At 46.6% G+C, this 72,089-nt stretch overlaps 1 protein-coding gene and 1 long non-coding RNA gene across 2 annotated transcripts in view; one reads left to right on the forward strand and one right to left on the reverse strand.

The window, feature by feature from the left end:
• Nucleotides 1–7,484: 7,484 nt before the first annotated feature.
• LOC133339354 (uncharacterized) lies at nt 7,485–28,886 on the forward strand. The gene is made up of 2 exons (XR_009754719.1): nt 7,485–7,744; nt 28,503–28,886. It is a non-coding gene; the product is annotated as an uncharacterized LOC133339354 (long non-coding RNA).
• An 11,074-nt stretch (nt 28,887–39,960) lies between these two features.
• LOC133339361 (uncharacterized) overlaps nt 39,961–72,089 on the reverse strand; it is a 37,654-nt gene continuing 5,525 nt past the window's right edge. The window contains exons 2-6 of the mRNA XM_061547494.1: nt 52,084–52,199; nt 47,479–47,686; nt 41,792–42,114; nt 41,360–41,396; nt 39,961–40,241 (exon numbers count right to left, since the gene is read on the reverse strand). Coding sequence (XP_061403478.1) covers nt 40,126–40,241; nt 41,360–41,396; nt 41,792–42,114; nt 47,479–47,686; nt 52,084–52,199 — 800 coding nt within the window. The 3' untranslated portion in view covers nt 39,961–40,125. The remainder of the gene's footprint in view (nt 40,242–41,359; nt 41,397–41,791; nt 42,115–47,478; nt 47,687–52,083; nt 52,200–72,089) is intronic.

Genomic DNA, 72,089 nt, shown 5'->3' on the forward strand with positions numbered 1-72,089 from the left:
GACCTTATTTATTTAAACCAAATATAAAACCACCAGCTCTCTACGGATACTTACACGGTGGAGGGGGTGGGAAAACAACAACAGCATCATCATGATCATCATCATCATAAAGACAACTAAATAAAAAACGAAACCTTCCATCCGTTTTTGCACCGAGGGGAAACGGGGCGATGCAGATCGGCGGTGGTACAGAGGGAGGCCGTGCCAAAAAAGAATCCCCGTTCATCCCAAACCTATAGTGGCCCATAGCCACCATGCTTACTCAGACTGGTCCCATTGACGAGGATGAGGGGTTCAGCACATGTCATAGAGAGGGGGGGATGCGGGGGGGGGAAGTGGGGGGAGGAGATTGGGGGGGGGGGGGGTGTGGGGAGGTTCAGCACAGGTCATAGAGAGGGGGAGATGTGGGGGGGGGGAAGTGGGGGGATGGAGAGATATGTGGGGGATATGGCGGAGGATGAGGGGAGGCCCAGGATCGGTTCAGATAATCGCTGCCACTCCTGGTGTTTAAGAGGCCGTGAACGCTACGAACCCGGCGTCCCGAGTCCGTAGCGTAGCGGTAACCACCGCGCCACCGCTCCATCCACACAATAAACAAAGATCCCCCCCCCCATGCCGCCTTAACAGACTGTTGGGGCAGGTGCTGTTAGCGAGTAGCAGCACCTATGAACGCTAACACTGGCACACGAGGGGGTGGGTGGCCAGGACCACGCTTCGGCCGCCTTTGTCTCCCTAGTGAGGGTATACACACACTGCACAAGGTACTCATTTGAGGCCGAGTCGACCTAGGGGAGGCCCACGACCGACTCAGATATTCGTCACTGGTGCTGGCCGTGAGCGGGAATCGAACCCGGATTATTGTGTTCGTAGCGTCGCAGCGTAGGGCTCCTACACTACCGCTCCCCACACACACAGAGACACATACACACACACAGGTCCTTCTCTTCTGTAATACAACTAGAGATTAATTAAAAGCATAAGTATTTAGTTTTCACAAGAGCTTTTTAAAAACAACGTTGCTAGGGAAGCACAAACAAATTAAGACGCCAAACACTTTGTAAATATAAGGTAAAAAGACAAATTACAAAAATAAAGATTTGAATACAATAAAGATTTAGGACGAGGCAATAATTGGCCGTGCCAAGTCCTTAACTTAGCACCGCAAGGCGAGCCTGGGTTCAAGCCCTGGGCGTCTCTCTCTCTCTCACACAGGGGGTTCATAATGGTTGTGTCGGAGACACGAGGAAGAAATCCCAGGCACACACAGAGGGTGTTTGAATATTACAGCCAGGGATCTGCTTTTCTAACACACACAAACAAAGATCCCCCGTATAGCCTGTGACACAGACTGTTTGGGGCAAGTGCTGTTGAGTAGCGTGCAGCAGTAGCACCTATGAAGGCCATCACTGTGGCACACGAGGAGGAGGTGTGGCCAACACCACGCCCGTCCGGCCGCCTTTGTCTCCCCCAGCGGCGATGTTTACGACACGCCACTGCACGGGACACTGAATTGAGGCGGAGTCGACCTAGGGGAGGCCCAGGACCAGTTGAGATAATCGTCGCTTACTGGTGTTTGGTGGCCGTGAGCGGGAATCAAACCCTGGTCTCTGCCGGTTTCGGAGCGCAGCGTGGCGCTAACCACTGCGCCACCGCTCAGCATAACTATTTTTATTTTACCAGGTAAGGCTCCGCTGAGCTAGGTAGCTATTTTACAGCGAGCGACCTGGCTACCACAAATGATGGCTCAACAACAAAGTGGCTTATCGTCACTTGGAAATGTATACGCGGCAGCCAATTACACTCAGAACGTGTGACGTCAATATCTTATGCGGAGGAAAAATCCCTGCGGCAATGGGGAAAGAGAGACCGCAGACTCTCTCTACATCGGCAGGCGTCGTCAGAGTTCGGGATCGAACCCACGACCTCCTGCGTACCAGGCGAGGCAGATAACATCTCACCACGGTGGGAAACAGACGCAGACTTCAAATATACAGCAAGGGGGGTGGGATTGAACCCACGACCTCCTGTATACTAGGCGAGGTAGTGAACATCAACCTGGCTACCGCGATGATGACGAGAGAGAGACACGCAATTCCAAATATACAGTGGCAGGCATTGTCAGCGTCCGGGATTGAACCCACGACCTCCTGTATACTAGGCGAGGTAGTGAACATCTACCTAGCTACCGCGATGATGATGATGAGAGAGAGAGACATGCAATTCCAAATATACAGTGGCAGGCATTGTCAGCGTCCGGCGAGGGAGATAACGTCTCTCCACCCACCCACTCACACTCGAACCAATGACCAAGGCTCCGTAGGTGCCGTGGGTGGGCGCACTGCCCGGCCGTGCTATCGCCGAGCCCGCGCTGTTCTCAGCCTCAGAGCTCCTGGCCTGGGTTCGACACCGGCGCCGGGCTGGGTGATGGTAGAGGCTGAACCTGTGGGTGGGGAGGGGGTGCGCAGAAAGGGGGGTGGGGGAGGATGAGGTGGTGGTCATGATGATGATGTTGGTAATGGTGATGTACGTATGTTGAACTTCTTTCGCACCATGCTAATCGGAGGGCGGTGATGATGGTGGTGTTGAAGGTCATGATGGTTTTTCCATGGACGTACCAGAGGAATTTCGATCTGGTACAGATACGAAAGGCTGATCGATGCCCAGGTGAGGTCGAGGGATGGCTCCCTATTGGTCAACCACGTTATGTATGCTGATGATCGGGTGATTGCTGCTCACTCAGAGGAGTTGGAGGCGCTGCTGCTGAACCTGGAGTGTGCCACTAATAGGTGGGGCCTTACCATCAGCCCCACCAAAACTAAGCACCTGCCCAGGTAATTTGTGCGACCAAACACTCCATCCCCTCAGCTCCCCATTGGTGATGGAGCAGTTGTAGAGAGAGTGGTTTCCCAAACCTGGCAGTGTGCTTATGACCAGTTTCGAATCAGTCGGGTGGCATTAAACTTTTCATCGGCTGCACAATGCTGTGTGAAAGCAATTTGGTCTGTCGCTCCACACGAAGCTTCGGGTCTTCTTGACCATGGTTATGTGAATCGTGGATCCCTCTAATGGAACATCTGCGCTAGTTATAAACAATCAGGCTGGCATGCCTACGATCCATCCTGGGTTTAACCAGGATGGATTGTGCGAGCGGCTCACAAATCCTCGAAAATGAAAGTTCTCGACACATTACCATCAGTGAGCTCCTCCGGCAGGGAAGGCTCCGCTGGCTGGGTCATTTAGCCCGCATGCCCAGCCACCACGTGCCCAAGCAGCCGAGAGGGAGCTAAATGGGCACGGCACAGGCTAGAGAAGAGATGGAGTGATGTGGTACAAGAAGATGTGGGGCTGAGTGAACTTGGCGAAGATTGGTACCAGCGGTGTCAAGATCGTCCTCTGTAGAGGAGGCTCGTAAAGGACGCGACCGGGCAGTTTGAGGCAGTCGCCCTCCAACAACGGAGGGCAGAATGACGCTGCTCACAACAACGAGCGGAGCACTGGGCAGCTAAAACACAGCAAGTTGGCACGGTAAGGGGCACAGGTGGTGCATCGGCCAGTCATTTCAGTCAACCCATGGCACCTGGGTCTGTCCCGTGACCTCCTGCACCTAGCCTGGCACAACAGTTAACCCATGGCACCTGGGTCTGTCCCGTGACCTCCTGCCAGCGGGCGTTCGACACTTTACGTGGCCTTAAATTGCCTTTATAGACTGGCACAAGCTCATTGGTGATGTCACCGCCACTTAGTGGCAAATGGTGGTTGTTGTTGTTGGTGGTGATGACGCTGATGCACACGGAGTCTCAACGCCACCACCTCTGGTACCTCCACACACTGTTAGCGAGCGCCCATTAAAGGGAGGTGTGTACACACGTGTGTACGTGTACACACCAATACCCGCCATTCGCCAATTAGTGACGGTGACATCCCCACGGGCGCCTGTGCCAGGCCAGGTGCACGCACTTTGGCACCACGTGAAGTACCAAAGGCTCGCTGCTGACAGGTTAAGAAACAGACCCAGCAGGTGCCATGAGTTGACTGTTGTGCCAGGCTAGGTGCAGGAGGTCACGGGACAGACCCAGATGCTGTGGGTTGACTGAGATGACTGGCCGATGCACCACCAGCATGCGATGGCTGGGCATGGGTGCTACATGACCCAGCCAACGCAGCCTCGCCTACCGGAGGAGCTCACCAATGGGAATGTGTCAAAATCTCCGAGGATTTGTGAGCTCCTCACACAATCCAGCCTGCAGGTTAAACCCGGGATGGATCGTAGGCAGGCCAGCCTGAATGTTTCTAACTGGCGCAGATGTTCCATTCGAGGAGTCCACGTTTCACAACCATAGGGTAGGGAGGGAATGACCGTGGCAGAGAAGACCCGAAGCTTCGTGTGGAGCGACAGACCAGGTAGCTTCCACACAGCAGCGTCATGCAGCCACCACCGCCTCCACTACCTCCAACGCCACCACATCCGCCACCTCCATCGCCACTACCGCCACTCACCGGTGCGTGTCGTCCTCCTCTTAGGTGGCGACATCTCTTCTCCTCGCTCCTCCTCAACCACCGCCTGCCTCTTCACCTTCGGCCTGCCCCTCGCTGCCCCCGCTGCTGCTGCTGCCCCTTGAGCAGCAGCAGCAGCAGGAGCAGCAGCAGCAGGAGTCGGACTTGTCGACGCTTCCAAAATGACCTGGCTCCACCTTCTCCTCTTGGCTCTGTTACCGCCCTCCCCCTCCTCCTCCACCTCCTCTGCTCCTCCCCGCGTGTTCCTGGCCATCTTGGCTTTGCCGCCAGCGCTACCTTGCCCAGCGGGTCGCTTGGTGCGGCCCGGCTGTCTGGGGCGCGGCTGAGCAGCAGCTGCTGCTGCTGGTGGTGATGCTGCTGCTGGTGGTGATGCTGGTGGTGGTGGTGGTGATGCTGCTGGTGGTGGTGATGTCTCCCTCAATGTCTTCATGCGGAGGCTCAACGCCGGCACCTCTGCTCACGGCACACAGATGTCGGACCCCCAACTCCTCCGTTAGCGAGCGCCTATTAAAGGTAGGTGTCTGCGAGTGTGGAGGCTCAACCAGTCTTGGGCTTCCCCTAGGTCGACTCAGCCTCCAGTGAGTTAGCTGGCACAGTGGTGTGTAAGTAAACATCGCTACTGGGGAGAGACAAAGGCGGCTGGGCATGTTGGTGTTGGCCACCAACTCGTGTGCCACAGCGCCGGCCGACGTCGGCGCTGCTACTTGCAACTAACAGGAACCTGCCCCAACAACCCATGTAGAAGGCTACTGACCAAATCACTCTCCCAGTGACACACACCCACCCACCCTCTGCTAACTCACCCACTGACACACTCACTTCTCCAAGACAGAGGTTCTCTGCAAGCCATCTGGCTACCATGAGAGATTCGTTCATGAGGCGATCCACATATACAAACACAGAGACAATTTCAACCGAGAAGATGGATTCTGGCTTAGCAATCATTGGAAGGATGTAATAAACCATTTCGGATCTTAACTAATTGTGTTCACGTTTACGGTGACTTTCAGACCGCGTTCCACTCACTGGCATTGTATTCTCCGCAGGGAATGGATTCTTTGCAACGCTACTCTCCCATTGACATATTTCGTTGCTTTCTCTTCGTATCTTTCACACGACGGTCAACGGTATAGTGTATAATAACAAATAGTATAACATTTATATGCTTAATACAATGTACAAAGTAATATATAGTATCGTAATTGTATAGTGGATATATAACAGTGTGATATACATTAGGGTGGGTAGAATAATACATAGTGTTATATTACAATGTATAAGGTGGTTTATAGCAATACAGTATATCATTTAATGTTGGGTTTGTCTATGGCAGTATATAGTACGGTGTAGACTCGTGTGATGTAAGAGAATAAAGTTTATATGGAAGCATATTATATAATTTTTACGACGTAGAATTGTAATGTACTACTTACTGTTAGTAACTCAGCTTATTGTAGAGTATAGTTAGTATACTGATGATACTATGTAGTTTATAATTTAGTTGTTTACGTGTTGGTTTTAGTTACTGCAGCTACATACTATTAACACTCCTTCCTTTTATTAATGCTACCCCTCCCTTTGATGCTGCTAATCCTGCATAATGCACGGGCATAATTAGTACTAATCACATACCTGCATTTCCCATATCCCCTCCCTTTGATGCTGCTAGTCCTGCATAATGCACGGGCATATGTAGTACTAATCACATTCCTGCATTTCCCATAAATATGCTAAATTCCTCTTGATATCCAAATTCTTTTGTCAAGGCGCCCTTCCCCCCCCTTCCAACCCAGCTTATATATATGCTCCAAGCTCGTGTGCTGTTTCATTCAGTCGCTGTCGCCTCGACAGACCTTGTTTTCACTTGAGGACGGCTGCTTGCGTTGTGGCCGAAACGTCGTGAGAATTATTTTATTATGTTTTATTTTTATTATTTTATTACTTCCCTTCTACGTGACTTTACCGAAAGAACCAAGAAGATAAGTTGTGTCTGCCGCAGCAGTTCCATTGGAGAAACAAAACGACATGTCTCGGACTGTGTTCGCGAACAGAAAGCAGATTTGAGACACGGCAGAACCAATACCTCTGCCATGGCGGATCACTGTTTTAACGCGGTGGGCTCACACGATATTGTTTTTTCCGAGACCAAGGTATTCGGCAAACCTTCGGGCTACCTTCCAAGATTTGTCCATGAAGCCATCCAGATATATAAACACAGACACAATTTCAACCGAGAAGAGGGAAACAAACTGAGCAATCATTGGAAGGACGTTATTAACCGGGTTAAGTCATAACTGGTGGTGATGTCCCCCTTCCTGCCTGCTTATGTTAACAGCTATTCTCGACTCTCTGAGCCACATTCACTAACACAGCCTCTCTCTCTCCCCCTACCACCGATTATCTATGCCCCACCCCCCTCTCTCCCCCCCCTAGCTTCCCCTCCATTATCTCTGCCCAAACCCCCCCCCTCTCCCCCCTGCCGCCAATCACTTACTCATGTCGTGGCGGCTCTCTCTCCACGTCCCACTTGTCCCCTGCCGCCGATCTTGCTCTGCCCCCCCCCCTCTCCCCCTGGCAAGCTCTCCCATCCCCGCCGCAGATCTTACTCTGCCCCAACCCCCCCCCCCCCCTGCTCTTTCTCCCCCTGCGAGCTCTCTGGTCACCACTCATCTTACTGGCCAGCCCCCCTCTCTCTCCCATCTCTGGCCCCGCCCACATGCCCTACCTATATAGCCTCTTGTCACGGCAGCTCTCTCGACTGCTTCAGCAGTTTCCCTGCTGTAAGTGTCTCACCTGATGACGGTCGCTTGTGTTGCGATCAAAACGTCGTGATATATTATTTTCTACCTACGTGATTTTAACGAAATAACCAAAGAATAAGGTGTTAATTGTTTGCATTTCCCCGCATACTATTGTCATAATCGAGTGGTGAAAGTGCATCTCTGTGGGGGGGGGGGCGGAGAAGCAGAAGGTTTCAGAATGTATGTTTTACCGTGAACATGGCTTCGATTAATGCGATTTTTGTTGCCCCTTATTTTGGAATGCGTCTACCACATAAAGCAAGGGAAACCTGTAAATCGGATTCATGGTTTAATGTCTTGGTTCCATTGACACAACCCTGTAACATGGATTGTCACTCTCCCTAGATCACAAACATGGCCATGAGGTTGTGCTTAAGAAGCAACTTCATGATGGTGCTAAAGCACAGGCCGTGGAGGATCTGGCAAAGGTGAGCAGGGCCATACACCGCCCTCCTATTGTATGCTCACAATCTCGCACACGACTCTCACATGTGGAGCACTTTTACACAATTCGTAATAGATTTTTGGGACAAGTCGCCGCCGTTTTGCTGAAGAGCAATCCAAACAACGTTTAACAATTGGGTATGGACATTTCGCTGGTGGTCACAAACAGCATCATCAGGCAGCTACCAGAAGTCTGTACATTGATTTATTCTGGCCACAACGAGATTGCTTCTGGAGAAAGAGATAATTTGGGGGTTCCTGAAACCCAAGTGAGGCTTGTGACAAACGGAGTAAGGATATTTGTGACAAGCCTTTACAAAAGGTCTAAATGCTGCGTCAGGAGTTTAGGAGTGCACCAGGACTCTGTACTAAGTCCCTTCCTCTTTGTACTTTGTGCAGGACGCCCTGGTTAGAAGAATGAATAATGACAACTCATGGTGCATGTCTGTTTGACGATTTTCCCATGATATGTAGTTGGAACAAGGAAAAGGTGCGGAAAGACCTGCAAGACCGTTCTGCAGTGGACTGGTTGCCTGTAAAACAGTGTGAGGGCGAATGCAGAGCTTGTGAGAACTAGGTCCAAACAAAGATGGGGGGTGGGCGGGGTACTGGGGTAGGCAGTGCACCGGCAAATGTTACTTTGGCATCATCCGAGTTCACACCCCGGAGCTCTGTGAATTATTGTTATGGTTGCCTGTCACACAACAGCTCTGCTGGCTGTCCATATATGAGCAGAGCAAGCCGAGCCTGGTCTGCATGCAAGATGATGGCTATGGACTGGACAAGGATACCAAAGCAAGGATACACAAGGCTTGACGGCTCTCATAGACATAATTGGTAGAGCAATGTGTAATGGGAAATTTTTGACATGGATTGAAGGGGAAAAGTTATGGAGTTCCATATCTGCTATGAGTTATTTTAGTGGCAGTTAAACGTGGCACATTGAGCACATTGTATGATTGTAGAATTTCCCACAGATTAACCTTGTTGGTCTCTCTGCTTATAAACCCTCTCGGCCCCGCCCCTATCAAAAAGTGCCCTCCACCCCACTATGGCACGTGTCTCAATGTGTACATTTCACTGTCCCCTTTACAGCGCCCCTCTGCCACCTGTTCCCAATCATCTGAACGTGTATTTTCTAATGAATTATCTATAGTGCCTTATGGCCACCTCTTCTTAATTATCTCAACGTGTACACTTTGACACTTTTTATCTACAGTCCCCTACATCACCCCCCACCCCCAACGAAAATACAGCAGTTTTGGCTATAAAACACTGGATTTTTAACAACAGGAGATATAACATTGTTGGACCATGGGATATCACAAGGAATTTTTCCCTGGGAACAGAGTTTTCTACACATTGTCATCTAGGTCAACGCTTAAACATTGGCCCTCAAAACAAAAGGAGGAAGCCGTTACGGTCAACCCAGCTTACTCTTACGTTTAATACACTGGTAAAAGGGAACATCTATACACATGGAAATACACAACCGAACACTTACACCCCCTTCAACCGTCCTCACGAATTTTCGTCTGTGCGGTCGAACGGCGTGCTCAGCCTGGTGGTGCCTCTCCCTAGTGTGTGCTTGGATGACGACTGCATTTGCACCCCGCATCCTCTTTATCTTCATTGGGGTCATGCCTGAGAAGGAGGGAGAGTGCAGAAGCAGTACTTTTCTGGGGCGGGCGCTTCTGTCCCCGGATTTTGTCGCGACTCCCCCAGACCTGGCCTTTCTGAACCTGAATGACACCTTGTGTCGGTGGTTCCTTATAATGGTTCCAAGCCACTCGGGTGGACCACCCATCGCTGGCGCCCAATCTGGATGCGTATACTTAGTGGGTGGAGAACCTGGACAAGCTCTTAGAGAACCCTGCCAGGGACTGTGCAGTTTAGCCGACGTGCCTACCCGGACCTGGGGAAAGTGTAACCAGGCCCAATCCCCTTGCTTGAAAGACCCTGGGGTGTCCATTATTTTCTGCACGTGTTCGTTTTATGATTGCGATCTGCCAGATTTTGCCATTGCGACTTTTCAAGCTTTTAGCAACCTTTTTAGTGGCAGTCTGAGCGAGGCCAGCCATTAAAACTGATTAAGCCAGGAGAGCCACAAGTTGGTCTTTAATTGGTGGCTCTGGATCTCCCGGACATCAAAAAAAAGGGGGGAGAGCCTGGTCGACGCATGTGGCGCTCTTCGGTATGCCACCAAGAACTCCTGCAATATGCAAGTCCCAGTCCGTCTGGTCATACGTGTTAACATGGCACAGCCTAGCAAACAGCGTGTGGTTGAGCCTTTCCATCTGTCCGTCAGACTGAGCATGGTACGGTGAGGTTCAAATGATATTTGTGCCCATGTCACAGACATCGTGCAATAGTTTAGCAGAAAAATTTCGACCCTGGTCTGTGAGCAGTTTCTCAGGGGGGCCTATGTCCAATCCAATACATACCCGTGGAGAAATATCTCTGATATAGTTGCAGCCGTCCTGCCTGGCAATGGCTATGCAATGGGCCAACAAGTGAAATATTCCGTCCTGACAATCAAATATTTATTTCTCCTAGGCGTTTTTGGGAATGGACCAAGAATGTCTAATGCTACCAGCTCATTCACACTTGATACTACGATCAACTGCAGGAGCGGCTGTACGGGTGAAAGGAGGTTTCCTCTTAGCACAATCCTGACATCGATTTACCCAATTCCGCACATCCTTTGACATCCCCGGCTAATAGTAGCAAGATTGTAGTGTAAGCAGTGTTTCACGGTGGCCCATATGCATAAGTTGTTCAGCGTGCAATTCTAACAGCTACTTCTGTCGCAGGGGGGTGTGTACCACCAAGGAGCGATGCTGCATTCTAGCATCCCACTTTATCATTAGCCCTCGCCATCTTACAAATGGCGCCCCTGCTTTTATAGTTTTTGCTGATTCAGCTGCCTGTGCGGTGAGAGAATCCAGTGAGTCATCTTTTTGTATGCGGACCTATTCGGTCCTTATCAACCCGAGATCATGATCTACGGGTGGACTGATCTTATCATATACTGCCGGATTTATTTATGTCGCTAGTCCCGGCGATTCTGGGAGGGTCGGTTTACATTGAGCCACTCCCATTGTACAAGTACGCAAGTTTTCCACCGTAATCTCAATAGCGTGTCCACATTACAGTGATGAGTACCTTTTCTGTGTGTTATGTTGTAAGAGTATTCCTGCAGTTTTTCAATCCACCTAGCCATCTGTCCCGACGGTTGATCCATGCGCAAAAAAAATTTCAAACCAGCGACTATATAGGTAGGGGCCGAAAACAGTAACAAAGTTAACCACCGCAAGGAGTTCTGAGTAACAAAGTACCATTGCTCTGCGGTGGAAAGCACGTGAATCTCGTACGCAATGACCACTTCTACGTTCCCCTGTATTTGTGGGAACTCAGCCCCAATACCCACATCACCGGAATCCATGTCTAGTACGAACAGTAGTGAAAAATGCAGGTATGCTAGTGGGGGAGCATCAGTCAACCTCAAAGGAAGTGCTTGAAAGGCTGTTTCTTCCTCCTCCCCCCATTGGAATCGGATTCCTTTTGGCATGAGGGCATGCAAAGGTTTCACTACTGTAGTGAATTGCGGTACAAACCCCAGAAATTGCCGCACCTCCTGTACCGAAGTAGGTGTAGGCCAATTTTTCACCGCACAAGTTCTCAGGGTCCTTTGTTACCCCTTTCCCGCTGACCACATGTCCCAAATACATCAGTCCTGTATGAAGTGGCATTTAGATGGCTTCAGTTTCAATTAGCGGCTCACACCTTGAAAAAAAAAACTTGTCATAACCTCAAAAGGTGTTCGTCAAACGATCTACTAAATACAAATAACGTCTAAGTAGATCAGACATACTTCCCACTGTAGGCTCGACAGCACGAGTTCCACGAGGCATTGCAAGGTTGTCAGTACTGTGAGCAATCCCATCGGAAGGTGATTAAATTTAAATAAGCCTTGCTGTGTTTGAAATGCAGTCTTGAGTTTAGATTCGTCATCCAGGGGAAGCTGCCAAAATGCGGATAGCATATCTAACGTAGGGAAAAATGTATCCCGCTAACGCATCTAACGAGTGATCAATACGCAGCAGGGGGTACGCATCTGCTAGTATAACTTTATTTAGGCACAAGAAATCCACACAAAACCTCATGGAGCCATTAGGTTTCTTAACGAGCACCACCAGTGCTACCCAGGGCCTGGTTGGAGAGATTATCTCCGCTCGTAGTATCTCAGTTGTAGCTCGACGAATCTGCTCTTTTTCTGCTGGCCCTACTCGATACTAGTTCTGCCGTACTCCTTGTTTCGATATGGTGCTGCATCAAGTCGATGCACCCTAGATCATATGGGCCTTTACCTGAAAATGTCCTAGCATTCCTGTAGGACACTTTTCAGTTGATCTCAAGGGGACCCTTCCCGATTATTCACTTCTTGTATCCCTGCTACTACTTCATCTTCATGTATTTCTCGTGTGGGGGAGATCTGGGCTATCACTGTCTCTTCTCTTAGTGTAACCGCCTGCTCAGATGTGTTTAGAACCTCTGTGCACAATCTTTCGTTCCGTCTCAAAATGGTGTCCACCGCCACTAATGAAAGCCAACTAATAGCTGGCCCCATTGGTGATACTGTAATCGGTGTGTCTGTGCGTGATGTTATTAGTGGCAAGTGATAGCACAATGGAATCAACATTTGCACCATCGGCAGAGTCACCATTTATTCCTTTACCAGGGCATGTACTCTTGCGGTTTTCCCTGTTTGTGCCTGGCCGCAAAAAAATGCATAAGTCTTCCCGACAGTGTCTCTATATAGCCCTGGTCCATTTGGATGTTCATGGGTAACCGACCTAGATAAATTGGTTCCCAATAAACATGGCACTGCTAGAGACGAAGAAACCAATACCGGGCCTGATATACACATTTCCCGTATGCAGATTTCCGTCTTTACTTTTCCGACAATTCCCAAGCTACCCCCGTTTGCTGCAACAAATTTACTGTGTACCAGTTCTAGGCGACGTTTAGCTGTAGGTAGCATGTCAAACACAAGCACAGACAGGATGGTGATTGATGCTCCCGTGTCCACCAACACCTTAACGGGATGTCCCCCTATTGCTCCTGCGAGCACGGACGTTCCTGTGGCCGCCGCTACAATGCGTCCTTCTAGCCTTTTCTATATTGATTTTGATGCATCCCAATTTTATCCCGCCATGTCGCACTAGGTCGCTGCACTCGAGTGGTTTGCAGGTGATAATGGTGATGAGGGATTTGATGACGAGGTGTGTGTATGGTCTGGCCGGGTGCCTGTTGTTGGTAGCTCGGGTGGCACAGCTTCAGTTTACGACACCGCTGGAAGCAGCCCCCGCATGAGCAGGGTGGCTGCGGTCTGCAGTTTAGCCAACAATGATGGCCAGGCAGGTTGATCGGCCTCGGCTTGTTGCGCAGCGATGGGAGGCGGTAGCTACTGCACCAGAATCTCGGCCATGCCATGCTGCAAGGAAAGGTGGCGGCTCTGGCTCCGAAATTTGGTGAGGGGAGGCTTTGGCTCTGGCCCAGCGATTTCAGCGTGCCACTCTGCGGGGAATAGTGGCTGCCTGGGTTCGGTCATGTCGGCTTTTCAAACCATGGGGAACAGCAGCTGCTCAGGTCACGCAGCGTCGGCTCTTTCCCCTTCTCGTCAACGATCGTCATCGGCAGCCGATCGATTGATGAGGTAAGGCAGCATACTCTTTGGTTCTTTGGGTAAAGTCATGTAGGTGAAAAAGAAAAAATAAATTAAAGTAAACTAAATCACGACGTTTCAGATGCAACACAAGCGTCTGTCATCAGATGGGAACAATTCACCATGAAAGTAGAGAAGGATGGCAAACTACCATTCCTTGATGTTTTGTTTGAGAAGAGAACCGGGTACGGGTAAGGAATCAAAATCCGTTTGCGACCTCTGCTTTGGGTGCAGTACAGTGTAATATTAGTGTGCAGTGCAAAGTATAGTATTGGTGTGAAGTGTAATGAAGTAGTGTATTATGCTGCAGTGTAGTATCGTATTAGCATGCAGTGTAGTATAATGGAGTATTAGTGTGCAGTGTAGTAAAACAGTGTATTAGTGTGCAGTGTAATGAAGTATTGTATTTTGCTGCAGGATATTAAAGTAGTGTGGTAGTGTGCAGTGTAATATAGTGTATCATTGGTGTGCAGTGTAGTACAGTGTAGTAGTATTGTGCATTGTAGTATAGGGTGCTATGTAGTTTTATCGTGGAGTATATTGCTAGTGTAGTGGGTAGAACGGAGAGTGAGACTTCTTTGGAGGCAACAACTTTATTATAACAATGCAACCTTAACACGATGGGGTAACAGCCCCTTCCACCCGATACTCTATGGAGATATATCCTCCAGGCTAACGCGTGCCTAGCATTGGGGGGAAGGCTGACGTCGACCAGACCCTGGCTGAGGTCCGGGTCCCGTCTTCGGGCTCCTCTTCAGGGTGACGGCTTTGGGTCTTCAGGTGGCAGCTTCGGGTCTTCAAGTATACAACAGCAGCCGGCCCCATTCAGGGGTCTGGCTTACATAGTCAGTCCCAGCTCTCTCCGCCCCTGGCCACGCCCTCCTCCTCGAACCTTCGAGAAGGACATGGGTTTTGGACACGTCATCTCCCCAGCTCCCTTTTGGGGTCATAGGGTCCATACCTCCAGTCACGACCCCCCCTGGGTTCAACCTGAGTGCCATGGCCCAGCTCGATCCGGGCACTCTTCCGCCCTCTGTTGACCTGGGACTGGCACTACAACCGGGGAGCAGTGGCATCACCCAGTAATGCCACTACACTAGTGTGCAGCGTAGTATTAGAGTGGTGTTATACGTTTCCACAGAAGGCATTGACACGTCAACCAACTCCTGATGCCATCAAATTGATTAGTCCTGCCTCTGGTCTCCGGTTGCCTCCAAGTCTGTCACCCCTAAGCCAGAGCATATGACACCTCCATCGCAACCCTTGAGTTGTCCGAGAAGCCTACCTGATTCACAGTCTCTGTTTGCTGCCCGATTGCGTGATCCTTGGCCATAGAACGTGGATTTTAACCACTTGGATGGTGCTGGTCTGCTACTTCTGTGAGCTGACTGCCTCATCATTGTCTGCCTGCTCGGTTCTTGGCCAGCTCACTGTGGCTTCCACTCGGCTTGCCTTGCCATGCAGTTCACCGGTGTGGTTCGTGTCCAGTTTGCCTTCTTGACTGTTCCTGCCATAGCTTGTGCCTCGCTCGTTACTCGACCAGCCCACTGCAGTTCATATCTGGCTCTCCCTAGTTGTCGTCAGCTTTCCATTAACCAGGGAGTACCATAGCACTGCCACACATTGAGTGCCTCACCATTGTGCCCAACAATTCGGCTCGGGAGCAGCTCACCATGGCTTGCATCTGGCTCGAAGAGTTATTCAACTAGTCTGCCACAGCTCGTATCCAACGTGCCTTGGTAGGGTCCTAGGTTGTTAGTGTTGCTTTGTCTTATGAAAACAGTTGCTCATCCCCGTTCACGATCAGCCCCCTTGTCGATGTATGATGTGCTATGATGATCCTCACCCATATAGTCCTAGTCACCGCCCTACATTCTCACATCTTACCGCTGACCTGCAGGTAAAATTCCGTCACTGACGATTTTTCGTTGGCCTCCCAGTATTCATTTGGGCAAGGATCATTGAAGAAGACCTACGACTACCACCTTGGAGGCCTCGCATGCCATCTCTACGTTATGGTCACTATCAGAAGCCTAAGCCCAAACTGTTGGGAGTCTAATCATTTTATCCTGCAGCCTTTTCATCCACACACCCTAAATTGCAATTCGCTAAACATGATGCATTAGACTTAACAAATCAGTACAATCTATATCAATTGATTACTTCAACCACGAGACCCAATATAACAAAACTCAAATTGGTGCATACATACTTAATGTGATATTAACAAAATCACCTCGTAAATAGGTAATCAGCTCAGTGACCATGCCATTATCTTTGGCATTCGTCATGCAAGAATCACTAAAACACCTCATGAAATCATTATAAAATGGTCTTTAAAACATTTTGACCTCCAATCATTTATACATGACACTTTATTCTTTGGTTCTTTCGGTAAAGTCACGTATGTGACTTTACCGAAAGAACCAAGGAGTATGTCCTTGCAGTCACGAAAACTTCAAATCTAGAACATCACACTTTCCATTCTGACTAGGATATGCTGATCAAAATCCCATTCTTACACGCTTTTATTTAACTCACTTCGTCTGTTGTATCCTCAAAAAAGAAATTGTAACTCGATTTTTACACACTTCCCAATGTGCTATCGACTCCAAACTTCATATAGGTGTAATGCGGGCGCGGGCGACCTCCCGGATGTGACGTCACGGAGAGGTGGAGTTAGGTGACGTGGGAGGAAAGGTTAAGGTTCTTAAGGGAGGAGACCGGAAGAGGAAGGCAGAACGAGTGGGACTGGACCAGAGTAAGGCCACGTGGGCAAAGCCAAGGGGTGGCAGCGGCGGCCAGCGGTGGCCAGCTAAGGGAGCAGCCAGCGGAGCTGCGAGAGAAGACAGCGGTGGGGCGGCTGGAGAGAAGGCGGACGAGGAGCTGCGGGGAACACAGCCGGCGAGGCTGTGTGTGAGGGAGAGGCTACGAGAGCGACGAGAGGAGAGAGAGGCTGAGAGAACGACGAGGGGAGAAACTGCAGGAGAGCAGTATCAGTGTCAGTATAGAGTCTTATAGAAGGACAGCCGTGCGGGTTAAGAGAGAAGAACCGAATAAAGGACACCAAGCCAGACATCGTGGTCGAGTCCTTTATTACATTGGTGTCGGAAGTGCAACGGCATGTCGAAACAAGTGAGAAAGAAAAATGTTCCAGCGCCGGCATCGGCTTCTTCGTCCGAAGACGAAGACTTCCCTCCAAACATGGATCCTGCCAGGGTGGTGGAGGAGAGCCCTGCTGAAACGAGTGCGGGGACGGGAGTGGAAGATGTAGCCACAGTGTCAGGGCCGCCGACACCATCAGACGCTGATCGGCGATGGCTGCAGGTGGCTGAGCAACTGGAGACTCTCAAGGACGCCCTGGGCCAATTGTGTCATCTCGTCACCCCAAGCACGGCGACGGAGAGAGCGGAGAGTGCTCCACAGGCCGCCACGGGTTCTTCACTCCCGGCGCCATGGGCCACGCGGCAGGAGGCCGCCATCTTGCGCGTGCCGCGGCGGGAATCCGCCATCTTGACCACGCCGCGATTCGACGCCATTTTGAATTTGCCTCCGGAGGAACCATCGGCGGAGGGCGGAGTGAAGCGAAGTCGGAGTCGCCATCTCACCACGGTCAAGGAATTCGCCATTGGGGGCGACTGGAGCGCTTTCGCCTGCAGATTTTTAGCGGCGGTCCGTTCTGCGAGATGGACCGATGCTGAGGCCTTGGAAGTGTTGCCGACTCTTCTGGACGACGAATCTGTTCGTTTTTTTCGCTCCATTAAGGCCGAGAAGAAGAGGACATTATATGGAGTTTTTCAAGAAATGGCCGACGCCTACGAGCCACCTGACGACGCGCATCGGCGATTCGCTCAACGACAACGAGCGCCCGAGGAGTCGCCTGTGGCGTACAGGGGTGCAGTGCTTGATTTGGCTATGGCCGCGTATCCAGATACAACACCTGACCTGCTCGAGCCTCTCATCTTGGGCAAGATGCTCGAGCTGTCGCGGGATCTTGGGATTCCCATGCCGGTGTGCGGGCATGAGAAGCTCACCTCCCGGGCGGCGGCGAAATGTCTGGATGCACAATTCAACCTACGACGATGGAAACAGGTCACGGCGTGGACAGGGGGGCCCGTCGCGGAGGGTGGCGCTCTGGGTTGGGACCCTACGAAGTCGGTATACGTGCCGGATGAGCGGGGCCCTCAGGAGCTGACGGCCGCCTCGGTGCCATGGTCAGGCCGCGGTGGACCGGCCTCTCGTGCTGCACCGCCGATACGCGGGCGGCGCGATGCAAGGCCTGCGCTTCGGCGCAACGACGCCGATTGCTTCCGCTGCGGACGGAAGGGCCACTACGCGAAGGACTGCTGGGCCCGCATCCCGGGTCCGCCACAACAGGAGGCCTCATTACCGGCCAAGCCGCCCAAGGATCCACCGAAACAGGCAAGTCGGCACGCACCAGACACCCGGCAAGGCTTTACACCTCACCCATCACCTTCGTTGTGCGGTCATAGTGTTGTTGTTAAAGAGGGACCTTCGACGGGGCCTTGTCGCTCTGTGACGCAGTGGCGCAAATTGGCACGGAGGGTTGTTGCGGCCGCTACGGGTTCGTCCACCGTGCCGGGGTCTATACAAGGGGTGGACGTGCGCATTTTGGTCGATTCCGGGGCGTCCGCGACTATTATTTCGGATGTCATTTTTCATCTGTTAGGCATCCCACCCGGGGCCGTGCGTCCGGTTTACGGGTCGTGCGTCGCTGCGAACGGGGGTAGTATGGGCATCGTGGGCCAGGTGGACGCTAAAATATCTATTGGGGATGTGTCGGCCTCGGGCGTTGTGTTGATTTCAAGATCCTTGGCAGTTCCCTGTTTATTGGGCACTGATTTTCTGGCTAAGATGCCTATTTTGATCAAAATTAATGAGAATTGTATTGAACTGCCGGGTGGCCGTCAAATTTCGTTTCTGCCGTCGCCCTGGGGGCGACCTGCTTCGGCCGTACAAGTGCAGGCGCTATCCGTGGCATCTGTTGATATTCCACCTGGTTCACAGATGCTTATTCCCCTGCGGTATCGGAAGCCCCTGCCTGGTCGGCTGGGAGCGGTTGGGATCTTGTTGTCACCTTCAGCCTCGATAACGGCCGGATCGGCGCTGGTCGGAGCGCAGACCATCGTCCGGCCAGATCAATTACCGTTTTTGCAGGTGCTCAATGCGGGTACGGAAAATGTCTGTGTCCCAGCCGGCACGGTTGTGGCACATGCCACCACGGCATTTACGGCTCACGATTGTTCGCATAGCCAGGGAGTGGTTGCTGGTGTTTCCGAGCCTGTGGCTTCGGATGACCGCTGGATTGCTAGCTTATGTGACGGAAATTCTTCCCTGTCTGTGGATCAACGGGGTGCGCTTCATAAATTGTTATTGACGTATTCCGATGTGTTTAGCTCCAATGATTTGGATTTGGGACGCACCTCATTGCTTCACCATCACATTGCTACAGGCGACGCTGCCCCTATTCGGTTGAATTCGCACCGAATGAGTCCGGCCGAGCGAGAACACGTTCGGGGGGCAGTGGAGGATATGTTGGCTGCGGATATTATATCGCCGTCGAACAGCCCATGGGGCGCGCCTGTGGTTTTGGTTAAGAAAAAGGATGGCAAATTGCGATTCTGTGTTGACTTTCGAAAATTGAATAAGATATCGGTGGCAGATGCGTATCCCCTGCCGCGTATGGACGACTCCCTCGACGCATTGTCGGGGGCTAAGTATTTCTCTACACTGGACCTCTCTTCGGGATTTTGGCAGCTTCCCCTTGACGAGCCCTCACGGGAGAAGACCGCATTCCGTACGCCGCAGGGGTTGTTTCAATTTAACTGCCTGCCGATGGGGCTGAATGCGGCCCCTGCCACATTTCAAAGGCTCATGGAACTCGTTTTGACGGGGTTGCAGTGGGAGACATGTCTCATATATTTGGACGATATCATCGTCTTCAGCCGCACATTTGATGAACATTTAAGGCGGCTGGAGACGGTGTTCGCGAGGATGCGCTCCGCGAACTTGAAATTTAAACCAAAGAAATGTCACCTACTGCAACGGTCCGTCCGTTATTTGGGGCACATCGTGAGTGCTGAGGGGGTGTCTACGGACCCGGAAAAAACGGCGTGCGTCCGAGATTGGCCGACTCCGGTCACCGTGGGGGATGTACGTCGCTTTCTGGGATTTGCCTCGTATTATCGAAGATTTGTACCGAATTTTGCGACCATCGCGAGGCCCTTGCACCTCCTTACGGGTAAGGGACGTAAGTTTGCGTGGGGACCGCCGGAAGAGGCGGCCTTTCAGAGTCTGCGTAATCTGTTGGCTACCGCCCCAACATTGGATTATCCGGATTTCAATCAACCGTTCATTCTTGATACGGATGCGAGCGACACAGGTATTGGCGCGGTGTTGTCTCAGTCTAAAGGGGGCGTAGAGCGCGTCGTTGCGTATGGTAGCCGGGTCCTGTCGCCCGCGGAAACACGCTACTGTGTCACTCGCAGGGAACTCTTAGCCGTTGTTTTTTTCCTACGTCAGTTTCGACCGTACCTGTACGGCCGTTCCTTTATCGTACGTACGGATCATGCGGCCTTGCAATATGCCCTTAAAATGGATCAACCTTCCGGCCAGCTGTCGCGTTGGTTGGACACGCTGCAAGAATTTTCATTTCAAATTCACCATCGTAAAGGGGTGCGCCATGCGAACGCAGACGCACTTTCTAGGTTGCCGCAGCGCTCCCCTTGCAAATGTGCGTCGGGGACGCAGAGATGTGCGCCCAGCCTACCCCCCCCTCAGCCGGTGGTATTGGCTGTGGAGAAGTCGGATGCTACTGTGGAACCGGGGCCGACTGATGGGGTTTTGAATCTGCCACGGTCTGTTTGGATAAGGGAGCAAATGATGGATGAGTCGTTAGTGTCCTTGCGGAAGCGATCCAAAGTGGAGGTTGGGGGTCCGGTTACGGAGGGTGCGCCGGAAACCGCGGTCCGAGATGGTCTGCTTATGTGGAGGGAAAGTCTCCAGGAACACTGGCGTCTAGTGGTGCCTGCGTCCCTCCGATACGAGTTGATTAGAACTCTCCATTGTGACACGCTATTACATCTGGGTGTGCAGAAGACCTTGTTGACGTTGCAACGTCATTATTTTTGGCACGGCATGTCGACGGATGTCGTGGGGCACGTCCGCGCGTGCCCTGACTGTGCCCGGCGTAAGCCTCCTAAACATCCTTATGTGCCACCCTTACAGTCAATTCGGGTGTCTCGGGTCAATGAATTGGTGGCACTGGACATTTTGGGACCTTTCCCACCTTCGGCGAGGGGTAATAAATATTTGCTGGTCGGGGTTGAGTACCTCTCCCGTTGGCCGATGGCCTGGCCGTTGCCCGATCAATCGGCCGCGGCCATTACCGACGCCTTTTTGTTCGGATATGTTATGGACAAGGGTGCGCCGGAGAGACTCCTTACGGATCAGGGCCGAAATTTTTCTTCGAAATTATTGGCGGAAGTATGCGCGGGCCTAGGGACTAAGAAGGTCCGGACATCCCCATACCATCCGCAAACGGATGGTATGGTTGAGCGGCTAAACCGGACATTGTCTGCCATGCTGTGCCACACGGTGAGTGAGCAACAATCGGAGTGGGACCTGCACATCCCGGGGGTGCTTTCGGCGTACAGGATGACTCCTCATGCGGCTACGGGTTATTCGCCATTTTACCTTATGTATGGTCGGGAAAACGTGCCGCCAATGGATGTGCAGATGGGAACCGGTGTGAGGGGACCTTGTAAACCGCTTCCTGACTACATTCGGGACACTGTTCGCCGGGTCTCGGAGGCGCGGGAGAGTGCCCGTGTGGCTACGGCCAAAGCTCAGGCCCGAAATGAGAGGTACGCACGGCGTTCCAAAGGGGAGTGCCCCTGGAAGGTTGGGGACCTGGCCTGGCTCCATTGCCCGCAGGTGCGGCCGGGTACCTCTCCCAAATTTCACAAACCTTGGCGAGGGCCTGTCCGCCTCATTGAGGTTCCTAATCCTCAGTCGGCGCGTGTTCAAATTGGTTCTCGCCGCTGGTTTGTTCACACGTCGCGCTTGAAACCGTATGTTGCTCCCCTACATGATGCATCATCTCCCAATGTTGCCTTGCCGGGGTCTGTTGCTGCCGACTCTCCCCCGCCTGCGTCCATTGATCTTGCTAGAGCGCCTGTCGTACCTGTTCCAGGCAGGCCGGCCTTGACACCGGAGGGGACGAGGCGCTCTGCTCGGAGGGTGCCTGCCAGATCTGCGGGTCCTTCGAGCCCTGCAGCCCTTCCGACCCCGCTGCAGACGCATCCGCGGGACAAGCCCAAAACTGATCCTTCAAGGACACGGGACGTTGGTGGACTTCCAACAGCGACAGGGGGATTTCACCCTGTCGCTCCTCAAACTCAATCACGTTCCCGTTCCGCGGATGGGCCGCCGACCGTCCGGGACGGGCCGGCGACCCGCACACGCTCTAAATCCCTTGTGTTTCGTTGATTGTTATGTTGTATTGTTCTTACTGTGTATTTATTGCCTGCTTCTGCTACGTTATTGATTGTTGAGTTGTGTTGATTGTTCTTACTGTTATATTGCATGCTTGGTGTCCTTTGGTGTGTTACGCTCGGGTTCGCCCGCATTACTGTTGGTGTTGTTCAGCCGAGGTCGGCTGGGTTTTTCTCCACGGGGGAGGGTGGTGTAATGCGGGCGCGGGCGACCTCCCGGATGTGACGTCACGGAGAGGTGGAGTTAGGTGACGTGGGAGGAAAGGTTAAGGTTCTTAAGGGAGGAGACCGGAAGAGGAAGGCAGAACGAGTGGGACTGGACCAGAGTAAGGCCACGTGGGCAAAGCCAAGGGGTGGCAGCGGCGGCCAGCGGTGGCCAGCTAAGGGAGCAGCCAGCGGAGCTGCGAGAGAAGACAGCGGTGGGGCGGCTGGAGAGAAGGCGGACGAGGAGCTGCGGGGAACACAGCCGGCGAGGCTGTGTGTGAGGGAGAGGCTACGAGAGCGACGAGAGGAGAGAGAGGCTGAGAGAACGACGAGGGGAGAAACTGCAGGAGAGCAGTATCAGTGTCAGTATAGAGTCTTATAGAAGGACAGCCGTGCGGGTTAAGAGAGAAGAACCGAATAAAGGACACCAAGCCAGACATCGTGGTCGAGTCCTTTATTACATAGGTATGTCATACTGATGACAACACGATATTCTATCATAAAAAAATCCAAAACATATTTTTTTACTTTTTACACGCCTTTATTTAACTTACTGTATGTGTTGTTGTATCCAAAAATCTTGTAACTCAATTTAAACTGTATTCCCAATGTCGTATCGACTGCAAACTTGGTATAGCTATGTCATACTGATGACAATACTATATTCTATCATTAAAAATAAAAACTAGATATTTTTAAACGATATTTTTAACGGCTCTAATTGTCCACGCTCAACTGACGTTGCCTGTAAATCACCACGGTCCCTTACGTCACGGCAAGCCTCGGGGAGCCATTCCCAGGGGCGGGGGATGTGGAAGGAGGGGAGGGGCGATAGGGGCAGGGGGAGGGGCAGCTTGGACAGTACATTTCATTAAAGCGTGTTTTTTTAAAAGTATTTTTAAATATTTTTATTTGAAAGTGATTGGACATATTTTCAAAACCAATTCATAAAAAATAATTGACAAACATGGCCACTTAAATAAGATTAGAATAAAGGGTGATCATTCACCTTGGTTTGATCCAAACATTTCTGAATTATAGCCTGGAATAAAGCAAAAAACATCAAATAACCTCTTCGATTGGAATAACTAAGGAACATTAAGCAATAGATGTACTCCCCAAGTAAGAAACGATACTTTGTCTTACTACTGTAGCGCTTCAATAAAGACATAAACACTTTAATTAACACTTTCCTTACGGCACCCCCCAGCCGACTCACTTCCCTGATTACCCAAATGACGGGATGTACCGGCATTACACTACCCCCCCCCCCCCCCCCCTTTACAAAAGAAAGCTACCTTGGCTGTAACCAGCCTACAATGACAGCAAGAAGTACAGAACATAATCCGGCGATAGTAGGACTTGTCGCTCCAGTGAACATGAGAGTGACTTTAAACCGCTGTTTTTTTTAGCGTGTCCTTGTTGCTAGTCCTCCAGGGACAGGTAGAAGTGGTCCTGATGGGTTGGTCTTCTCCAGAGGATGGCAAGGAGACGTCGGAGGCAGTCCGCCTCTTGCAGGAGGAGCCGGTCGCTGGGATCCTATGGGCAGAGAGTCCGCAGATGCCTGAGGGACAACGTCCCCGAGTTCATAGCTGGGCTCGCCGGGTGCACCAAACACAGCTGTCGATTAGTGGAGATGACGCGACACCGTGGGGCGGATAAAAAGGTTTTAGTTGCGACGCATGCACGAACCAGCGCCTGCGACCAATCTGAATGTGTACACTCTGCGGGCTTACTACCTCAATGATTGTGATAGGACCCTGCCAGAGCTTGTACAATTTTGGGGATGTACCCACCGGAACTTGGAGGCAGTTTAGCCATGCCATATCACCCGGCTCCCATTTAGTCCCGAATTCACGGAGAACAACCAGGCGTTCATTTGCGGCTTGCCTCCGGCCCGAATTTCCCCGAGAGGCCTCCCTAGCCTCTGACAAGCGCTTGAGGGTAAGGCGCATGGGGTCGGTGAGTTTACTCTTTCCCAGGTCAGGGTTCAATTGAACCTCGATGGGTGGATCAAACTCCCTCTCATACATGAGAAATAAGTATAACCCGTAAAAACAAAGTTTTTCACTCTAAATCCTTTATATGCGTGGCGGCTAGAGTCCTCTCGTCCTCTGGCTTGAGATGGCTGCCACCTATGGGTCAGATGATTGTCTGCAGTATTAAACAATTGGTAATTAAATATTTAATTTGTTTTCCCTAAACAGTGTAAAATTTTGGACATTTTTTTTCACGAACATTAATTGTCTCGCACAACGAGTCTGTGTGCAAAATGTCAGCTCGATTGGATCATGGGAAGTGGGTTAAAAAACGACCGAAAGGTTTGCACGGTCGTAAGCAAGCAAGCAAGCACGCAAGCAAGCACGCAAGCAAGCAAGCAAGCGAACTTAATATAAAGGATTTAAAATGGCGAGAAGCCGGTGGAAGCATGCGGGGCTAATCTGTACGCAGCAAGGACACCAGGCATGTGCAGGTCCCAGTCAGACTGATCTTCAGTGACCTGGTACACAGTATGGATGTTAGCATCCTATGTAAGCGTTCCACTTTGCCGTCGGTCTGCGGGTGATAAGGTGAGGTACGGACTTTTTTTTGTGGCCAACAGGCCGCACAATTCCTTGAGTAATTTAGAAGATTCATTTTTCCCCTGGTCTGTGAGGAGGTGTTCCGGGGCTCCTTTATCCAGAACGTACCCATGTAAGAAAGCATCAGTAATGTTAGCAGCTGACTGGTCTGGCACAGGCCAGGCCATCGACCACCGCGAAAGGTACTCAGTTTCATTTATTAGGTATAACCCTGTGAGCCATTCAGCTCTTGAATCAGGTGCAACCGCAACCAACAAAAAATGAACAAGAAACATCTTGAAGTGACTACGCGCAACAGAAAAATCCAAGAAAAAACAGCAAAGTCTTCCAGAAAAAGCACCATATATCAATGCTGTGTGCAAAAATCCCAGTGGGATGCAAGTCAAACAATAACAACCTAAGACAATTTAGATTAAAGTCATCAGTCTACCTCTGTACTACAACAAACAAATATGGCTCAACTAAAACGTTTTAGAATCACCAAAATAAAACTATAAAACAATGTAACAGTGGCGCCTACTAGTAAGTATTTATTACCCCTTGGGGTCCTGGGAAATGGGCTGAGCATGTAAGTGCCACGAGCTCGTTGATCCGGGTTACACGGATTAATTTCAATGGAGGGCAGACCGTTTTCGGCGGTGGTTTCCGGCGAGCACATTCCGTGCATCCCTTCAACACATCTTGTACGTCTGCCGCCATACCCGGCAAAACAAAATGTAGGCGGAGCGTAGATAAGGTCTTTTGGACGCCGAGATGCATTACGCGTTCATGCGTTGCCCATATCAGTTTCATTAAGCCATCCATATATACAGACGCAGACACAATTTCAACCGAGAAGATGGGTACAAACTGAGCAATCATTGGAAGAATGTTATAAACCAGTTTAAGTCATAACTGGCTGTGATGTTCCCATCCTACCACCTTCCGATGTTAGTTGTTATTTTCGGCTCTCTGATTTTACATTAACAGGTAAAATTCCCCACACTGACACAGCCACCTCGCTCGCCGAACTCGACGTTGCTGCTCTGCGATCTGCCATTAACAAGCTAATCTCTCACATTAACATTGCCACCTCCGTGCCCTCGTCATGGAGGTCGCCCTCCGATCTTACATTTACATGCTAATTTGTCACATTAACATCACTAGCCCCACCCACTTCGTTTATGACCCTTGGGCTTAACCAATTTTAAACCTTTACAACAGTCTGCCTCAGCAGCTGTCCCCCTCTTTTTTCTTCCAGATGATGAAGGCTTGTGTCGCGATCGAAACATCATAGTTTTTTGTAATTTTTTGTTATATTTTTTTTACCTATGTACGTGACTTTACCGAAAGACCTAACAATATGAAAAATGATTGCACTGTATAAAAAATTTTCTTCAGTAACCTGGATAAAGGCAACTCCTGTTGTGCACTATTCCTCGACTTGTCAAAAGCCTTTGATACCGTTGACCATAAGATTCTACTCACAAGACTGTCAGTTAACGTAGAGGCTTTAGCGACCGATATTATCCATCTTATAATTTTTTATGTGTTGTTGAAACCCGCCACTACCCGACACTGCCAATTAGTAAGGTTTGTCACGTAAACAGAACTTGTCAATTTGTTACTAGTGTAATGGATTCAACTGAGTCACAGACGTAGACTTGGAGGCAACACATTTATTCACTTCCAACACACGGGGTAACTTCCCCCCTTAACAGAATAACAACCTATGGTGGTGACCACCAGGCTAACTACACTAGTTACTACATAACTGCTACTACGGACCGGGAACAACAGCTTCGGTCTGGGTCCACATGTTGGAGACTCGTTGAACGGAGAACAAAGACGAAGGTTTCTTCCAGGATGAACAATCACCTCGGTCCCTCTCGGGACCTGGCTTAGATTCCCTGCAGCTTGGCCGGCTCCGCCCTTGGCCAGAACCACCTTCTAGAATCCTCGGGAAGGATTTGGGTGTCAATCACGTGAGCACCCCTTGCCCCTTCTGGGGTCCCATTTGTAGACTTAACTGGTCACGTGTCCTCCCGGGTCAACCAGAGTGCCATGGTCTCGAGTAACCTCATCCCTCGGCCAGCACCCACACACCCTGTCTTGTAGCGTGGTGCCATCTAGCGCTATCGTTCAGCGCTCACCGGGCCCCTCTAAGGCCGGTATTACACCCACACCCCTGTGGTATCCGTGATGTCGCTACACCGCAGGGCCAGCACTGCACCCAGCATGTTGACATCCAGCGAGGTCACTACACTAGTACAGCACACTGGTGTGTTGGAGAGTAAATCCACAGCATTTACAATTCAAGTACGATGTTTCGCCAGTAATTACAACTAGCATCATCAGGTGACATCCCAATTTTACTTCATCAACTAAAATTTCCAGACAGTAAAATGAAATGGTTTAAGAGCTACCTCTCAGACCGTTCTGGAAAGGTACATAGTGATAACATCTTGTCCACAAATATTAAAATAACAAAGTTTGTTCCATTAGGTTGCATGTTGGGTCCAATTCCATTATCATATTTAAACAATCTTGGACTAAACCTATATCACTGAGAATGAAATATCTTTGCTGATGACACTCTCATGTTAGTGTCAGGTAAATCACATCTGGCTCTGATTGCAAATGGCTCACATGGCAGAGCCTAAACAGACTGAGAGTGGGTTTTGGAAGATGCAACTCTCATGACATCATGGTGGCGGGGGGGGGGGGGCTTCTACACAACCGACTACTGTTCTTGTCAGGAGACGCAAACCATGGATCATCTCATGGGATGCCCTGCTGCATCACAATGCACTCTTAAAGATTTGGCAATGCCAACACCAGAAGCGGTGGCCTGTGCAGAATATTTGGAAGAGCGCCTTAACAACCCCCAATGCAGCTTATATATAAGCTCCTAGTTTGGTAGTGTCTCATTCTTCACCTGAAGACGGCTGCTTGCGTTGTAGCCGAAACGTCGTGAGAATTGTTTTATTATGTTTTATTTTTATTATTTTATTACTTCCCTTCTACGTGACTTTACCGAAAGAAACAAGAAGATGAATCCCTGCAGTCACGAAAGCTTTAAATCGAAATATACTTTAATTGTTTAGTGACTTGCTTACCGTTCCTATACTTTGCACTCATATCATGTTTGTATTGTTTTTGTAACTTTATGACCTGCCCCTTTTGGGCATCTGTGAAAAAGAGCTTCATAGCTCATCGGATGCGTCTGATAAATATTTGGATTATGAATAAAGATGATGATACAACACATGAAGAATGTGGTTGCCAGATTATTAATGTGCAGTCCTGTTGCTGAACACATTGTCCCTGTGCTGGCTTCTGTTCCAATTTTGAGCTGGGTTCAATATTTTTCTTTTCACCTAAAAAGCTTCTTATGATGCTGCTCCTCCCCCATATATACGAAATCTCCTTTGCCCGTATGTTCTAACAAGAGTACTTTGAGCTTCCCAATCTGGCCCATTGTGTGTGCCGAGGTTATATCTCTGTACTATCGGTAACTGGGCTTCTCGTAGCCCCTAGAATGTGGACTTCACTTCCACTGGACGTTTCCTTCATTCAAATTGCGATTATTTTAAGGGCTTGGGGTTGTGCTTGATTGGTGTGAAAATGCATGTGTGTGTGCTTTGTATAGCGCCTTGTGATTTTCGAGTAAAGGCGCTATAAAAGGGTAGATTATAATATTATTCACCTGCTCGTTACTTTCCCCCTTTAGGTGAACGAGGAAGCGTTTTCCTTGAAGATGAAGGTCATCGCAAACCAAACCGGCATGGACATGGCAGCTGAACTGAGATGCCAACAGTTGGAGTTGCAGAGTACCTTGAAGAATTTTGTGATAGGGACCTTAGCAGTCGTGGGCACGGTCGTGGTCGTTGGATTGGCTGTGGCCGCAGCACCGTCAATACCCTTGGCTGCATCTCTGTTTTTGAAGGGGAGGTACGGATTTAAGATGTAAATAAAGTGTTTTGCTTTAATGAGTTTATTTAGTACAACTGAATGGTGTGTTTTATCTGGTTTTTAATAGGTGCTACTTTTAGTGTAACTAGAATGTTTAGCTTTATAACTTGCGACTGCCACAATAAGAGAATATGCTCTATAGCAGGGGTCCTCAAACTACGGCCCGCGGGCCACATGCGGCCCGCCGAGGACATTTATCCGGCCCGCCGGGTGTTTTTGCCGCCGCTGCCTGTCTGTTACTTTTTTTCTACATGAGAAGGACGGTCATTGGTGGAAGAGGGAGAGGGGGCGGAGTTTCCCCCAATCAGACTGCATTGATGGGCAGTGCAGTCTGTATGTCTCTGTGTGGGCAAAGTTATTGCTGGTATATTGTTTTTGTAGCGCTGTATATATTGGTATTTTACTAATAGCAATTTTGACTCCCTAGGAAACAATGATGTCAAGAAAGAGAAAAATTGACTCGGAGTGTAGGATATTCAAAGAACAGTGGACTTATGATTACGTTTTCATGCAGTACAAGGAAAGAGCTGTGTGTCTGATATGCCAGAATATAGTGTCTGTGTTCAAAGAATACAATTTACGTCAACACTATAAAACTCAACATAAAGATAAATATGCTTGTTTGGTCGGACAAGTGAGAAAAGATAAAATATTAAAACTGAAAAATACATTAACAACTCAGCGAAATAGTTTTGTGAAGCAGAAGCAGCTAAATATTTCATCACTGCGAGCAAGTTTTCAAGTTGCCAAGCTAATAGCATGCACTGGCAGACCATTCGTGGAGGGAGAATTTGTTAAAGAATGCCTTCTTTCTGTTGCCAAAGAGATGTGTCCAGAGAAGGCCGATTTATTTAGTACAGTGAGTCTTTTAGGATCTACAATTACACGGAGGATTGAAGAAATGGGAGACAATTTGCATCAGCATTTGCAAAACTCCACAAAAAAACTTTCCTATTTTTCCTTGGCACTCGACGAAAGCAATGATGTTCGTGATTCTGCACAACTTCAAATTTTTATTCGTGCGACGAATGACTATTTCGAAGTCACAGAAGAGCTTGCTGCACTGCAAAGTATCAAAGGAACAACTACAGGAGAGAATATCTTTCGATTTAAAGCTTTCGTGACTGCAGGGATTCATCTTCTTGGTTCTTTCGGTAAAGTCACATAGAAGGGAAGTAATAAAATAATTCTCACGACGTTTCGGCCACAACGCAAGCAGCCGTCCTCAGGTGAAAACCAGGTCTGTTGGGGAGACAGCGTCTGAATGAAACAGCACACGAGCTTGGAGCATATATAAGCTGGGTTGGAAGCGGGGGAAAGAGCGCCTTGACAAAATAATTTCAATATCAAGAGGAATTTAGCATATTTATGGAAATGCAGGAATGTGATTAGTACTACATATGCCCGTGCTGCATATGTAGTACTAATAACATTCCTGCATGTCCCATAAATATGCTAAATTCCTCTTGATATGCAAATTATTTGTCAAGGCGCTCTTTCCCCCGTTTCCAACCCAGCTTATATATGCTCCAAGCTCGTGTGCTGTTTCATTCAGACGCTGTCTCCCCGACAGACCTGGCTTTCACCTGAGGACGGCTGCTTGCGTTGTGGCCGAAACGTCGTGAGAATTATTTTATTATGTTTTATTTTTATTATTTTATTACTTCCCTTCTACGTGACTTTACCGAAAGAACCAAGAAGAGAGGATATCTATGAAAAGGTTTGCCAAACTGTGAATGGTTTGGAGCTGAACTGGGCTAAACTAGCCAGTGTGACAACTGATGGTGCTCCTAGTATGGTGGGTCTAAGAAAGGAGTAATTGCTCGCATTAACCAAGAGATGGACAAACATAACCATTCTCATCCAATAGCCATACACTGCCTCATCCACCAACAAGCGCTGTGTAGTAAATCACTGAAGTGGGACTCGGTTATGAAATTTGTGGTATCTTGTGTTAACTTCATTAGAGCTCATGCACTAAACCACAGACAATTTCAGGCATTTCTGTCTGAGCTAAATGTTGACTATGAAGATGTTCTGTATCACACAGAAGTCCGTTGGCTGAGTCGAGGGAGAGTTTTGAAACGTTTCTATGACTTACTTCCACAGATTACAGCTTTTCTGCTTTAAAAAAACAAAGAAGTACCAGAGCTCAATGATGCAGAATGGAAATGGCACCTTGCCTTTCTGACACATGTAACAGAGCTACTCAACAGTTTCAATGTGCAACTTCAAGGAAAGGGGAAGCTCATCTGTGATATGCAATCACATGTCAAAGCATTTGAAGTAATATTAGGCCTCCTCATCAAACAAGTGAAGGAGGAAAACTTCTGCCATCTCCCCACAACTCAAAATCTGTTAGCGGAAAAACCATTGGTTGCATTCCCAAACAAAACGTGTGGATTCACTGGAAAAATTGCAAAAGGAGTTCCAATTTGGATTTAAAGAGCTTCATCTCCATGAACAGGACATACAGCTTTTCCGTAACCCATTTTCTATTGACATTGAAAATGTGGATACAATTTACCAAATGGAACTGGCTGAACTGCAGAATTGTGACTCTCTGAAAGACGCATTCAAGTCAAGCAGCCTTCATAATTTCTATGCATCTCTCCCCTCTGAGACATATCCTCATCTCAGGAACCATGCACTCAAAATGGCAACCATCTTTGGCAGCACTTATGTCTGTGAACAGACTTTTTCCAGAATGAAACATTTGAAATCTCCAACCAGATCTAGACTAATGGATGCACACTTGCATCACTTGTTACGACTAGCAGTGACAAATATGGAACCGGACATTGACCATCTCATTAGCCAAAAGCAGGCCCATAGTTCCCATTGAAATACTGGCAAGTTTGTTGATTTAACTTTACTTGTTCTTCATTTTAAATATTGTATTTATTCCCGTTTTGTTTCTTCACTTCAAAATAAGATATATGCAGTGTGCATAGGAATTTGTTCATAGTTTTTTTAACTATAGTCCGGCCCTCCAACGGTCTGAGGGACAGTGAACTGGCCCCCTGTTTAAAAAGTTTGAGGACCCCTGCTCTATAGGAATAAGAAAAAAAACTCGTATTGTGTAACCCATGGGGGAATCCCTACTGTCTGACTGAAAAACGTGTAAAATGTGTGAAACATTATTCCTCCTGTACAAAATGTGTTGTTGTGAGACGTGGCTATTGTTATATACAAATATTGTTGGGGTGTTATTTGATTTTTTTGGGTTCCTGGATATTGTTGAGTTGGGCGATTAAACTCTCAACATCTTAAAACCTGCAGTACATAGGATATTTGTCTAGAGCTACCCACAGTTGTAAAATTCAATCACTTTTAAGATATTCATTCTGGTTGTGACAATGATGATAGAAGTAATCGGAAAGTTAATAAGTCTGTTCGGGGTAAGTGACATCCAACATGTTGGGAGCCACTTATCTAGACCAAAATATTCCCATATCAACTCACAGATACTGCAATAGATGGCAGGACTAGGCACTGAAATGCATATGATGGTGCCTTGGAATTGAGTCTTGGGATTGTCTTGAGTGCTGGGCAAGGCATATGGAGGGCAAACGCCCTTAAACATTGTAAACTAAAACATATTCGTTAGTAATATTGTGAAAACACTTGAATTGAACAACTCAATTTTATTGAACAAGGTTTAGTGTTTACATACTCCAATTTGCACGTTCCACCTGTTCGAGGAGGTGATATTCTGTCAGTGTGCAACACCGAGCTTTCACGGATTTACACAAACAGCTGCCTGCATGGCAACCTCCATTGAACTTCTCTTCACTCTTTTATTAAATTGTGCACACGTTTTTCTAACGGAATGGAGACTGCCTCATACATTTGAAAATCATTATATGGCATCAATTTATAGTTTGGACACCAATTGTGGTAGATGTCTAACATAAAAATGGGAGCCTTGTTGTTTACAGCAAGGGATGAATACCAAATTAAATCGAAGGAATTAATTGCCCATATAATTATTAGTCCATTCCAAAATAAATATGTTTATGGGAAGACACATTTAAAAAGACAGCTCTTTGTTCTCAACAAACGTACTGAAATTGCAAATAATTGATTTTTATCAATTGACTATAATCCATGACACTTGTTCCACGGAACATGAACTCGGCAGATGATCGTCGGCCGGATTCGCACGCAAAACCCGGGTACAACGACGGATGAACTTCGGCCTGATTTGCACGCAAAACTCGGGCACAATGGTCGCGCTAACGAAGTTATTCGCGCGCCAATTGCCCGCACTACGGTGAGCTGTTACCGATGATACTCGTGCGTCAATCCGTTGTGCACACGCGCGCAGTTGGCGTGGCTCAAACGCAACGACAATCGACTCGAGGTTACCTCGTGTATTTTCCTCGTCAATCATACCTGCACCGGACGCCCGCGATCGTTTATTATTGAATGCGCGCCGATCACCACACTGACGCGCATACTCACGCCACCCCGCGCTCTTCCCACACTCACAGAAACCACACGGCACTGTTATTTATTGCTGGAGGTGTATTCCCGGCGCGACTGAGGTTAATCACTACGTGACCCAGAGCCCAAATCAGTGAGGAAATTACTCTGTCTCCCGACGGTCTAAACCCAATCCTCCCTGTCTATTTCGAGTCAATTTCCCGAGGGGTCCTTACGCTAATCCCCACCTCTCTCACATACTCACGGTTCGGCTTGGACGTGCGGGAAGTCGGGGGGGGAACCGAGGCTGCATGAAGCTCCTGCTGGGAACGGGTCCTGGCTGCGCTGCGACGTGTCACACGGACGCTCGAGTGGCCGGAAAGTCGACTGCCCCGATCGCTGACTTGAGAAGAACACGAACTCTCGGTCGTCATCTCCCCTCCCCTCTTATTCTTTTCTACATCAAAGAAATCCCCCGGCTAATCCGGGCGGTTTTTTCGGCCATTCAGAGTGCTCCCCCGTGTACCTCTGTCCGCAGGACTCTCGGCCCACCGCTCCTGGCCTCGCCCCCTTCGTGCCGTGCTGTGTGTGTTCTCATTGTGGTGGCGGGGTGGCCTTGCCGTGACCATGTGATCTTAAGTCACTTCACGGCACGGCAGTGCAATTTAAAATGGGGGAAATCTGCCAATTTCCTGACCCTGGGAAACCGTTGCAGCATTCCCACGAGGGGCCCCTGGGTGAAAACCAAAGGCCAGGTGACTTCCCCACGAGGTCCTACGTGCGGGTATGCGTTCGTGTGAGGGGTTGCGAGGGGACAGCAGCGCCGGCAAAGCTGATTCGTTGCTGTGGCATCACAGATCCTTAAAAGTGCATCTTAGCAAAGCAAATGTTTAGGGAAAGTGAATTCCACAGACTTTGGGCCACACAAGAAGAGGCCTGCTCACCCATACAGCGACGTAACCTTGGCACACACAACAGGCCAGACTCGGACGACTAAATGACTTGTTGGAATACAGTTATCCCTTGCCAACCGCGAGGGTTAGGTTCCCGAAAAACCCTCGCGGTTGATAAAGTACTGTGAGCCTATGGGAAATAGAGGGTTGGGGGAACCATGGCCATGGTCAGACGTGGTAGCTTAACTGAGTTGCCTGTTTATTCACTCAACACCGAACAGTACATTACATAACACCATCATAAAATATGAACACGCATCACCTTACCTGTCCATACTTTTTAATATTAACGATGATGATGATGATGCCAATGAGATTATGGGGGAAGGGCTGATTAGAAGGAAGAGGGGCGTAGGGCTCAGTTCAACACTCCCTCTCTTCCTCCGCACCACGGACGCAACACGCACCTTCACTCGCTGCACAATTCGTGGTTCCATGACTGAGGGCAGAATTAGTGTACTGTACAGTATTGTACAACAAAACAGGCGAGCAAGCTGATCAGCTAAGCAGCGCCACGCCCCCGCGAAATGATCAATAAGGATGTCACGCAATACACTGATGTCATAATGTAATGCGCTTTCCCCGTGGATACAGAGGTAGAGGCGCCTCGCATCTCGCGAAAGTCTGCGAGACAACTTGGGGCAGATGCTACGCGGCAGCGCTTATTTTAATTTCACTTCCGATTTGCTTATCACTCAGACTGAGATGCTCGCGGTTGGTAAACAGGCTTACAGAATCAATAAGAGATTTTGGGGTTCGATCGCATGAATATACAAATGTGTCGTTAAACCCACCACCACCTGACACAGCCAACTCGTAAGGGTTGTCACGTAAACAGAACGTGCCAATTCGTCACTAGTACAGCACACCGGTGTGTTGGAGAGCCAAGCCACAACATTTACAATCTGAGTACGACGTTTCGCCAGTAATTACAACTAGCTTCATCAGCCGACAGCCAGTTTTGTGGAGAAGTCCACCTGTTCCTTATATGGAGGCGTTGATGTGGTGACTACACTTAGTATGGTGGCCTGTATAGGCATGCATTTAAATAATGTATTATTTAATTATTCAATTCCACGCAGCACTAAGTTCGTAGTGTTGCATATGCCGGGTCTTGAACAATTTATAAAAATAATAAAACTTTAATGAAGATTAGGGAAATGCGTAATTATCCATAATTATACCAATGTATGCGATTATGCGCACAAATTATGCTAATTATGAAAGTGTAATCGTGTTAAGTTATGGACATGTATGTGATTATGCTAATGTATGCAGTTAATATAATTAGGTTTAGCTTCGTTGTCTAGGGTCGTATTATCAATCGGATATTACAATTATTCTCGCTTTAACATTTACTTATTATGTCTTAGTGTGTTAATGTCAGGTCTCCAAATTCAAATCTCACCGCAGTATACAGTTCTCATAATTGAGATTACTATGTATGAACTTAGGAAGGCACCACTCAGACTCTTTTGTGTTAAGCAATTTTAATTTCTAACCAAAAACATAACAGTCTAATATGCGAACTCTTATGCTTGGAATTGAACAACACAGTACCCCTGGAGATGTTCTCCTCATTGATCCGTACATTTAACCCTCAATTATTACGTTGTTAACTGGGTAACAGAACATTCGATTAATTCCTCAGAGTAATGCAAGCATATACGGCGATAGAAAAACGTTCTTAAAACATGCATGCGACGTTATTCATACGAACGGCAATAAAGATACATTTCCTGAAGGCAAAAGTATACGTCAATTAATGCATTGGCAAGATTTTGCAATTAACGAAAACGAATGACTAAAATACTTCTAAACGACCGCATCCACGTAACTCAATGGGCAGTAATGCTTTTCACGATCAGTTGATATTTAACGCACCACCTTGGAATGGCAACCCTTCTTGAAACACAAAGATAACTTTTTGGTACAATCTTATTAGTCCCGATATGCGTGTAGTGTGCGTGTGTCTTCTTTGATCAATTCTTTGCGTAAAGCAGACGCCGAGGTTGGGCATTCCTTGTACCAAAAATTCAGTTTGTTCCCTGCGGAGCAGTGAGCGTGTGAGGGTGGGCGTGTCATACAAACGGCTTCGTTGCTCCCTCTCGCTCGGGGAGTGTCTGCTGGCAGCTGCCGGCTCATTCCACTGCTGGATGAGCTGCGTCGGCACGATGCTTGTCCTTAAAGACGCTTGATCACTCTTTCCGTTCGTCCGCTGGCAGCTGCAGACACCTTCCACTGCTGGATGAGCTGGTTGCGCGCGCTCTCTCCTGCCCCGTGCTCTCTCCTGCCCCGTGCTTTTTGGCAATGCACCAGCTCGTTTGCTGGTCGCCGTTCCTCACTCTTGTCTTGGTTCCCAGCTGATGCTGGTCGGTGTGTGTGTGGGTCGAACCTACGGCGCTCTCGCTGGCGCTCTCCTGTTCCTCACGGGCAGCTGGTCAGGCTCTTTCTCCTGCTGGATGGGCTGAGTCGGCACAACGATTGTCACTTGTCCACTGGCAGCTGACACCCTTGCTCGGTGGCGCTCGGTGGCGCTGCTGCGTGCTCTCTGGCGACGCACGATTGCGCGTGCAGCTGGTTCTCTGCGATGCTGGCTTGGACGATGCTTGGCTCTTTCCGCCCTTTCTCGAGGTTGATTGCTTGACGTTGCTCGTCAGTTCAACTTGAGCTGCAGCTGCTCGTGGGAGCTGGGACTCACTCTCAAACATGTAAATTGTATTCGCACCCTCTTAAACAATTGTGAAAGCTTAGTACAATACAGCTTATCGCAATCCTTGACTTTGCGAGCGACTCAAAACATCAGGATGAATGTAGAATAAAACTTTCAGCGATACTCTGTCGGTCTATGCCGAACTCAACACCGAGCATCACCTCGCCCCTCTTCTCTGCGAGACACCACACCCATTGCTAATGTCGAGGCCAAGCCCCGCAGCCTGCTCCTTTGCAAGACTGAACTGCATGATCTGTGTCCGTGCTTAAGTGTGAAATTATCTCTCCTCTTTCCACGTCTCTTGCGAGAGAAAAAGAACAAATGCCCTCTGTCACCGTCCTCTCTCCGCGGTCGCGCCTGATTGCCCCCCCACCCTCTTCCCTTGGTGACCCCAGACAGGCTGTTTTCCGTCAGAGTTTATGTTTTGTTTGCATCCCCCCCCCCTCTTCATAGTGTTTGTTATCTCGAGGGCAGACACCCTTCATACGTATTTTATGGCTACCATGTCTTTGTGTCAAATTGTTGGAAGACAAAGGTGGCCGGGGAGGCTTTTATTCAATGGAATATATATTATCTGGTCTTGTGTGTGTTGGACCTATTTCTTGTATCTCTTATGAGTTTCCTCCGGTCTAATATCTCGTGGTTATTTTTTGTTTATGTTTAACCAAGATTCGTAATGCCCCTCGTTGTTACCACCATCATTCCGCGTGTTTTGCCAAGCTTTGTTATAAGTCTGTGTCGCCAGGGATCGGTGTTTTATTCTCCAGTTGTATTTTGATATCCGGAGGTTGGAGAGATAGCTTTAGCTTGGACTTAAGTTTTCGTGATTGCAGGAGCTCATGTATTTTGGTTAATTTGGTAAAGTCACGTAAATGGAAAGATACAATAAAAAAATATATATATGCGGTGAATAAGAGTAAAGTAAGGGAATTGATAATAAAGCCACTAATGTAGACTGCAGTCTATAATATCGACTTATTCTTATAGTCAAGCTTCGAACTTTTACCGTATAAAAAAAAAATATTCCAGTTATAATGTCCGTTTGTCTCTGCTATGTGCTCTGGAGATTTGTTTGTGAACTGTCCAAAACGTCCGGGGAGCTCATGTCATGTGGTCCTTTGACAATCTGGAGATTTTGCAGATAGTCGTTAACTTTCTTTTGCCCCGGAGTTTATTACTTAATGGCCTTTTACGACCTCCAGATGCTTGGTGCTTGTGGGAGGTAGCGGGTTTGAGGGTGTTTGTTTTATTTATTTTTTTATCGATTATTATTTAAAAATATATATTGGCAGAATTATTTTTTATATAATTTTTGGAAAAAGGCTTATATATACAACAGTAGCTATCCCATCGGTTAAAATGAGTATTTATTTATTTTAATTTCGATAGATTCTCTAATTAGTCTCGGTAACTAGTTTTGCACAGAACTTCAACATTAGCAAAATCAATTGAGTGTCCTTGTTGGCACGCGTGTTCTGCTACTGCTGACAGTTGTATTTGGGAGTATTGAATATTTATTTGCTTTTCTTTTAGTCTCGTGCTGATCATTCATCCTGTTTGCCCAACATAGCGTTTGCTACAAGTGCAATTAATCCTTTACACACCTTCTGTTGATAGCTTCGGTAACACATCTTTTGGACCAGATTAATTTCTGTATTTTATGTACCATGCCAAATCTCACTCGGATGTTTTCTTATTCAAAACATCTGGTTAGTTTATCAGTTACTCCCATAATGTACGGTATTTTAATAGTTTTAATTACTCGGGCAGTTTCAATGCTCGTGTTATTTGATTTGGTTTTGGTATTCAATGCCCTGTTGATTTGTGCATCAATGTAATCGTTCAATTGCAGCGCTTCTATAAATTGTTTAATTGCACTTCTCAGACTATCACCATCCGACACTTTCTTAGCCCAATGAATGAGAGTCTTGATGAGAGCAGATTTATGTGCGGGGTGATGGTGTGACTCTGCATTCAGATAGGCGTCAGTGTACGTTTTCTTTCGGTAAACGCCGTGTTATTTTACCATTTTGACCCAGTCCGAGCAAAATATCCTGAAATGCTAGAGTTCTGTCAGCTTCCAATTCTAGGGTGAACTGGTTGGATGGGGTTGGCGAGTTGAGATGATTTAGATATTCGTTAAGTGTATCTTTGCCGTGTGGCCAGACCACCAATGTGTCAATACATATTTAAACCAAGCAGCACACCGCTGTATTGGAGAGTAAATCCACAATATTTACAATTCGAGTATGATGTTTCGCCAGTAATTACAACTCGCATCATCAGGCAACAGCCAGTTTTGTGGAGAAATCCCCGTTTCGTTCTTAAATCGAGGGATAAATATGATGTCATGTCCCCGTAAAAAAGTGATTTAATACATTACAGATTTTTTTCATGATTACGGATTAATGAGTCTCAAACAAAGAGAAACATCCTCCGAATAGCCTTACAGACTGTTGGGGCAAGTGCTGTTAACGAGCACATAATGCAAGCCGGCACGGCACACAAGGGGGTGGGTGGCCAGCACCACCTCCAGCCGCTTTTGTCTCCCGAGGTGGCGTTGTTTATACACTGCACCAGATACTCGTTTTGAGGCTGAGTCGACCTAGGGGAGGCCCATGACCCGTTCAAATTAATCGTCACAGGTGTTGGTCGTTATCAGGAATCAAACCCAGGTGGCCAGGTTCATAGCGCAGCGCGCTAACCACTACACTACCGCTCCCTACATACACACACAGTCCAGTGGCTATCGCTGATGACATTCGAACACCAGTGGTGGATACCTCCCAGTGTTCCACCAAACCCCGTGTTGAACAGCTTTAAAGTATGGTGCATAACAGGCCGCACGGGTTAGGAGAGCCTCCCCGTGGCCAGTCGATTGACAGACGGTCGGCAGCAGATTGTCGTTCTTCTTGTTGCCACGGTGGTTAGGAGATGTTAACAAACTCACCTGGTATACAGAAGGTCGTGGGTTCGATTCCAACACTGATGCAAGCTGTATATTTGGAGTGTGCATGTTCGCAGCATGGTCACGTGGATTTTTCTCTGTGTCCTCTGGTTTTTACCTCCACATTTAGAAACATCCATTGAGAGTTTTGCTGCAATATATTTTCACTTAATAAGCCACTTCGTTGAGTTGTCATTTGTTACCAGGTCGCTTCTGAAAAAGAGCTATCTATATAGCTCAGTGGGGCCTTACCTGGTAATATAAAAGTTCAGTTTGGTGGTTAAGGCATTGTCCAACTACTGCTATTGTATATTCTCACGACTCCTTTCAGCCTGGATGTTCATTCTCCCCACTGAATTCCGCAATAGTCGTGTACACTGTGACGTCTTCTCCGAGAGATTGGCGAGGCTGTGCGCAAGGTGGTAGATGCTCCGTTTAAAGGTTTGCGTACACGATCTGTCCAAAGACAAAGATCCCCGTTATCGCCTATATACAGATTGTAAGGGCAAGTATTGTTAGCAAGCAGCATTTGTGAACGGCGGGAAGTCACACGAGAGTGTGGGTGGCCAACACCACGCCCGACCGCCATCGTTTTTACAGTGGCCATGTTTTGATACATCACACCAGGTACTCATTCGAGGCTGAGTCGACCTCGGGGTCAAATAATCGTGTTGGCTATGAGATGTAGTAGACCTGGGGTTGCTGAATTCGTAGTGTAATGGGTACTGCAAAATCCGACCGTGTCTTTCCAGTGTTCGCTGAGCTGCTTGTCTTCCAGTTGCCATATTAGTATATTATAAGGTCGAACTCATTACGCAAACAAAGTGCTTCCCACAAATGAATGATAATACCTCGCTGATTTTGTTAAGGAGTGTTGGTTTGTTATTGGGGGGGGGGCACCGGGGAGCAGTGGAACATGTTGTTGATTGCGGGAGATGTCGCAGTTATGGGATTATGAGGAAGGTTTTTTTGTCGTTGAGGCTCCTCGGTTTAAGGGTGTTGCCCTGCCTGCCGCCGGTTGCCGCTGCTGTGTTAACAGCCGGGATGGTTGTTCTTATAACGGAGGGGGGGGGGGTGATGTAGTGACATGGCGCTGACTTTTGGACAACAGAAACAACTGGAGGTGTGCACTTAGAGCATATGCCGCTGAGTATATACGCTGGTGTGCCGGCAGGGCGGAGGAACTGGGGCAAGGGTCATGGTCGACCTCGTGTGGAAGCCGCTGGAACCCTCTGGAGGGTTCGAGAAGGGAGATGCGGCGAGGGCGGAGCCAAGTCGCACTGAGGGGAATATAAGCAGCGGAGAGCGAGAGCTCTGGGCTTCCGGTTCTGGTATTGGACTCGTCTCGCCATCACTGTGGTCGTCGCTGCCCTCATTGCTACCACCTTCGCCCAATGATTGCGTAACCAGACAGTATTTGGCTGGCTCCGTCGATGCCGCTGGTGTAACGCGGACAGGATCGTGTCTGGGACGGGGCGCGCGGCAGCGGGGTTGTGTGTGAGAGAGAGGGCCCGAGTGGTGGCGTGAGCTCAGCAACAACAATAAAAGGGCAGAGTGGTGCCTCCTGCGACCACCTCGTCTCCAGCTGACATTGTGTGCGACGTACGCCACCTGCACGCACAGACGACACAACACATGTTTGGGTGTTGCACTTTTTTCATACTGTACATAGCCAACCATGCTTATCGGAGGTGCGGGGGAAGGACAACAAACTAAATACAAAAAAGCAGATCTGGCTTTTGCGACCAATAAAATCAATAATAAAACATTTGTGGGTTAGATCGCACCACCTGACAGCCAATTATTAAGGGTTGTCACATCAACAAAACGTGCTTATTACTTATTACCTCAGCACACCGGTGTGTTGGAAAGGCAACCCACAACATTTACAATTCAAGTACCATGACGTTTCGCTGGTGATTCAATTAACATCCAGCTTCATCAGGTGATAGCCAGAATTTTGAAGTAAAATAAGAATTGAGTTTTCGAAAAATGAGATCACGCACCTCACTCGTCTCCATTTCCTCCAAGCGACGAGTCTCTCCAACAGGGTGCGTCTCTCCCGAGTCTCCGTTCCTTCTACCACCACCACTATCATCAATACCATCACCATCACCACGGCTGAAAATACTTTTCATTTTCTTCCAGCAACACCAATTCCTGCTGTGGTAGCGGTGGTGGCACCGGTAGAGAAGTACCATCAGCACCAGAAGGAAGATCAGAGCCCACGCGGTTATGGCGATGGACGCATTGCCGCGCGAGGGCGAAACCATCGATGGCACCGTTGATGGCACCGGCGATGTCGCTGCATGCGTCGTAGCAGCGGTACCTGTTGCAGAGAAAGGGACACCGCAATTGGTGGTGGCTAGGAGATGTTAAATACCTCGCCTGGTATACAGGGGTTCGTGGGTTCGATCTCGACTGCCGCCTGCTGTACATTTTAAGTTTGCGTGTCTTTCTCCCTGCGGTCGCGTGGATTCTTCTCCGAGTCCTTCGGATTTTTCCCTCCACATTTAGAATCAACATAAACGCTTTTAAAGTATTTGGCTGCTTTAAATTTCCACGTAATGAGCCACTTCGTTGAGCTATCATTTTGGCCAAGTCCCTTCTGAAAAAAAGAGCTATATAACTCAGTGGGCCTTCACCTTGTCACCTTCTGCCGTCAGGTCGAAATCGACCTCTGGTGACATCCACGACCAGACTCCCCCATCAAAACCTGTCTCTCACTGCCTCTCGCAGCTGGGTTAGTGTAAGGCCAGTGGTGTTCTTGATGTCGTCCATCCATCTCCTCTGAGGTCGACCTCTGACCCTGCTACCTTCTCCATTCCCAAGCCAGACTGATTCCTCTAGTCCAGAGGTCCTCATAACGTGTCCAAAGTAATTAAATTTCTGCTTCATGAAAAAGGCCTTGAGTGGAAGAGCGGGACCGATCTCTCTCAGGACAGACATGTTTGGGATTTCGGCTGTCTTTAGTTTATGTCGCATTCTTCTCCAGCACCACATCTCAAATGCGCTGATCCTCTTTCGCTCGCTTAATCTCTGGGTCCACGACTCACATACATATATGGCAATAGGAAATATCAGAGCTTTGATAAGCCTCTTCATGGTGCTTATGGTAATGCCCTTGTCTCTCCATATCTTATTGAGCTGTGAAATGGCTATTCTACTGAGAAGTGACCGCCTACTGATCTCGTGGCTAAATTCTCAGTCTTTAGCAGTCAAGGAGCACAGGAATACAAAGTTCTTTGCAACTTTTATTGATGCATTTTCCAGACTAAATGAGTTTACTTGTTCTATTGCCATCATCTTTGTCTTTTGGAGATTGAGGCACAGCTCAACCTCCTCACTAGCTTCTTTAATATTTACCAAGAGTCATAATTTCAGCTTTGCTATATAATGGTAGGGTGGTATCATCAGCATCTCTTAAGTTGTTTATTCTTCTGTCTCCAATCTTCACGCCTGCTTCAATGGAATCCAGGCCTGTCTCTCGCATAATACGCTCATTGTACAAATTGAATAGGTAAGGAGACAGTATACAGCCCTGTCTTACTCCTTTCCCAATGTCAAATTCTTGTGTCTCCCCATATTCTAATCAAACTGTTGCTCTTTGATTGGCATATATATTATGTAACACCGTGGGCCTTACCTGGTAATTTTTTTTTTTAGATTAAACTTTCTCCCAACTAACGTTGAAGGTGTTAATGCATAAGCCCTTTCTGCCTGTCTGTCTGTAACACGACGACCCTTGAAAATATGATCCTACAGGAACAAAGCTTCAGCAAAATTATATGTTGCTATTAGGGCTTACCGAATTGTGAAAAAAATTAAATGTATAAAAGTGGTGTACAAACGTTTGAGGTACACGCCAGAGCAAAAAAGTGTTAATTGCAAAATCGCAAGTAGTGTTTTGTCCTGGAAGATACCGGTACAGGATCCGTACTGCTGATTAAACACTTTCAAGGACAAATGTGCATCGGTAAGCGTTAAACAATCTACCTATTTGCGTGTGCACGATATTACTTTGATTCAACACGTCGTAGGCTTCCGCGACCAATATAATATTTTTCTTCTTGGTTCTTTCGATAAAGTCACCTAGAAGGGAAATAATAAAATAATACAAATTTACATAATAAAATAAAAATTCTCACAATGGTGGGAATTTTTATTTTAAAAGGTTTAAATCGAAATTCAATATTATATTATTAAGCTGTTGTGGGCAAGATCGCGCAGATGTTTCATAAACAAAGGTGGGAGGGAGGAGAGGGAGGGCGTTTCGGAGAGGCCCCACAGAAGGAGCAGCGGCAGCATCTGAAAGCGCCGTGCGATGCGGTTTGACCTCCTCCCGCACCTCCGATTAGCACGGTTGGAAATATACGGTGCGAAAGAAGTTCCACATGCATGCATGCATACGACTGCCTTCGTTCGATGGTGAGGTCATCATCCCCGGCTGTCTACAAGGGCAAATGGGGAACAGGCGCGAGGGCAAAGAACCGCCATGTGCATCGCCCACTTTACCCCTCCTGCCCCCCCTAGCAAGCTACTCACCTCACTGACCCAGGTGGCCATTTCGCATTCGTAAGTGTAGCAGGAACGCATTGCGGTAGGCTCCGGCCACAGATGCCCGACGTGAGTAAAAGGGAATCGCTCGCTTTGTTTCCCATCTAAGAGTCACCGCTCCCGTGTCGCTGCAGCTCTTAGTCTTGCTTTGCCCTCGGGTCCTCATGAAGTTTTTCGTGAAGACTTGTAGTCGTGTTTTGCGTTTTGCTTTATTACTTTTCTCAATTAAGCACAGTGCATCATCACTTAATTCCTTCCTAATAATTGCGAGGAGTTTCAGAGCGGCGAGTCTTTGCACCGTCGTTTTACAGAGTCAAAAAGAAACTGGATCCTAGTTTGTTAGTTGCTCATTTTAAAAGAGATGCGAATCAGTTGATGTTGAAGATTTGTCTTTTTTATATATTTATATAATAGCATGGGCGCTGTTGAGGATTTCTTGTTGGACAATCGTTTAAGCTAGTTGCGATAACTTAGCAGTGATCTGTATCAAACTCCAGGCTACAGTATGCTCTGAGATTTGGCGGAGTTTCTATCAAGAGTAAATTAGTACGCAGTCAATGGTGTTTCTGTATTTGGCCATGATTTGATCTCCAGGTATGTGAATATTGTGGCGCTGGAACCACGTGCCACCTATTCTGAGCCCATGTCATGCACAGAAATGAACGAACCTTCCTGAGTTGTCGGGGATACTAAAACTAAACTATTATTTTTTTATCAGGTCAGGCCCCACTTAGCTATGCAGCTATTTTTTCAGAAGTGACTTGGCCCCAAATGATAGCTCAACAAAGGGGCCCATCACGTGGAAACGTATAGCAGCAAAATACTTTAAACGCGTGATGTTGATTAATATGTGGAGGATTAGGACAAAAATGTACGGAGAGTGAGAGAGAAGCCAACTCCAAATATACAGCAGCAGGTGTCAGAGTCAGGATTGAACCTCCGACCTCCTGTATACCAGGCGACTAAGATATCATATCGCCACCGTGAAAAACATAGCATATAAGTTAAAAGTGCTACTCATTTAGCCAACCCTTTCAAGGATGATGGCTGAGTTCATCCCCCCAACCAAGGATTTCAACTTGGGACGTTCTGATTGTGAGCTGCTCACTCTGGATGCCAAGCCGCCCGAGCGAATTTTTGATTTTGCAGTGCAATTGAGTTAACGTTGGGAGAGAGAAAAATAAAATTGTTATGCTCAAGAGTAATAGTGTGTTGTGATTCAAAGGTTCGTGATTTTCATTTAGGAATCATTTTTCCTTACATTGTAGTGAATATAGCGGTCTCTAGTATCTCCAGGGAAAAGTTAGCTGAATACATAGAGCACATGCATGCAGGTAAACAATGGATTCTTACAAACAAATAATATTAATGTTTTGTGATGTTAAGATATATTAATCGATGCATCATTAAAATTGTTGGAAACTAAAACCACAAGTGTGTAGTTTTATTCCAGTGAGTGAATGGTTAATTTGAATTCATATATACAGTGACGGAAAAAAGTATTTGATCCCCTGCTGATTTTGTACGTTTGCCCACTGACAAAAAAATGATCAGTCTATAATTTTAATGGTAGGTTTATTTGAACATTGAGAGACAGAATAACAACAACAAAATTCAGAAAAACGCATGTCAAAAATGTTATAAATTGATTTGCATTTTAATGAAGGAAATAAGTATTTGACTCCTCTGCAAAACATGACTTAGTACTTGGTGGTAAAACCCTTGTTGGCAATCACAGAGGTCAGACGTTTCTTGTAGTTGGCCACCAGGTTTGCACACATCTCAGGAGGGATTTTGTCCCACTCCTCTTTGCAGCTCTTCTCCAAGTCATTAAGGTTTCGAGGCTGACGTTTAGCTTTGTGGCATTACCTTCAGCTCCCTCCACAGATGTTATATGGGATTAAGGTCTGGAGACTGGCTAGGCCACTTAAGGACCTTAATGTGCTTCTTCTTGAGCCACTCCTTTGTTGCCTTGGCCGTGTGTTTTTGGGTCATTGGCATGCTGGAATACCCATCCACGACCCATTTTCAATGCCCTGGCTGAGGGAAGGAGGTTCTCACCCAAGATGTGACGGTACATGGCCACGTCCATCGTCCCTTTGATGCGGTGAAGTTGTCCAGTCCCCTTAGCAGAAAAACACCCCCAAAGCATAATGTTTCCACCTCCATGTTTGACGGTGGGGATGGTGTTCTTGGGGTCATAGGCAGTATTCCTCCTCCTCCAAACACGGCGAGTTGAGTTGATGCCAAAGAGCTCCATTGTGGTCTCATCTGACCACAACACTTTCACCCAGTTGTCCTCTGAATCATTCAGATGTTCATTGGCAAACTTCAGACGGGCATGTATATGTGCTTACTTGAGCAGGGGCACCTTGCGGGCGCTGCAGGATTTCAGTCCTTCACGGCGTAGTGTGTTACCAACTGTTTTCTTGGTGACTATGGTCCCAGCTGCCTTGAGATCATTGACAAGATCCTCCCGCGTAGTTCTGGGCTGATTCCTCACCGTTCTCATGATCATTGCAACTCCACGAGGTGAGATCTTGCATGGAGCCCCAGGCCGAGGGAGATTGACAGTTCTTTTGTGCTTCTTCCATTTGCGAATAATCACACCAACTGTTGTCACCTTCTCACCAAGCTGCTTGGCGATGGTCTTGTAGCCCATTCCAGCCTTGTGTAGGTCTACAATCTTGTCCCTGACATCCTTGGAGAGCTCTTTGGTCTTGGTCATGGTGGAGAGTTTGGAATCTGATTGATTGATTTCTTCTGTGAACAGGTGTCTTTTATACAGGTAACAAGCTGAGATTAGGAGCACTCCCTTTAAGAGTGTGCTCCTAATCTCAGCTCGTTACCTGTATAAAAGACACCTGGGAGCCAGAAATCTTTCTGAATGAGAGGGAGTCAACTACTTATTTCCCTCATTAAAATGCAAATCAAATTATAACATTTTTGACATACGTTTTTCTGGATTTTTTTGTTGTTATTCTGTCTCTCACTGTTCAAATAAACCTACCATTAAAATTATAGACTTATCATTTCTTTGTCAGTGGGCAAACGTACAAAATCAGCAGGGGATCAAATACTTTTTTCCCTCACTGTATGTAGGCGTTTTATTACAGCTCAAGCTTTGTGGCATTACCTTTAGAGGTTACCGTCAAGTTGTACACCATGCCATGATGATGATCAGCTCTGCTTGTTTCCAGAAAACAGAGGTACATTCCACTCGCGTTCGCTGGGACTGAAATCAGAGTGATGGAGCCATTTCCACTGCTCAGGTTCCCAGACAAAACCACGTAGCAGAAAAGTGGGTTGCAGGGTGTGACAAATTGAATGCCACGAAATAATATCTGTGGAACAATATTTATTACACGTTTAGCAATGTTATTAATTGATGCACGTGAGTGTTTGTTTATTCGCACCAGTAGGCTGGCATCACACTCTCCCAAAAACTATGCGGAAGAGCTCTATTGGAAATCTGCTGTTAAATTCAGATTGAACCATTCAAAACGATTGTTGTAAAGTAACGTCGAGTTATGTAAAAAAAACATATTTCATCCCTAGATTTAATTTAGGATTGGGGTTAAAATCGACAACTTAATATTTTTAGATTTTTACAAGTAAAACATTGACGCAACTATATCAGTTGCCACACTTATTATTTTTAACGCTTCTAAAACATCGGTAGAATTTGAATGTATATTATTTTACATTGTGCACCTCGCAGCAATAAAAATCCCCTTGCGTTAACAGAAGGATTTTGACTGACACCCAAAACGGGGGACCTGGGAGCCAATTGCAGAACTCTGAGCACTGGGGGATGTTTGATCTCAATTCACCTTGTCCACCTAGAACCCCTAGCAGCCCGCATTTCGCACAAGCTGGAGTCAATGAAGAAGCTATTCGGGCAGTCCAGCAAACAGCGGTTTGCAATCGTGATTCCTAGAGGTTATAGTAGCACGTGACACGCAATCTCGACATCGCTCTGATTTCAAAGGGGCATATTGGGCTACATTTCTGAAATGGTAGAAAGCTGAGCTAACTACAAATGAGAATCACCCCTCTAAACCAGCATTGATATTAATGGCGATGCCAAAGCTTCGCACAAATTATGAATGTAGCCAGCAACATTAAGAGAATGAAAACATTTATTTAGACAGAATGAATCCGATGCGCCATGGAGATCTTTTTCACACATGTCCATTCGCCTTCTTGGTTCTTTCGGTAAAGTCACGTAGAAGGGAAGTAATAAAATAATAAAAATAAAACATAATAAAATAATTCGCACGACGTTTCGGCTACAATGCAAGCAGCCGTCTTCAGGTGAAGAATGAGACACTACCAAGCTAGGAGCTTATATATACGCTGGGTTGGAGGTGCAAGAAGAGCGCCTTAACAAAAAGAATGTGCATTTGAAGAGGAATTTAGCATATTCATGGGAAATGCGTAGGAGGTGGGCGGGGTGGTTTCAAAGTCATATTATGCCCATGCATTATGCAGGATCAGCAGCACCAAGGGAGGGTGTACGGAGTAGCATTAACAAAGGAAAGGAATGTTAATAGTATGTAGCTGCAGTTACTAAACAACCACGTAGAAAACTAAAGTATAAACTACATAACACCATCAGTGTACTTACTATACTCTACAATAAGCTGAGTTACTCACAGCAAGTAAGACATTACAATTGTACGTCGTAAAAATTATATAATATGCTTCCATCTAAACTTTATTCTCTTACATCACACGAGCATACACCGTACTATATGCTGCCATAGATAAACCCAACATTAAATTATATACTCTATTGCTTTAAACCACCATTTTATTATTCTACCCACCTTAATGTGTATCACACTCTATATGTGTACTATACAATTACGATACTATATATTACTTTGTACATTGTATTAAGCATATAAATGTTATACTATTTGTTATTATACACTGTACAATAAAAAGAGACCCCACCAACAGCCTCGTCACTGAAACCAACAAAATTGTTTCTGATTCAACCGCATTAATTGATCAGACCAAACAGTTCTCGTTGAAACCTTCTGCAGCCAGGCCACCAAGATTATACGGTTTGCCAAAGATACATAAAGAAGATACACCTCTTCGTCCCATTGTCTCTACTATCAACTCCCCCACCTAAAAATTGGCTCGTTTTTTGTCTGAAATCCTACGACCTTTCACTGGAAAAACCACCTCTGCGGTACTAAACTCTACTGACCTGGTATCGACAATCAAGGGGATTGCCCTGTCCCCAGACGACCTGCTTGTCAGTTTTGATGTGGTTTCCTTATTCACCAAGGTTCCTGTACCTGACACCATCGCAATCATTGAAGACTTGGTTCATCAAGGACTGAATGCTGGGGTACCCCCCATGGTGAGACACTGCTTAACCAATACATACTTCACCTGGAATGGAACTTTCTACAAGCAAACTGAGGGCACCCTAATGGGCTCCCCCCTATCTCCGGTTGTAGCCAACATCTTCATGGAGAAATTTGAGACGGACGCCATCCAGACTGACTATCACTCTACGCCCGACCTTATGGAAGAGGTACGTAGATGACACTTTTGTCATCTGGCCACATGGCCGGCCTGCTCTAGACCAATTTCTCGACCACATCAATTCCATACACCCAGCCATCAGATTCACCATGAAAGTCGAAAAAATGGCAAGCTACCCTTTTTGGATGTCCTAATCAAAAGGAGACCTGATGGTTCAATGAGCCACTCTGTCTACAGGAAAGCCACCCATACGGATGCTTACCTAAAACCGGATTCCCACCACCATCCATCCCAGAAGAATTCTCTCATCAAGACTCTATATCATAGAGCCCAATGCATCTCCGACCAGGAACACATTTCCAGTGAACTCAAACACGTACGCCAAGCTCTTAAGGCTAATGGTTACTCCGACTACACAATCCGCAAAGCCATCACTCCAACCATCAAGAAGGATCCTGTTGAGGAGTCTTTCAAGACCATCACCTTACCCTACATTGCTGGGGTCACAAAAAAAAAGATCTCCAAAATCCTGATTAAACACAAGATCCAGGTCCGATTCAACACAGTACACAAAATCCGTGATCTGGTACCGTCTGTAAAAGATGTGGTTCCAGACATACAGTACCCTGGCGTCTACAAACTAAGTTGCCTCTGTGGTAGCAGGTACATTGGAGAAACCAAACGACATGTCTCGGACCGCATCCGTGAACATAAAGCAGACCTGAAACACGGTTGAACTTACTCCTCAGCCGTGGCAGATCACTGTTACAACTCAGTGGGCTCACATGACATTGACTTCTCCAAGACAGAGGTTCTCTGCAAGCCATCTGGCTATCATGAGAGATTCGTTCATGAGGCGATCCACATATACAAACACAGAGACAATTTTAACCGAGAAGATTGATTCTGGCTTAGCAATCATTGGAAGGACGTAATAAACCATTTCAGATCTTAACTGATTGTGTTCACGTTTACGGTGACTTTCAGACCGCGTTTCCACTCACGGGCATTGTATTCTCCGCAGGGAATGGATTCTTTGCTCCGCTGCAAGTTTCCCCCCACGACTCACCCATTGACACGACGGTCAATTGTACAGTGTATAATAACAAATAGTATAACATTTATATGCTTAATACAATGTACAAAGTAATATATAGTATCGTAATTGTATAGTAAACATATAGCAGTGTGATACACATTAAGGTGGGTAGAATAATACATAGTGTTATATTAAAATGTATACGGTTTAGGGTGATTTATAGCAATACAATATATAATTTAATGTTGGGTTTATCTATGGCAGTATATAGTACGGTGTATGCTCGTGTGATGTAAGAGAATAAAGTTTAGATGGAAGCATATTATATAATTTTTACGACGTAGAATTGTAATGTATTACTTGCTGTGAGTAACTCAGCTTATTGTAGTATAGTAAGTACACTGATGGTGCTATGCAGTTTATACTTTAGTTTTTTATGTAGTTTATACTTTAGTTTTCTACGTGGTTGTTTAGTAACTGCAGCTACATACTATTAACATTCCTTTCCTTTGTTAATGCTACTCCGTACACCCTCCCTTGGTGCTGCTGATCCTGCATAATGCATGGGCATAATATGACTTTGAAACCCCCCCGCCCACCTCCTACGCATTTCCCGTGAATATGCTAAATTCCTCTTCATATGCACATTCTTTTTGTTAAGGCGCTCTTCTTGCACCTCCAACCCAGCGTATATATAAGCTCCTAGCTTGGTAGTGTCTCATTCTTCACCTGAAGACGGCTGCTTGCGTTGTAGCCGAAACGTCGTGAGAATTATTTGATTATGTTTTATTTTTATTATTTTATTACTTCCCTTCTACGTGACTTTACCGAAAGAACCAAGAAGATGAATCCCTGCAGTCACGAAAGCTTTAAATCGAAATTCAAACCTATGTACTTACCAACATTATACATTATTTTAATTATTAAGAACAAAGGGGTGCAGGGCTGCATTAAAGGTTAAGAAGCACTGGCTTAGACTGACGAGAGAGATATCTGGAAGGAACCTTGGCCTATGCAATAGTAGACTTGGAGACCGTAATGTATTTCGTAACATTATTTTGTATCGGCACATTCTGCACGAGTGATATTCACGCTGTGTGTAGCAATACAGACGGATATTGCACTGGGCTGATAATCCCTAAAGTGTGCTCAATTTTTCACACCACGTGTAACGAGAGATATTGCAATACTCACTGTTGTGTTAGACTGTCCATATCTCCATCGCACGCTGTCGATTATGGACGATGTTGAACAGTTAAGGAGCACATCTTCGCCTTCAACAGCCGCCATGTGCTGAATGGGGCTATTTGCTACATAAAGAAAAATGTGCAAAATGAATGCAGAGACCGCTAGCATTGAACGTTAATAGCTGGATATGACCAGCCTGGCAGCATCAACAAACCATGGCATTTCCACACACAGATCTCTGGGAAATGAATACAATATAACCCTCCGTATGCGCAGGCATCTGGAAATTTCTAGTTTTGCATATTCGCGAGTTACTAAATGCATACTAATTCACTATTCGCGAACCTGCCAGACTTCAGTATTCGAAAGTTGTACAAAAGTGCAGACAGACCGCAGAGTTTTACAACATTTGAAATGGTCCGTTGTGAATGAGACGTGCTCTCTCTGGGCCGCCCGCTTTGTCCTGAACTCGCTATTGTGCATTTTTTACTTTATACATACTTAAAGTTGACTCGGTTATACATTTTATGAATCGTCGTCAAATCATAATAATCATCGTCAAAGGTAAAACAAAATAATGTTCTGTGCAGTTTATTATTTATTTTAGCCATTGTTATTAAACGTTTGCCATTTCTTACCCCATGTTCACTTGTAACAGTAACAAAAGCACCATTTTCCCCCAGTAGAAACAAGGTTTCTGGATTCTCTAAATTCTGAATTGCGAGCAATTTTCAAGAACATAACGCTCGCGGATCGAGAGAGGGTTTACTGTCGAACATTACTCTGGGTGGCAGAGTGGGTGGAGAAGTGATGTCCCCTATTGTGAGGGTGAGATGTTCTTTCAAGAGGGATTTTATAGGTCGCTGTAAGGTTACGTATCTCTCGATTTAAAGCTTTCGTGACTGCAGGGATTCATCTTCTTGGTTTTTTTCATTAAAGTCACGTAGAAGGGAAGCAATAAAATAATAAAAATAAAACATAACAAAATAACTCTCACGACGTTTCGGCTACAACGCAAGCAGCCGTCTACAGGTGAAGAATGAGACACTGCCAAGCTAGGAGCTTATATATAAGCTGAGTTGGAGGTGGAAGAAGAGCACCTTAACAAAAGAATGTGCATATCAAGAGGAATTTAGCATATTCATGGGAAATGCGTAGGAGGTGGGCGGGGGGGTTTCAAAGTCATATTATGCCCATGCATTATGCAGGATCAGCAGCACCAAAGGGAGGGGGCAGGGGGTAGCATTAACAAAGGGGGGGAATGTTAATAGTATGTAGAAGCAATGAAACATGTGAATGGGAAAACGGTGGCAGGAGACCCGCAGCGGAGCAAATAATGCATTCCCTGTGGAGAACACAAGATACACAGTTAATGCCAGTGAGTGGACTGCGGTCTGAAAGTCACCGTAAACGTGAACAACAATCAGTTAAGATCCGAAATGGTTTATTACGTCCATCCAATGATTGCTGAGCCAGAATCCATCTTCTCGGTTGAAATTGTCTCTGTGTTTGTATATGTGGATCGCCTCATGAACGAATCTCTCATGGTAGCCAGATGGCTTGCAGAGAACTTCTGTCTTGGAGAAGTCAATGTCATGTGAGCCCACTGAATTGTAACAGTGATCTGCCACGGCTGAGGTGTTTGTCCTACCGTGTTTCAGGTCTGCTTCATGTTCACGGATGCGGTCCGAGACATGGCGTTTGGTTTCTCCAATGTAACTGCTACCACAGAGGAAACTTAGTTTGTAGACGCCAGGGTACTGTATGTCTGGAACCACGTCTTTTACAGACGGGGCCAGATCACGGATTTTATGTACTGTGTTGAATCGGACCTGAATCTTGTGTTTAATCAGGATTTTGGAGATCTTTTTTGTGACCCCAGCAATGTAGGGTAAGGTGATGGTTTTGAAAGGCTCCTCAACAGGATCCTTCTTGATGGTTGGAGTGATGGCTTTTCGGATTGTGTAGTCGGAGTAACCATTAGCCTTAAGAGCTTGGCGTACGTGTTTGAGTTCACTGGCAATGTGTTCCTGGTCGGAGATGCATTGGGCTCTATGGTATAGAGTCTTGATGAGGGAGTTCTTCTGGGATGGATGGTGGTGGGAATCCGGTTTTAGGTAGGCATCCGTATTGGTGGCTTTCCTGTAGACAGAATGGCTCATTGAACCATCAGGTCTCCTTCTAATTAGGACATCCAAAAAGGGTAGCTTGCCACATTTTTCGACTTCCATGGTGAATCTGATGGCTGGGTGTATGGAATTGATGTGGTCGAGAAATTGGTCTAGAGCAGGCCGGCCATGTGGCCAAATGACAAAAGTGTCATCTACGTACCTCTTCCATAAGGTCGGGTGTAGAGTGGCAGTCTGGATGGCGTCAGTCTCAAATTTCTCCATGAAAATGTTGGCTACAACCGGAGAAAGGGGGGAGCCCATTGGGGTGCCCTCAGTTTGCTTGTAGAAGGTTCCATTCCAGGTGAAGTATGTATTGGTTAAGCAGTGTCTCACCAGGGAAGGTACCCCAGTATTCAGTCCTTGATGAACCAAGTCTTCAATTATTGCAATGGTGTCAGGCACAGGAACCTTGGTGAACAAGGAAACCACATCAAAACTGACAAGCAGGTCGTCTGGGGACAGTGAAATCCCCTTGATTGTCGATACCAGGTCAGTAGAGTTTAGTACCGCAGAGGTGGTTTTTCCAGTGAAAGGTCGTAGAATTTCAGACAAAAAACGAGCCAGTTTCTAAGTGGGGGAGTTGATAGTAGAGATAATGGGACGAAGAGGCGTATCTTCTTTATGTATCTTTGGCAAGCCGTACAATCTTGGTGGCTTGGCTGCAGAAAGTTTCAACGAGAACTGTTTGGTCTGCTCAATTAATGCGGTTGAAGCAGAAATGATTTTGTTAGTTTTGGAGACGAGGCTGTTGGTGGGGTCTCTTTTTATTTTTGCATAGCTGCCATCGTTGAGTAGTTCCTGAATCTTGTTGTTGTATTCTATTTTGTCCATGATGACAGTGGCATTGCCTTTGTCGGCTGAGAGGATGACAATGTCATCCCTCTTTTTTAATTGAGCTAATTCAAAACGCTCAACTTTGCTGATGTTGCTAGCAGGCATCTTAGCGTTTTTGAGGGTTGCAGAGATTTCCGATCTTGCTACGTCTGCAGCGATGTGACTCAGGCCCTTGAGAGCTACATCTATTCGGGCAATTATATCATTAACTGGTATGTGTCTAGGTGTGACTGCAAAGTTTATTCCTTTAGCTAGAACGGATTTCAGACCTCCAGAAATAGAACTGTTACTGCGATTAATAACGACTTTGTTAGCGTCTAGCTTTTCTATGTGTGGGTCCAGTCTCTTGTTTGAGAGGCGGTTGAATTTGGAAATCAAGTTGTCCTTACATTTGGTCGACATAGCGGCAGCCGAAGAGGTAGTCATTTTGTCTACATGTTCCCAATCCGATGTGGACATTGTTGCACTCAAAGATAAGTGTGATTTGTAGAGTGTCTTGTCTAACTGATCAAGATCGGTGCGCGTGAGTCTGATTTTCTCTGAGATAAGAGCTAAGCTAGTTCTAGACAGAATTCGTTTAGCATTAGAAGAAGTTACAGCAGCAGATGTTAGTGTAAATGCGTTTGGTATTACCTTAGAGTCGCGGCATCTCTTCAGAAAGGTAAGAGACTCGATTAGCTGAGCCTTCTTATCACGGAGCTTGTTGAAGGATCTCAAAGTTATGTGGAATCCCTCCGCGTAGAGGCGGTTAAATTTCGATTTAAAGCTTTCGTGACTGCAGGGATTCATCTTCTTGGTTTTTTCGGTAAAGTCACGTAGAAGGGAAGCAATAAAATAATAAAAATAAAACATAACAAAATAACTCTCACGACGTTTTGGCTACAACGCAAGCAGCCGTCTTCAGGTGAAGAATGAGACACTGCCAAGCTAGGAGCTTGTATATAAGCTGAGTTGGAGGTGGAAGAAGAACGCCTTAACAAAAGAATGTGCATATCAAGAGGAATTTAGCATATTCATGGGAAATGCGTAGGAGGTGGGCGGGGGGGTTTCAAAGTCATATTATGCCCATGCATTATGCAGGATCAGCAGCACCAAAGGGAGGGGGCAGGGGGTAGCATTAACAAAGGGGGGGAATGTTAATAGTATGTAGAAGCAATGAAACATGTGAATGGGAAAACGGTGGCAGGAGACCCGCAGCGGAGCAAATAATGCATTCCCTGTGGAGAACACAAGATACACAGTTAATGCCAGTGAGTGGACTGCGGTCTAAAAGTCACCGTAAACGTGAACAATAATCAGTTAAGATCCGAAATGGTTTATTACGTTCTTCCAATGATTGCTGAGCCAGAATCCATCTTCTCGGTTGAAATTGTCTCAGTGTTTGTATATGTGGATCGCCTCATGAACGAATCTCTCATGGTAGCCAGATGGCTTGCAGAGAACCTCTGTCTTGGAGAAGTCAATGTCATGTGAGCCCACTGAATTGTAACAGTGATCTGCCACGGCTGAGGTGTTTGTCCTACCGTGTTTCAGGTCTGCTTTATGTTCACAAATGCGGTCCGAGACGTGGCGTTTGGTTTCTCCAATGTAACTGCTACGACAGAGGCAACTTAGTTTGTAGACGCCAGGGTACTGTATGTCTGGAACCACGTCTTTTAGAGACGGGACCAGATCACGGATTTTATGTACTGTGTTGAATCGGACCTGAATCTTGTGTTTAATCAGGATTTTGGAGATCTTTTTTGTGACCCCAGCAATGTAGGGTAAGGTGATGGTTTTGAAAGGCTCCTCAACAGGATCCTTCTTGATGGTTGGAGTGATGGCTTTTCGGATTGTGTAGTCGGAGTAACCATTAGCCTTAAGAGCTTGGCGTACGTGTTTGAGTTCACTGGCAATGTGTTCCTGGTCGGAGATGCATTGAGCTCTATGGTATAGAGTCTTGATGAGGGAGTTCTTCTGGGATGGATGGTGGTGGGAATCCGGTTTTAGGTAGGCATCCGTATTGGTGGCTTTCCTGTAGACAGAATGGCTCATTGAACCATCAGGTCTCCTTCTAATTAGGACATCCAAAAAGGGTAGCTTGCCACATTTTTCGACTTCCATGGTGAATCTGATGGCTGGGTGTATGGAATTGATGTGGTCGAGAAATTGGTCTAGAGCAGGCCGGCCATGTGGCCAAATGACAAAAGTGTCATCTACGTACCTCTTCCATAAGGTCGGGTGTAGAGTGGCAGTCTGGATGGCGTCAGTCTCAAATTTCTCCATGAAAATGTTGGCTACAACCGGAGAAAGGGGGGAGCCCATTGGGGTGCCCTCAGTTTGCTTGTAGAAGGTTCCATTCCAGGTGAAGTATGTATTGGTTAAGCAGTGTCTCACCAGGGAAGGTACCCCAGTATTCAGTCCTTGATGAACCAAGTCTTCAATTATTGCAATGGTGTCAGGCACAGGAACCTTGGTGAACAAGGAAACCACATCAAAACTGACAAGCAGGTCGTCTGGGGACAGTGAAATCCCCTTGATTGTCGATACCAGGTCAGTAGAGTTTAGTACCGCAGAGGTGGTTTTTCCAGTGAAAGGTCGTAGAATTTCAGACAAAAAACGAGCCAGTTTCTAAGTGGGGGAGTTGATAGTAGAGATAATGGGACGAAGAGGCGTATCTTCTTTATGTATCTTTGGCAAGCCGTACAATCTTGGTGGCTTGGCTGCAGAAAGTTTCAACGAGAACTGTTTGGTCTGCTCAATTAATGCGGTTGAAGCAGAAATGATTTTGTTAGTTTTGGAGACGAGGCTGTTGGTGGGGTCTCTTTTTATTTTTGCATAGCTGCCATCGTTGAGTAGTTCCTGAATCTTGTTGTTGTATTCTATTTTGTCCATGATGACAGTGGCATTGCCTTTGTCGGCTGAGAGGATGACAATGTCATCCCTCTTTTTTAATTGAGCTAATTCAAAACGCTCAACTTTGCTGATGTTGCTAGCAGGCATCTTAGCGTTTTTGAGGGTTGCAGAGATTTCCGATCTTGCTACGTCTGCAGCGATGTGACTCAGGCCCTTGAGAGCTACATCTATTCGGGCAATTATATCATTAACTGGTATGTGTCTAGGTGTGACTGCAAAGTTTATTCCTTTAGCTAGAACGGATTTCAGACCTCCAGAAATAGAACTGTTACTGCGATTAATAACGACTTTGTTAGCGTCTAGCTTTTCTATGTGTGGGTCCAGTCTCTTGTTTGAGAGGCGGTTGAATTTGGAAATCAAGTTGTCCTTACATTTGGTCGACATAGCGGCAGCCGAAGAGGTAGTCATTTTGTCTACATGTTCCCAATCCGATGTGGACATTGTTGCACTCAAAGATAAGTGTGATTTGTAGAGTGTCTTGTCTAACTGATCAAGATCGGTGCGCGTGAGTCTGATTTTCTCTGAGATAAGAGCTAAGCTAGTTCTAGACAGAATTCGTTTAGCATTAGAAGAAGTTACAGCAGCAGATGTTAGTGTAAATGCGTTTGGTATTACCTTAGAGTCGCGGCATCTCTTCAGAAAGGTAAGAGACTCGATTAGCTGAGCCTTCTTATCACGGAGCTTGTTGAAGGATCTCAAAGTTATGTGGAATCCCTCCGCGTAGAGGCGGTTAAATTTCGATTTAAAGCTTTCGTGACTGCAGGGATTCATCTTCTTGGTTTTTTCGGTAAAGTCACGTAGAAGGGAAGCAATAAAATAATAAAAATAAAACATAACAAAATAACTCTCACGACGTTTTGGCTACAACGCAAGCAGCCGTCTTCAGGTGAAGAATGAGACACTGCCAAGCTAGGAGCTTGTATATAAGCTGAGTTGGAGGTGGAAGAAGAACGCCTTAACAAAAGAATGTGCATATCAAGAGGAATTTAGCATATTCATGGGAAATGCGTAGGAGGTGGGCGGGGGGGTTTCAAAGTCATATTATGCCCATGCATTATGCAGGATCAGCAGCACCAAAGGGAGGGGGCAGGGGGTAGCATTAACAAAGGGGGGGAATGTTAATAGTATGTAGAAGCAATGAAACATGTGAATGGGAAAACGGTGGCAGGAGACCCGCAGCGGAGCAAATAATGCATTCCCTGTGGAGAACACAAGATACACAGTTAATGCCAGTGAGTGGACTGCGGTCTAAAAGTCACCGTAAACGTGAACAATAATCAGTTAAGATCCGAAATGGTTTATTACGTTCTTCCAATGATTGCTGAGCCAGAATCCATCTTCTCGGTTGAAATTGTCTCAGTGTTTGTATATGTGGATCGCCTCATGAACGAATCTCTCATGGTAGCCAGATGGCTTGCAGAGAACCTCTGTCTTGGAGAAGTCAATGTCATGTGAGCCCACTGAATTGTAACAGTGATCTGCCACGGCTGAGGTGTTTGTCCTACCGTGTTTCAGGTCTGCTTTATGTTCACAAATGCGGTCCGAGACGTGGCGTTTGGTTTCTCCAATGTAACTGCTACGACAGAGGCAACTTAGTTTGTAGACGCCAGGGTACTGTATGTCTGGAACCACGTCTTTTAGAGACGGGACCAGATCACGGATTTTATGTACTGTGTTGAATCGGACCTGAATCTTGTGTTTAATCAGGATTTTGGAGATCTTTTTTGTGACCCCAGCAATGTAGGGTAAGGTGATGGTTTTGAAAGGCTCCTCAACAGGATCCTTCTTGATGGTTGGAGTGATGGCTTTTCGGATTGTGTAGTCGGAGTAACCATTAGCCTTAAGAGCTTGGCGTACGTGTTTGAGTTCACTGGCAATGTGTTCCTGGTCGGAGATGCATTGAGCTCTATGGTATAGAGTCTTGATGAGGGAGTTCTTCTGGGATGGATGGTGGTGGGAATCCGGTTTTAGGTAGGCATCCGTATTGGTGGCTTTCCTGTAGACAGAATGGTTCATTGAACTATCAGGTCTCCTTCTAATTAGGACATCATAATGGTAGCTTGCCATATTTTTCGACTTCCATGGTGAATCTGATGGCTGGGTGTATGGAATTGATGTGGTCGAGAAATTGGTCTAGAGCAGGACGGCCATGTGGCCAGATGACAAAAGTGTCATCACGTACCTCTTCCATAAGGTCGGGTGTCGAGTGGCAGTCTGGATGCGTCAGTCTCAAATTTCTCCATGAAAATGTTGGCTACAACCGGAGATAGGGGGGAGCCCATTGGGGTGCCCTCAGTTTGCTTGTAGAAGGTTCCATTCCAGGTGAAGTATGTATTGGTTAAGCAGTGTCTCACCAGGGGGGTACCCCAGTATTCAGTCCTTGATGAACCAAGTCTTCAATGATTGCGATGGTGTCAGGCACAGAAACCTTGGTGAACAAGGAAACCACATCAAAACTGACAAGCAGGTCGTCTGGGGACAGGGAAATCCCCTTGATTGTCGATACCAGGTCAGTAGAGTTTAGTACCGCAGAGGTGGTTTTTCCAGTGAAAGGTCGTAGAATTTCAGACAAAAAACGAGCCAGTTTCTAAGTGGGGGAGTTGATAGTAGAGACAATGGGATGAAGAGGTGTATCTTCTTAATGTATCTTTGGCAAGCCGTACAATCTTGGTGGCCTGGCTGCAGAAGGTTTCAACGAGAACTGTTTGGTCTGATCAATTAATGCGGTTGAAGCAGAAATGATTTTGTTGGTTTTGGAGACGAGGCTGTTGGTGGGGTCTCTTTTTTATTTTTGTATAGCTGCCATCATTGAGTAGTTCCTGAATCTTGTTGTTGTATTCTATTTTGTCCATGATGACAGTGGCATTGCCTTTGTCGGCTGAGAGGATGACAATGGCATCCCTCTTTTTTAAATCCTTTATATTAAGTTCGCTTGCTTGCTTGCTTGCGTGCTTGCGTGCTTGTTTGCTTGCTTACGCCCGTGCAAATCTTTCGGTCGTTTTTTAACCCACTTCCCGTGATCCAATTGAGCTGACATTTTCCACACAAACTCGTTTTGCCAGACAATTAATGTTCGTGAAAAAAAATTCCCAAAATTTTACACTTTTTAGGCAAAAAAAATTTATTTTACATATATTCAAATAGAACTCATTCTTGGCTTTGGCTGAACGTCACAGTATAAGAGCCCAGAGCGTAACCCCTCCACAGGCCGTGGCGGAGTAGTGCAGTTGGTAGCGCCTTCGCTTCCCATTCCAAAGGTCGCGGGATCGATCCCCGCGTCCTCCACAGGCGAATATATTTTTTAATCCTTTATATTAAGTTCGCTGCCACGCATATAAAGGATTTATAGTGAAAAAATTTGTTTTTACGGGTTTACTTGTTAATTGAGCTATTTCAAAACGCTCATCTTTGCTGATGTTGCTAGCAGGCATCTTAGCGTTTTTGAGGGTTGCAGAGATTTACCTTGCTACGTCTGAAGCGATGTGACTCAGGCCCTTGAGAGCTACATCTACTCGGGCAATTATATCATTACATGGTATGTGTCTAGGTGTGACTGCAAAGTTGAGTCCTTTAGCTAGAACGGATTTCAGACCTTCAGAAATAGAACTGTTACTGAGATTAATTACGACTTTGTTAGCGTCTAGCTTTTCTATGTGTGGGTCCAGTCTCTTGTTTGAGAGGCGGTTGAATTTGGAAATCAAGTTGTCCTTACATTTGGTCGACATAGCGGCAGCTGAAGAGGTAGTCATTATGTCTACATGTTCCCAATCCGATGTGAACATTGTTGCACTCAAAGATAAGTGTGATTTGTAGAGTGTCTTGTCTAACTGATCAAGATCGGTACGCGTGAGTCTGATTTTCTCTGAAATAAGAGCTAAGCTAGTTCTAGACAGAAATCGTTTAGCATTAGAAGAAGTTACAGCAGCAGATGTTAGTGTAAATGCGTTTGGTATTACCTTAGAGTCGCGGCATCTCTTCAGAAAGGTGAGAGACTCGATTAGCTGAGCCTTCTTATCACGGAGCTTGTTGAAGGATCTCAAAGTTATGTGGAATCCCTCCCCGTAGAGGCGGTTAAATTTCGATTTAAAACTTTCGTGACTGCAGGGATTCATCTTCTTGTTTTTTTCGGTAAAGTCACGTAGAAGGGAAGCCATAAAATAATAAAAATAAAACATAACAAAATAACTCTCACGACGTTTCAGCTACAACGCAAGCAGCCGTCTTCAGGTGAAGAATGAGACACTGCCAAGCTAGGAGCTTATATATAAGCTGAGTTGGAGGTGGAAGAAGAGCGCCTTAACAAACGAATGTGCATATCAAGAGGAATTTAGCATATTCATGGGAAATGCGTAGGAGGTGGGCGGGGGGGTTTCAAAGTCATATTATGCCCATGCATTATGCAGGATCAGCAGCACCAAAGGGAGGGGGCAGGGAGTAGCATTAACAAAGGGGGGGAATGTTAATAGTATGTAGAAGCAATGAAACATGTGAATGGGAAAACGGTGGCAGGAGACCCGCAGTGGAGCAAATAATGCATTCCCTGTGGAGAACACAATATACACAGTTAATGCCAGTGAGTGGACTGCGGTCTGAAAGTCACCGTAAACGTGAACAACAATCAGTTAAGATCCGAAATGGTTTATTACGTCCTTCCAATGATTGCTGTGCCAGAATCCATCTTCTCGGTTTAAATTGTTTTTGTGTTTGTATATGTGGATTGCCTCATGAACGAATCTCTCATGGTAGCCAGATGGCTTGCAGGGAACCTCTGTCTTGGAGAAGTCAATGTCATGTGAGCCCACTGAATTGTAACAGTGATCTGCCACGGCTGAGGTGTTTGTCCTACCGTGTTTCAGGTCTGCTTTATGTTCACGGATGCGGTCCGAGACATGGCGTTTGGTTACTCCAATGTAACTGCTACCACAGAGGAAACTTAGTTTGTAGACGCCAGGGTACTGTATGTCTGTAACCACGTCTTTTACAGACGGGACCAGATCACGGATTTTATGTACTGTGTTGAATCGGACCTGAGCGTTTTGAATGAGCTCAATTAAAAAAGAGGGATGACATTGTCATCCTCTCAGCCGACAAAGGCAATGCCACTGTCATCATGGACAAAATAGAATACAACAACAAGATTCAGGAACTACTCAACGATGGCAGCTATACAAAAATAAAAAGAGACCCCACCAACAGCCTCGTCTCCAAAACCAACAAAATCATTTCTGCTTCAACCGCATTAATTGATCAGACAAAACAGTTCTCGTTGAAACCTTCTGCAGCCAGGCCACCAAGATTGCACGGCTTGCCAAAGATACATAAAGAAGAGACACCTCTTCGTCCCATTGTCTCTACTATCAACTCCCCCACTTACAAACTGGCTCGTTTTTTGTCTGAAATCCTACGACCTTCACTGGAAAAACCACCTCTGCGGTACTAAACTCTACTGACCTGGTATCGACAATCAAGGGGATTTCCCTGTCCCCAGACGACCTGCTTGTCAGTTTTGATGTGGTTTCCTTGTTCACCAAGGTTCCTGTGCCTGACACCATCGCAATCATTGAAGACTTGGTTCATCAAGGACTGAATACTGGGGTACCCCCCCTGGTGAGACACTGCTTAACCAATACATACTTCACCTGGAAAGGAACCTTCTACAAGCAAACTGAGGGCACCCCAATGGGCTCTACCCTATCTCCGGTTGTAGACAACATTTTCATGGAGAAATTTGAGACTGACGCCATCCAGACTGCCACTCTACACCTGACCTTATGGAAGAGGTACGTAGATGACACTTTTGTCATCTGGCCACATGGCCGGCCTGCTCTAGACCAATTTCTCGACCACATCAATTCCATACACCCAGCCATCAGATTCACCATGGAAGTCGAAAAATATGGCAAGCTACCCTTTTTGGATGTCCTAATTAGAAGGAGACCTGATGGTTCAATGAGCCATTCTGTCTACAGGAAAGCCACCCATACGGATGCCTACCTAAAACCGGATTCCCACCACCATCCATCCCAGAAGAACTCCCTCATCAAGACTCTATACCATAGAGCCCAATGCATCTCCGACCAGGAACACATTGCCAGTGAACTCAAACACGTACGCCAAGCTCTTAAGGCTAATGGTTACTCCGACTACACAATCCGAAAAGCCATCACTCCAACCATCAAGAAGGATCCTGTTGAGGAGCCTTTCAAAACCATCACCTTACCCTACATTGCTGGGGTCACAAAAAAGATCTCCAAAATCCTGATTAAACACAAGATTCAGGTCCGATTCAACACAGTACATAAAATCCGTGATCTGGTCCCGTCTGTAAAAGACGTGGTTCCAGACATACAGTACCCTGGCGTCTACAAACTAAGTTGCCTCTGTGGTAGCAGTTACATTGGAGAAATCAAACGCCATGTCTCGGAACGCATCCGTGAACATAAAGCAGACCTGAAACACGGTAGGACAAACACCTCAGCCGTGGCAGATCACTTTTACAATTCAGTGGGCTCACATGACATTGACTTCTCCAAGACAGAGGTTCTCTGCAAGCCATCTGGCTACCATGAAAGATTCGTTCATGAGGCGATCCACATATACAAACACAGAGACAATTTCAACCGAGAAGATGGATTCTGGCTCAGCAATCATTGGAAGGACGTAATAAACCATTTCGGATCTTAACTGATTGTTGTTCACGTTTACGGTGACTTTCAGACCGCAGTCCACTCACTGGCATTAACTGTGTATCTTGTGTTCTCCACAGGGAATGCATTATTTGCTCCGCTGCGGGTCTCCTTGCCACCGTTTTCCCATTCACATGTTTCATTGCTTCTACATACTATTAACATCCCCCCCCCTTTGTTAATGCTACCCCCTGCCCCCTCCCTTTGGTGCTGCTGATCCTGCATAATGCATGGGCATAATATGACTTTGAAACCCCCCCCGCCCACCTCCTACGCATTTCCCATGAATATGCTAAATTCCTCTTGATATGCACATTCTTTTGTTAAGGCATTCTTCTTCCACTTCCAACTCAGCTTATAAATAGGCTCATAGCTTGGCAGTGTCTCATTCTTCACCTGAAGACGGCTGCTTGCGTTGTAGCCGAAACGTCGTGAGAGTTATTTTGTTATGTTTTATTTTTATTATTTTATTACTTCCCTTCTACGTGACTTTACCGAAAAAACCAAGAAGATGAATCCCTGCAGTCACGAAAGCTTTAAATCGAAATTTAACCGCCTCTACGGGGAGGGATTCCACATAACTTTGAGATCCTTCAACAAGCTCCGTGATAAGAAGGCTCAGCTAATCGAGTCTCTCACCTTTCTGAAGAGATGCCGCGACTCTTAGGAAATACCAAACGCGTTTACACTAACATCTGCTGCTGTAACTTCTTCTAATGCTAAACGAATTCTGTCTAGAACTAGCTTAGCTCTTATCTCAGAGAAAATCAGACTCACGCGCACCGATCTTGATCAGTTAGACAAGACACTCTTCAAATCACACTTATCTTTGAGGGCAACAATGTCCACATCGGATTGGGAACATGTAGACAAAATGACTACCTCTTCAGCTGCCGCTATGTCGACCAAATGTAAGGACAACTTGATTTCCAAATTCAACCACCTCACAAACAAAGACCGGACCCACACATAGAAAAGCTAGACGCTAACAAAGTCGTAATTAATCGCAGTAACAGTTCTTTTTCTGAAGGTCTAAAATCCGTTCTAGCTAAAGGACTAAACTTTGCAGTCACACCTAGACACATACCAGTTAATGATATAATTGCCCGAGTAGATGTAGCTCTCAAGGGCCTGAGTCACATCGCTGCAGACGTAGCAAGATCGGAAATCTCTGCAACCCTCAAAAACGCTAAGATGCCTGCTAGCAACATCAGCAAAGATGAGCGTTTTGAATTAGCTCAATTAAAAAAGAGGGATGACATTGTCATCCTCTCAGCCGACAAAGGCAATGCCTCTGTCATCATGGACAAAATAAAATACAACAACAAGATTCAGGAACTACTCAACGATGGCAGCTATACAAAAATAAAAAGAGACCCCACCAACAGCCTCGTCTCCAAAACCAACAAAATCATTTCTGCTTCAACCGAATTAATTGGTCAGACCAAACAGTTCTCGTTGAAACCTTCTGCAGCCAGGCCACCAAGATTGTACGGCTTGCCAAAGATACATTAAGAAGATACACCTCTTCGTCCCATTGTCTCTACTATCAACTCCCCCACTTACAAACTGGCTCGTTTTTTGTCTGAAATCCTACTGCCTTTCACTGGAAAAACCACCTCTGCGGTACTAAACTCTACTGACCTGGTATCGACAATCAAGGGGATTTCCCTGTCCCAGACGACCTGCTTGTCAGTTTTGATGTGGTTTTCTTGTTCACCAAGGTTCCTGTGCCTGACACCATCGCAATAATTGAAGACTTGGTTCATCAAGGACTGAATACTGGGGTACCCCCACTGGTGAGACACTGCTTAACAAATACATACTTCACCTGGAATGGAACCTTCTACAAGCAAACTGAGGGCACCCCAATGGGCCCCCCCCTATCTCCGGTTGTAGCCAACATTTTCATGGAGAAATTTGAGACTGACGCCATCCAGACTGCCACTCTACACCCGACCTTATGGAAGAGGTACGTAGATGACACTTTTGTCATCTGGCCACATGGCCGGCCTGCTCTAGACCAATTTCTCGACCACATCAATTCCATACACCCAGCCATCAGATTCACCATGGAAGTCGAAAAATATGGCAAGCTACCCTTTTTGGATGTCCTAATTAGAAGGAGACCTGATGGTTCAATGAGCCATTCTGTCTACAGGAAAGCCACCCATACGGATGCCTACCTAAAACCGGATTCCCACCACCATCCATCCCAGAAGAACTCAATCATCAAGACTCTATACCATAGAGCCCAATGCATCTCCGACCAGGAATACATTGCCAGTGAACTCAAACACGTACGCCAAGCTCTTAAGGCTAATGGTTACTCCGACTACACAATCCGAAAAGCCATCACTCCAACCATCAAGAAGGATCCTGTTGAGGAGCCTTTCAAAACCATCACCTTACCCTACATTGCTGGGGTCACAAAAAAGATCTCCAAAATCCTGATTAAACACAAGATTCAGGTCCGATTCAACACAGTACATAAAATCCGTGATCTGGTCCCGTCTGTAAAAGACGTGGTTCCAGACATACAGTACCCTGGCGTCTACAAACTAAGTTGCCTCTGTGGTAGCAGTTACATTGGAGAAATCAAACGCCATGTCTCGGAACGCATCCGTGAACATAAAGCAGACCTGAAACACGGTAGGACAAACACCTCAGCCGTGGCAGATCACTTTTACAATTCAGTGGGCTCACATGACATTGACTTCTCCAAGACAGAGGTTCTCTGCAAGCCATCTGGCTACCATGAAAGATTCGTTCATGAGGCGATCCACATATACAAACACAGAGACAATTTCAACCGAGAAGATGGATTCTGGTTCAGCAATCTTTGGAAGGACGTAATAAACCATTTCGGATCTTAACTGATTGTTGTTCACGTTTACGGTGACTTTCAGACCGCAGTCCACTCACTGGCATTAACTGTGTATCTTGTGTTCTCCACAGGGAATGCATTATTTGCTCCGCTGCGGGTCTCCTTGCCACCGTTTTCCCATTCACATGTTTCATTGCTTCTACATACTATTAACATCCCCCCCCTTTGTTAATGCTACCCCCTGCCCCCTCCCTTTGGTGCTGCTGATCCTGCATAATGCATGGGCATAATATGACTTTGAAACCCCCCCCGCCCACCTCCTACGCATTTCCCATGAATATGCTAAATTCCTCTTGATATGCACATTCTTTTGTTAAGGCATTCTTCTTCCACTTCCAACTCAGCTTATAAATAGGCTCATAGCTTGGCAGTGTCTCATTCTTCACCTGAAGACGGCTGCTTGCGTTGTAGCCGAAACGTCGTGAGAGTTATTTTGTTATGTTTTATTTTTATTATTTTATTACTTCCCTTCTACGTGACTTTACCGAAAAAACCAAGAAGATGAATCCCTGCAGTCACGAAAGCTTTAAATCGAAATTTAACCGCCTCTACGGGGAGGGATTCCACATAACTTTGAGATCCTTCAACAAGCTCCGTGATAAGAAGGCTCAGCTAATCGAGTCTCTCACCTTTCTGAAGAGATGCCGCGACTCTTAGGAAATACCAAACGCGTTTACACTAACATCTGCTGCTGTAACTTCTTCTAATGCTAAACGAATTCTGTCTAGAACTAGCTTAGCTCTTATCTCAGAGAAAATCAGACTCACGCGCACCGATCTTGATCAGTTAGACAAGACACTCTTCAAATCACACTTATCTTTGAGGGCAACAATGTCCACATCGGATTGGGAACATGTAGACAAAATGACTACCTCTTCAGCTGCCGCTATGTCGACCAAATGTAAGGACAACTTGATTTCCAAATTCAACCACCTCACAAACAAAGACCGGACCCACACATAGAAAAGCTAGACGCTAACAAAGTCGTAATTAATCGCAGTAACAGTTCTTTTTCTGAAGGTCTAAAATCCGTTCTAGCTAAAGGACTAAACTTTGCAGTCACACCTAGACACATACCAGTTAATGATATAATTGCCCGAGTAGATGTAGCTCTCAAGGGCCTGAGTCACATCGCTGCAGACGTAGCAAGATCGGAAATCTCTGCAACCCTCAAAAACGCTAAGATGCCTGCTAGCAACATCAGCAAAGATGAGCGTTTTGAATTAGCTCAATTAAAAAAGAGGGATGACATTGTCATCCTCTCAGCCGACAAAGGCAATGCCTCTGTCATCATGGACAAAATAAAATACAACAACAAGATTCAGGAACTACTCAACGATGGCAGCTATACAAAAATAAAAAGAGACCCCACCAACAGCCTCGTCTCCAAAACCAACAAAATCATTTCTGCTTCAACCGAATTAATTGGTCAGACCAAACAGTTCTCGTTGAAACCTTCTGCAGCCAGGCCACCAAGATTGTACGGCTTGCCAAAGATACATTAAGAAGATACACCTCTTCGTCCCATTGTCTCTACTATCAACTCCCCCACTTACAAACTGGCTCGTTTTTTGTCTGAAATCCTACTGCCTTTCACTGGAAAAACCACCTCTGCGGTACTAAACTCTACTGACCTGGTATCGACAATCAAGGGGATTTCCCTGTCCCAGACGACCTGCTTGTCAGTTTTGATGTGGTTTCCTTGTTCACCAAGGTTCCTGTGCCTGACACCATCGCAATAATTGAAGACTTGGTTCATCAAGGACTGAATACTGGGGTACCCCCACTGGTGAGACACTGCTTAACAAATACATACTTCACCTGGAATGGAACCTTCTACAAGCAAACTGAGGGCACCCCAATGGGCCCCCCCCTATCTCCGGTTGTAGCCAACATTTTCATGGAGAAATTTGAGACTGACGCCATCCAGACTGCCACTCTACACCCGACCTTATGGAAGAGGTACGTAGATGACACTTTTGTCATCTGGCCACATGGCCGGCCTGCTCTAGACCAATTTCTCGACCACATCAATTCCATACACCCAGCCATCAGATTCACCATGGAAGTCGAAAAATATGGCAAGCTACCCTTTTTGGATGTCCTAATTAGAAGGAGACCTGATGGTTCAATGAGCCATTCTGTCTACAGGAAAGCCACCCATACGGATGCCTACCTAAAACCGGATTCCCACCACCATCCATCCCAGAAGAACTCAATCATCAAGACTCTATACCATAGAGCCCAATGCATCTCCGACCAGGAATACATTGCCAGTGAACTCAAACACGTACGCCAAGCTCTTAAGGCTAATGGTTACTCCGACTACACAATCCGAAAAGCCATCACTCCAACCATCAAGAAGGATCCTGTTGAGGAGCCTTTCAAAACCATCACCTTACCCTACATTGCTGGGGTCACAAAAAAGATCTCCAAAATCCTGATCAAACACAAGATTCAGGTCCGATTCAACACAGTACATAAAATCCGTGATCTGGTCCCGCCTGTAAAAGACGTGGTTCCAGACATACAGTACCCTGGCGTCTACAAACTAAGTTGCCTCTGTGGTAGCAGTTACATTGGAGAAACCAAACGCCATGTCTCGGAACGCATCCGTGAACATAAAGCAGACCTGAAACACGGTAGGACAAACACCTCAGCCGTGGCAGATCACTTTTACAATTCAGTGGGCTCACATGACATTGACTTCTCCAAGACAGAGGTTATCTGCAAGCCATCTGGCTACCATGAGAGATTCGTTCATGAGGCGATCCACATATACAAACACAGAGACAATTTCAACCGAGAAGATGGATTCTGGTTCAGCAATCTTTGGAAGGACGTAATAAACCATTTCTGATCTTTATTGATTGTTGTTCACGTTTACGGTGACTTTCAGACCGCAGTCCACTCACTGGCATTAACTGTGTATCTTGTGTTCTCCAGAGGGAATGCATTATTTTCTCCGCTGCGGGTCTCCTGCCACCGTTTTCCCATTCACATGTTTCATTGCTTCTACATACTATTAACATTCCCCCCCTTTGTTAATGCTACCTCCTGCCCCCTCCATTTGGTGCTGCTGATCCTGCATAATGCATGGGCATAATATGACTTTGAAACCCCCCCCAGCCCACCTCCTACACATTTCCCATGAATATGCTAAATTCCTCTTGATATGCACATTCTTTTGTTAAGGCGCTCTTCCTCCACTTCCAACTCAGCTTATAAATAAGCTCATAGCTTGGCAGTGTCTCATTCTTCACCTGAAGACGGCTGCTTGCGTTGTAGCCGAAACGTCGTGAGAGTTATTTTGTTATGTTTTATTTTTATTATTTTATTGCTTCCCTTCTACGCGACTTTACCGAAAAAACCAAGAAGATGAATCCCTGCAGTCACGAAAGCTTTAAATCGAAATTTAACCGCCTCTACGGGGAGGGATTCCACATAACTTTGAGATCCTTCAACAAGCTCCGTTATAAGAAGGCTCAGCTAATCGAGTCTCTCATCTTTCTGAGGAGATGCCGCGACTCTTAGGTAATACCAAACGCATTTACACTAACATCTGCTGCTGTAACTTCTTCTAATGCTAAACGAATTCTGTCTAGAACTAGCTTAGCTCTTATCTCAGAGAAAATCAGACTCACGCGCACCGATCTTGATCAGTTAGACAAGACACTCTACAAATCACAATTATCTTTGAGTGCAACAATGTCCACATCGGATTGGGAACATGTAGACAAAATGACTACCTCTTCAGCTGCCGCTATGTCGACCAAATGTAAGGACAACTTGATTTCCAAATTCAACCACCTCTCAAACAATAGACCGGACCCACACATAGAAAAGCTAGACGCTAACAAAGTCGTAATTAATCGCAGTAACAGTTCTATTTCTGAAGGTCTGAAATCCGTTCTAGCTAAAGGACTAAACTTTGGAGTCACACCTTGACACATACCAGTTAATGATCTAATTGCTCGAGTAGATGTAGCTCTCAAGGGCCTGAGTCACATCACTGCAGACGTAGCAAGATCGGAAATCTCTGCAACCCTCAAAAACGCTAAGATGCCTGCTAGCAACATCAGCAAAGATGAGCGTTTTGAATTAGCTCAATTAAAAAAGAGGGATGACATTGTCATCCTCTCAGCCGACAAAGGCAATGCCACTGTCATCATGGACAAAATAGAATACAACAACAAGATTCAGGAACTACTCAACGATGGCAGCTATACATAAATAAAAAGAGACCCCACCAACAGCCTCGTCTCCAAAACCAACAAAATCATTTCTGCTTCAACCGCATTAATTGATCAGACCAAACAGTTCTCGTTGAAACCTTCTGCAGCCAGGCCACCAAGATTGTACGGCTTGCCAAAGATACATAAAGAAGATACACCTCTTCGTCCCATTGTCTCTACTATCAACTCCCCCACTTACAAACTGGCTCGTTTTTCGTCTGAAATCCTACTGCCTTTCACTGGAAAAACCACCTCTGCGGTACTAAACTCTACTGACCTGGTATCGACAATCATGGGGATTTCA

The sequence above is a fragment of the Lethenteron reissneri genome, unplaced genomic scaffold (genome assembly GCF_015708825.2).
Source record: "Lethenteron reissneri isolate LAM-NWPU_2019-01 unplaced genomic scaffold, ASM1570882v1 scaffold_1846, whole genome shotgun sequence".
NCBI classification, from domain to species: domain Eukaryota; kingdom Metazoa; phylum Chordata; class Hyperoartia; order Petromyzontiformes; family Petromyzontidae; genus Lethenteron; species Lethenteron reissneri.